The sequence below is a fragment of the Elgaria multicarinata genome, chromosome 9 (assembly GCF_023053635.1).
Source record: "Elgaria multicarinata webbii isolate HBS135686 ecotype San Diego chromosome 9, rElgMul1.1.pri, whole genome shotgun sequence".
NCBI lineage: Eukaryota > Metazoa > Chordata > Lepidosauria > Squamata > Anguidae > Elgaria > Elgaria multicarinata.
In genome coordinates, this window is record NC_086179.1 from 23,656,234 (window position 1) to 23,728,322 (window position 72,089).

General features: G+C 43.4%; 2 protein-coding genes across 2 annotated transcripts in view; both read right to left on the bottom strand.

The window, feature by feature from the left end:
• Positions 1 to 9,064: 9,064 nt before the first annotated feature.
• On the bottom strand, positions 9,065 to 52,651 carry SLC13A4 (solute carrier family 13 member 4). The gene is made up of 16 exons (XM_063134432.1): positions 52,553 to 52,651; positions 43,549 to 43,677; positions 38,651 to 38,787; positions 36,454 to 36,635; positions 35,401 to 35,455; positions 34,170 to 34,209; positions 33,218 to 33,295; positions 28,352 to 28,542; positions 24,699 to 24,818; positions 17,968 to 18,069; positions 16,772 to 16,873; positions 15,619 to 15,738; positions 13,810 to 13,912; positions 11,427 to 11,588; positions 10,582 to 10,719; positions 9,065 to 9,535 (listed from the first exon to the last, which is right to left on the bottom strand). Exons 1-16 carry the CDS (start codon positions 52,649 to 52,651, stop codon positions 9,398 to 9,400), a joined length of 1,896 nt encoding a protein of 631 aa, XP_062990502.1. The 3' UTR covers positions 9,065 to 9,397.
• Positions 52,652 to 65,743: 13,092 nt separating this feature from the next.
• Positions 65,744 to 72,089, bottom strand: part of FAM180A (family with sequence similarity 180 member A) — a 15,993-nt gene continuing 9,647 nt past the window's right edge. The window contains exons 2-3 of the mRNA XM_063134433.1: positions 67,424 to 67,524; positions 65,744 to 66,229 (exon numbers count right to left, since the gene is read on the bottom strand). Coding sequence (XP_062990503.1) covers positions 65,876 to 66,229; positions 67,424 to 67,524 — 455 coding nt within the window. The 3' untranslated portion in view covers positions 65,744 to 65,875. The remainder of the gene's footprint in view (positions 66,230 to 67,423; positions 67,525 to 72,089) is intronic.

Below are 72,089 nucleotides of genomic sequence, written 5' to 3' on the forward strand. Positions count from 1 at the left end.
CAGCTTGGATCTGATGGAGCATGTATGTGCGATTTAAATTTAGTACATTCAAAAGCCATGTTAATTTTGTGTATTGTATAAATATCTCAAAGGTTTTTCCGATAGCCCAAAGTATTTTAAACTGAAATATTTGCGGTGGAATGAGGGGAATCAATCAAGCACATTTAATGTGACTTAAACATCTTATTAAAATGTCAAAGTTTTATGTGGAAACTATTTTTATTTGGAAGGAATACTTGTATTTTAAGACATGACCATTCAATAGTTTACTCTTGTCTTACATTGTTTAGATTTAAAGAAAAAAGTGAAGGCTGTGAAAACTGTTAACATTGGGGGGAGTTTCCAACTGTGTTCCGGAGCGACCGCTAGTGACGTTGTGCTAGCGGAAAGCAATGCTTGCACAATTTAACTAGTGCTTGCTAGGGCAATAGAAAACAGCACCACTAGTGCTAGATTTCAGTGCTAGTGCTGGAACTAGGGATGTCAGAGAAATCCACAATGGAACCAAATGAGTTCGGATTTTGATGAATTTGACTTGAGGATCCCACAGCAGACCGGCTTTCCCCCTATTGGGCGGAGTCCGCTGACTTGCAGGTGGTTTTCTGAACCTTCAGGAATTTTGCGCAAATTTTGTCACAGAAAAATATGGAAAAATATAAAAATATGGCCAAGAATGTGCATTCCCCCATAAGCTAAGGCCTGCAAATGAACATTTTGAGGAAATTGCACAGTTTGGGGGAATTTGTGGATTTATGCACATGCAAATTTGCGCAAATACAGAAATGGGAGGGGGGAAACTAAATCCGTCAAATGAAAAGTGCCTGGCAATCTGTGAAACACAAATGGAATGGATTTTACACAATCCATACATCCCTAGCTGGAACACAGTTGGATACTACTTACTAATTTTGGCATACCTAAAGTATTGTGCCCGTTATTTGCTTCCTAGGGATAATCACATGAAAAAGCTGACAGCTTTGAAACTGCCAATTTAATTCATTCTGTTATTCATTTGTTCATTCTGTTACTAATTAATTTTGTATTCATTTGTTAAGTTACTAATTATTTTTGAGACACAATAGAACTTTCAAAAAATGAACATTTTTTGCCAAAAAAAAAAAGGAATAGAAAACTTGCCATGGAAATTTTTCTAGTTCACATCACTGCTGACCCTTGAGAATACAAACACTGGCCATTTTTGGCCTACACTCTGTCACTGTACAAATTCTTGAATTTCCACATTCTGCTGGGCAGATTTCCAGGGCATCAGCATGGATACCTTACAGCTTGAAGGCAACAGACGTGCTAAAATAGGCAGGTGGGACAGATTGTGGGTATTGCTTGCCAGCACACTTTTTGCACTTCTCACTGAGTTCTTGAAGACATCTGGATGATCATGGTTGGTGTACATATCCACGAAGTATATGGTAGCTACTAAATATTGACGGATTGTGAGCTATTTCAACCAATGAAAGGTGTTTGCTTGGCAGTGAAATAACTGAGAAGTTATGCTCTTGACTGGACCTTGAATTCTGTATAGAAGCCACAATCCAGTATATTAAAACTGATATTTGATTACTTGTTGCATAGAAACGGGAGTATAAAAAGCTTCCATTGTTATACTTCCTTGTTGAGTGCTTGCCCACCAAATATAGGCGTACATCATTAGCTCACCAATATAACATTCAAAAGATGTTTCGGCTACAATCAATCACTCAAATCACATCTCTCTCTCTCCCCCTCCCCCTCTCCTCCCCCCCCCATCTCTCAGAATTCTGCCCATATTGTTTGTGTTATGGAGGAAAGCAAAGTGTTCTTGCATTTTTAGGATTTTTGCTAGCTAAGTTGGAGTTGCCAAGAAGTTGACCTTCAGACAAGCAAACAAAAACATATTTTAAACAAAGCCAAAAGAAATTGACACTCATATTATCTCAGTCCCCGTTAACTCTGAATTGAATTACTTTCTTATGTCCCTTTCAAGATCTGCAATCCTCCTCGTTCCATCAGTAGTAACGATCTTTTGAAAGTTCCTAATGGGTTTCTGAAGATGCTGTGAATCTATCCAGTGACAGAATTATGAAGGTTGGCCAGGTTTTGAGTAAGTGCTTAAGCCAAAAGCACTTTCATGCTTCCACAGGGGTTGCCCCTTTCCCCCTGGGTACATTGTGCCACATTGCACAAAACCCATGTGGATCTCCAGTCCCAACCCTCCAGTGTTGGTTGGGGGACGGAGTCTTCCAGCAATATGACTTGGGGTATGTAAGTGATTTACACACACACTACTATGAGCATAGCTTGAAAGAGATTTATTTCCATTATTTATATTCTGCCCTAACACAATTGTGATGTTTAGGATGGTTTATATTTTAGGAAAAGATGAAATATAGTGGCAAGTCGTTCTATAGGACTAGGTGTATTTTAGATCTATATAATGCGTAGAGATATTTTTTTAAATAATGCTAAGCAACATATAAATATTAAATAATAAAAAGAATTATCACTTTAAGTATAAGAAGCAATCATTGTGCAAATGATATCAATTAGGGATGTGCTTTGGACAGAGCTTGAAGCAGAGCAGAATCGGGTCTCTTTGGTCCAGTTCTCTAGTTACCTATTACAATAGCTTGGTAACTGATCTTTGTAGCACTGAAACCAATTAAATGCTTAAGACTGGGATTGCTGATGAGTTTCTTCTTCTTTAGCAAAACGATTTCAGACACATGCGTAAGAGTTTATATCAAATATTTGGGAAGAGATGCTGGCACCTCCTTGTGTGTCCAGCTGCGTCTAGACATGTGTACCAGATTTTCATCTGGAAATGTTGTAAACTAGAATTGTCCCTAAAAAAGTTGGGATAATCAAATCGTGGCCTAAATTACTAGGGGTGTGCACGGACCCCCCGCTCCGCTTCACTTGCAGATCCGCCATTTTTCGGATCGGGCCGCTCCGCCCACTTCCGCTCCGCTCCGCCCGGAGCTCCGGATCCGGATCCGGAGCTCCGTTTCCCCCCCCCCCCATAGGCTTGCATTGAAAGCTAAAAAATTATACAACTTTTTTTCTGTTCAAGTTAGAAACCTCATTTTTGGCACCATGACACCTCATGGGGATATACACATGCATGCCAAGTTTCAAAGCAATCCCATCATCCCCTGATTTTTGGCGAATTTTTGAAAATCGGGCACCCCACACACAACATCCCTGCGAGGTGGGCAGGGGAGGAGGGAGGGAAGGCAGGCAGGCATGCAGCTGGCATTTCTGGGGGCATAAGGAAGTGAGCCAAGGATAAGCCAGTAATGCATATAAAATGGAATAAATCAATCAATAAACAAAGGAGGGGTGGAATTAAAAGAAGCAGTGTTGCTCAATAAACAGCAAGAAGAATTTTTTTAAAAAGGCTATATCTGTCTTTTACCAGCAATAGGGGGACGTGCCCGGGGGAGGGGGAAGTAGCTGCCAGTTCAAGACAATGACAGCCACCAACAGCTCTGAGAAGAAGTAAAACGCTCACTTCAACTCATAACAGGCATTGCTCTACCACTGAAAAGTGACCATTCACTTCAACTCATGATAGGCATTGCTCCACCGTTTTACTCTCTTTGGAAGGCTCTATGGCCTTCCAGTGCAGGAGAGAGTGGGGGCACGTCCACGATGAGATGCCCTAGGGGAGCTCATCCCCTTGCACCACATCGATTCAGTTGTTCACCAAGGTTAGGGTGGGGAGCAGTGCTGTGTTTCTATCTCTTATTCTTGGCTTAGTATATGATTTCAGGTTGTGTTTGTGCATTTGGTGGGGCTACTGTGTTAAAAAACACGGGGAAAAGCCCGTTCAGATGAAGAAAGAGAAGTTTCCCAGAATCCCAAGTTACCTGTTTTGCCTATGCCCTCCTCCAACTTTGGGATCATCATGACCGGGAGCTGACTCTGCCCCTCAGCCCTTTGAAAAAGGTATTTTTCCCGCCGATTTTTTAAAAACTTCTAGCCCGCGACCCGTACGATGCAGAAAGTTGAGAGTGGTCTCAAAATGACCCCCATCCACGACTCTCTGTGCACAAGAATTTTCAGAATGATAGCTTAAACCCCCCCCCCAGTTATCCCCGATTCTTTCCCTCAATGCAATCCTATGGGCGAAAAGCCGAAAACGCAGTTTGAGCCGTGCGGTTGACCCGATTTTCACAAAAACATTGCACGTGAACCACAGCACGCAGAAAGTTGAGAGTAGTCTCAAAATGACCCCCATCCACGACTCTCTGTGCACAAGAATTTTCAGAACGATAGCTTAAACCCCCCCCAGTTATCCCCGATTCTTTCCCTCAATGCAATCCTATGGGCGAAAAGCCGAAACGCAGTTTGAGCCGCGCGGTTGACCCGATTTTCAAAAAAATATAGCACGCGACACGGACAACGCAGAGAGGTGAGAGTGGTCTCAAAATGACCCCCATCCACGACTCTCTGAGCACAAGAATTTCCAGAGCGATAGCTTCAAAAACAACGTAGTTATGCGCGATTATTTGCCGCAATGCAATCCTATGGCGAAATGTTTTCAAGATGGCGACCGGAGCGCTCCGCCTGAACTCGGAGCTCCGAAAAATGGTCGCTTCTCTTCGCCTTGCTTCTAGGGGGTCCACGGTCCGCTCCTACTCCGCCTCTGGGTAAGGCGGAGCAGGCCAATCCGCTACTGCTTCTACGCTCCTAATCGGAGCGGAGCACATCCCTATAAATTACCCAAGAAAATTATATTTTAATTTGTTCCTGTATGTTTGTTTGCAACTTGTTACATTTTTTGAAAAGAATTTTGTTTTTCCTGGTCAGCCACCAAAATAACTACTCAGCAGGTGGCCGCTTCTTCCTTGCTCACCATTACCACCAGCACTTTCTCTTCTGGGCGGTATGGCAACGGAGGCTGGTGGCTCTGATGTCAGTGGGGTGGTGAATCTGCTCTGCGTTTCAGTCAGAGCCAGTCAGAACTCTAAAGAAGCTGTCCAATAATGCAGTTTGTTTGTACCCACCTGAATACCTTTGAAAGCGCAACATGCCATTGGCCATGCCTATGCCATTCTGAGATTCTTTCTTTCTTTCTTTCTTTCTAGTATCCTGCCTTTGCTTCAAGGAGCTCCATCTGGTTCTCCCCCTCCCATTTTACACTCACAACACCCCTTGCAAGCTAGGCTGATGGATAATGTCTGGCCAGAGGCCACACAGTAAGCTTCATAACCAAGTAGGGTTTTGAATCTCAGTCTCCCCAGTCCTGGCCCACCACACTAACTGCTCAACCATGCTGTAGGCAGTGGTCTGGGAAGGAGCCATGAGCTCCCACACTACTGAGATAATGTGGGAACTGGGCCTGTATTTTCTTAATTTGATTAAGGTCACAATCCTCTGGGTTGTGTGGTCATCATTGTAACTGCCCCCCCCCCAACACAGAAGTTTATTATCTTCTTAGGAGTTGATTGTCACCCCTCTGTCCTCCTGCCCTGCAAAATCTGCAAGATGGGCTTTTTTTGTCTGTCTACCTAGGGCGGTTCAGCGGTAGAAGGAAGAAGGCTATACAGTATTAAGGATTCTGGGCTCTTCAGTTTCCTTTCTTCCACTTTCCCAACCTTAGATGGCAGCTGACCCAGTTCTTTTTGTGCCAGCTGTGAGGGGGTGGGCAACCTCATAATGGGGAATCCAAACTATCCTATGGCCCCTCAGACGCTATCTAGGGGCCATAGGATTGCTTCCTTAGATGTTTAAATGATTGTTTCACCTTATAAATAGGGATGCCGCGAGCGCCCAACTGGGTCTGGGAATCTAGTGGACACACCCATGTCTGGCTCTCATAAGAACATAAGAAGTGCCATGCTGGGTCAGATCAAGGGTCCATCCACTCCAGCACTCTGTTCACACAGTGGCCAACCAGCCATCGGCCAGGGATGAACAAGCAGTACATGGTACAACAGCACCCTCCCACCCATGTTCCCCAGCAACTGGTGCACACGGGCTTATTGCCTTGAATACTGGAGATAGCACACAACCATCAGGGCTAGTAGCCATTGATAGCCTTCGCCTCCAGGAATTTATCCAACCCCCTTTTAAAGCCATCGAGCTTGGTGGCCATCACTACATCTTGTGGTAGTGAGTTCCATAATTTAACTATGCACTATGTGATGAAGTACTTCCTTTTATTTGTCCTGGATCTCCCACCAATCAGCTTCATGGGAGGACCCCGGGTTCTAGTATTTTGAGAGAGGGAGAAAAGTGTCCCCCTATCCACATTCTCCATACCATGCATAATTTTGTACACCTCTATCATGTCTCCCCTTAGCCTCCTTTTCCCCCCAAGCTAAACAATCCCAGTTGATGTAACCTTCCCTCATAGCGGAGATGCGCCTGCCCCTTAGTCTCCAGATCCAGTCAGACACTCCTGGCATGAGTGTGGACCCCCTGCCTGAGTGCTCAGCAGCACCAAAATTGTGCACTTCCCCTTCCTGTGTCAATGATGAACTTCCTCTTCCTGTGTCACTTGCTCTTTTAAGAAAAGAGTCTTCAGCATCTCCTTTATCATCTCTACAGAACACAAGAATTTCAAAGGCTTGAACAACTTATTTTATTAGCAAGCACTTTCTACAGCAGAAACATTTTGACTAGCAACATGTTATTATTTTTCTTTAGTGGGAATTTTTTTTTACAAAAGCTGGTCATAGTGCAATTACTGGGGTTAACATAGCACATATATATTCTGTACAGATTCCAGATTTACAAGTTACACCAGTTATTAAAATAATCTGTCTGTTGTAAAGACACTTTGTGTCATGCCTGGAACTTAGGAGATGATAGGTCCAGATGCAAGTGTTGTCTCTGTGAGGTTGGTTTGATAGCTGAGGGCTGCCCCCTACAGGATCTTCCCCACAGGAGAAGCTTACAGGGTCCTGCTTGGGTTCATGGCCAGATGACACTTGCATGGAGGCACTGTTTGTGTGGACAGGATCCTCTACATGGGCTGCAACGTCTCTGATGGAAGCAGTCTGACTCATAGATGCAACACTTCACACAAAACACTTCAATAATGCACCCACAGCCTTGGGTAGGATGCCCCTAGCTCAGGCCCTCTAGCTTTCAGATGTCCATTTCTTTGGCAGAGCATTATTCACACAGGGCTTCCTTCCCCTGCTCTTGTACTAAGAGTGTGAAAGCCACCCTCTCCATAGTGACACTCAAGGTGCTTCTAAGGGTTTGTTCAAAGAGCTCTCTGGTAATCGTATGCACTAACTAAACAACTTCACTGCTTAATGGCTCCACAGTGAAGAAAAAAGTACCTCCCTTTCTCCAGAACACTTTGCAATGCATACTATAGTGCTAGAGAGTAGGGCTGTGCACCGCCTCGGATCTGAACCCTGAATCCGAAGTGGATTGGGGTGATTCGGACTTCCGAATCACTGATTCGAGGTGGTTCGGGCAAAGGCTGAGGCATGCTCATGACTGGCCATTCATAGAAGTTTGTGGGTGCTTTAGATGACGTTGTCAACCTCCTGTATGTCCCCTGCATCTTCCTCTCATTATCCCATTCTAAAAAAAACCTGGATATCCCAATTCTTCTGAAATATTGCAGGATTTCTTAACATCTGCAGCCAAAGTTGTGCTATGAAGCACCCACTAGAGAGTGCTGTCACTTCAAGTATATGAACACTGAGACGACGAGAAGTTTTCAATTACCAACCAGATTGCCAGCAATTCAAACCATGTGAAACCATTTCCACCCTTGTAATTCAGCCCATTATGATCATGCAAAAGAAGCAGGAAGCATAAAGCCCTGGTAAGGCAACAAGATCTCCCCTTAATTTAGAGACACCCTCTCTCTCTCTCTCTCTCTCTCAATGCACACACAAACACACCACAGATAGACACAGCGCTGTTTAAAGGGTCAATGTCCTCTTCCTAAGTCATCATGCTGTTATGCAATGGGAGAGGAGGAAGAGTATGCTTTGCTGAGGCTCAAAGATCTGGGGGCCCTAGGTTGCAATCTCATTACCATGAAAAACAACAACAGACTAATTAAGACTCACTGGTTAAAATTTAAGGCTAAGACTTGAGGATGTTGCATGGAAACTATGTACCTGTTGGCAAGATCTTGTGAGATATGCTGGAGCCAACCAGAAGCAGTATAACCCCCACATATCTTATTAAAACTGACTGGGGAATCTTGAGAGTTTTAGGACTTTTTTCTATCTAAAGGTGCATAGGATTGTGCCCTAAATGAAATTTACAAACAACCACCAATTAATTTCCAGTGAAGTGTGCATAGCCTAGAGATTGTTTTTACACATTGCCAGTTCACTCCTTAAAATAACGGCAGGCATTCTACTATGGGGCAAGAACAGAAGTCACCGAGCTATTTTGTGTATTCAGTGTGAACATGCAAGAGAAATGGATTCTGGGGAGATTTTGCAGTGCAAAAGCCCAGAAAAATAAAGCATTTAAATGAATCGGTCTGTTCTATAACTGCCACATCAGTCCATTAGAATAAAAAAGAAAGCATCCAAAAGCAAAACATCAATAGGTTATTACCTTTACTAGGACTAATAAAAAAAGTATAAAATAGGCAGCAAGTTTTGAAGGACCTTTTTCGTAGCTGGATGTTAAGTTAAAGTAAAATACAAAAATTGGGTCATGGTAGAAACGCCTCAGTGTGGGCCATGGTGTGGTTTCAGAAATGGAGAAAATGTAATTTCAGAATTAAATTATTTTTTGACACACGCGATTGTATGTTTGGAGAGGGCCTTGGTATGTGCATGGGAAGGACACAGGTTTGTACAGGCCCCCCAAAAATAATGCTTGGGGGCTTTGATTCAAATATCTTGTATTTCCCAGAGCAATGGATGATTAAATAGTTTCTCCTTACAAAGTAAATAACTCCATATGCAACTTTCTACATTTAAAAATGTAAATGTATGTATATGTATGTGTGTGTGTGTATGTGTGTGTGTGTGTGTGTGTGTGTGTGTGTGTGTGTGTATATATATATATATATATATATATATATATATATATATATACCCACACATAGAGATACAACCTTTAAACAAGCTTTAAATGTAGAACTGAAGCCACTGTGAGTTATATATACCCCATCAAGTAAAAAATGATAAAGACTGGTTACATGTTCTATCTGTCAAAAATTGGTTTTCTGTGGAAATAATGGGAAAGGTCTGGAAAAAACCCAAAGCAAAATCGTTCCATTGTAGTTTTCAAAGATAAAGAGAGTACTAGATGGTGGAGACATGATGATCTCTGAGAAAAACTCAAACGGAGTATTTAGTTCTGCTTACTGGAATAATATACACTCAAGTCTTCCTTTCTTAAAGTGTGTGCAAATACATTGCTTCAATTGCTGAAATCTAGCGAATTCTGCCAGTGGTGACTATGATGGGCCAGTGATGTTGCTGACAATTGCCCAGTCTGGAAACATATTCAGTTGAAAGAGTCTGATTCCCCAAGTATTTATTGCCACTGTGACAACTACTAGACCAATCAGATTGACACCAAAGCCAGCTTTGATCTAAGGATGAAAAGAAAACAGAGTACAATAATGGTAACCAGTTAGGGCAGGAATTCTCCACTCAGGGCAGCAAGGCCTCAGAGCACCAGTGGAGATGGGTTCAACGAAATTATGAAACTATCTACTTTCACTTTCCTTAAAGTTAGAGCCTGTAAGTTAGAGCCCTCACCATTCTGGAAAAAAAAAGACGTTTTCAATTCCTTATACATGCTAGAGCAGAAGAGGGAAACCTTGTTTGCATTGTGGCCCTGTTTCCTATTTTAATGCAAGCACAGCCCTCCACCATCTATTTGTAAACCAGGTGGGGAACTTCACAGATGAAGCTGCTTTAGCAAGTTTTAAAGGAGCGGTGTGAGACTTCCTTGTTTGCCATGGTACTCATGGCATATCCATGGAACCTGTCCTGCAAAACACCCAGCTGAAGAGGCCCACAGTAAGCATTGCTTTATGTGGTTATGTACAATGGTGAATGCAGCATATATAGTTTCTAAGGATGCCCAATGGGCATGCAGCCATCAGCAGGAGGCTTAAATAGAAAACGGATGGCAGTTCAAAGAGACCCCAATTCTTTGTAGTTGGGTTTGGTTGTCCACATACAAAAGCCTACAGCGGAGATCTGAATATAAATATAAACACTATTAGGGATGTTGGAGAATTTCTTTGCATTTTTCAATGAACCAACCTATGCATAATTCCTAATCTAATGCACACATCAGACTGTGTATCTATCAGATGATTGAACACTTGGAATTTTACATTGCAGTTCTCGACTTGAAAAATGCATTCAAAAAAGTATACTTTAAGGGAAATACATACAAAAGTAAATTATTTCCTTTAGTATTTCACGGACATTGATCTGACAACTGAAACTCTCTATTTCAAAATACTATCCAATTTTAAATCTGGGACAGTATAGTTTCAATCCCACTACAAATCAGCTACGATGTGAGCCTATTTTTATTATTACTGCATTAAGATAGAGTCCTTGATTATTTCCACACCTAGCTGATTTGATCATGGGTTCCGGATGCATCATTAATACTTACCATATCTTTGATCCGACAGTGCCCATAGTTGAAGACAATGGCATTTGGAGGGTTGCCTACTGGGAGCATCACCGCAAAAGAAATACACATGGTGACAGGAATCAGAGTGTACAGAGGGTTGATTTGCAGAGTTTCTGACTAAAGAGAGAGAGGGGGGGAATTTATTTTTATAGTTGAAGGAAATTCGCTAACAAAACCAGATCCTTGGCCTTTAGAGGAAGCCATGGCATTTGATAGCTAATGTCAAGTAGTGGTATTAGTATTAGAGTAAGATCCAGTGGACCTGGGTTCAAATCCCCACTCAGCCATAAAGCTCCATGGGTAGCTTTCGGTCTGTTACCATCTCTCAGCCTAACCAACCTCACAGGGTTGTTATGAAGATAAAATGGAGTGGGGACACCATGTGCACTTGGAAGAAAAGTGGGATAAAAATATAATAACGAATAATTTATTCCTTCTCCAGTGTTAATTCCGTGTCCTCTTTATTCCAGCAGAACAAATAACAAAACTCACTTTAAATATCTTGTATATATAGGAAACAATCCATTTCATTGCAATATTAATCATGGTTTTAGTTAAAATACTTTTGTTTTAAACCACTTTTATGATGAATATTGCAAATCCAAGCACAGTAAATATATATATATATATATATATATATATATACGAAGGAAGATTTAAAAAAAGGACAAATGTGGATATCTATATCATTTATTATTACTATTAAATAAAACAGCAAGCTCAGTAAAATCAAGCATGGGTCCCTTGGAGAAAAAACAAAACAAAACACCCTTCTAGTGATATTTTCTGCAAAGTCTAATGTTCAATCCAAAATCTATACTCACCATACTGCATAAAATAGGTAGGAAGATTGTTATGGTTGCTGGGTTACTGACAAACTCTGTTACTATGGATACCAGGAGGCAGGCTAGCAGACTGACAGCCCAAGATGGAAGGCTACTCAGAGACAACATTTGCCGCCCAATCCATGTGGAAAGGCCAGAGGTCTGAGGGAAAAGAGGATGGTGAAAGAAGGAAACTCTGAAGTGGGACATCTTTTCCAGACATTGAGCATCCTATGCTGCAGGGATGTAATGGAACCTAGCAAACTGTCTTTCCCATATACACCAAATTGACCCCTCGGATCATTTGAGAAGTCTTTCTTGATCATCACTTGTGACCAGTTGTGCATCCAGTCACAGCAAGTTAGTGGACACCCATCCTCGGTAACATGTCACTGTAACACATCCGTGGTTTGAGAGGTGGAAACTATGACTCTTAAAGACGTACCTGTTTACATAGGCTTTCCCTCAAGTGTAATTGAACTAAGATGTTTTACTGTTTCTGTAACATTGTACCGGTATTTGCTATTTTATATGGTTTTTATGTTGGCTTTGTAATTGTATTTTATGTATTTCTTATGTAAACCACTTAGAGATCTTATGATATCAAGCAGTATATAAATAGTTTAAATAAATATATGTATGTATGTATGTATATTTTACTTTAGTGCTTCCACAAACTGGCTGCTACAATGGACACACATAGCTCAATAAAAGGATCCTGGCTGTAGCTAGTGACGGGTGAACCAGCATGAACCTAGCTGTATACTACATTTATCATCATAGGCCCTCCTCCAAGGGAGAGGGCCTTCTCACTGGTGGCCTCTCGATTATGGAATAATCTCCCCAGAGAGGCCCTCCTGGTGCCAACATTGTCATCTTTTTGGCACAGGGTTAAGACCTTCCTCTACTCTCAAGCATTAGGCAGCATATGATAAGCTTTTAGACTGAGTCCTGGGATTTCTTATTGTTGTTTTTTAAATTGTGTGTGCATGTGCTCTGTTTATATGTTTGTATGTAACAGTTTTATATTATGTACAATATTGTATTTTTAGGGTTTTTAATCTTTGCAAAGCACTCAGAGAGCTTTGGCTATTGGGTGGTATAGAAATGTTAAAAAATGAATTTAAATGAATGAATGAACTCCCTTTGGCTTGCCTTGAAATCTATTCTTTTTTTAAGGCTTTTCTAGAGATTATTTGAAATGACCTTTTTTCTATTTTACTGGGGAAAAGGGAATTTCAGCAGGTGTCATTTGTATATATGGAGAACCTGGTGAAATTCCCTCTTCATCACAGCAGTGAAAGCTGTAGGAGCTATACTAGAGTGACCAGATTTAAAAGAGGGCAGGGCACCTGCAACTTTAACTGTTGTGATGAAGAGGAAATTTCACCAGGTTCCCCATATATACAAATGACACCTGCTGAAATTTCCTTTTCTATGCAACTGTTAAAGATACAGGAGCCCTGTCCTCCTTTTCATATGGTCACCTTAGCTTATAGCATGTTGTCTGAACCCAGCACATTTTCAACAGGGTGGCTTGTTAACCATGCAGTGTGGCTTATTTTTCTCAAAAGTCATCTTGAGGATCCTTGGTTTGTTGTCAGGTTGTTCAGGGAGGTTAACAAGCCACAATGTGAAAAATATCTTGGGTTCAGACAACATGCCAACCCCACAGTTCAACAACAACCCACACTCAAGCACCATGTGGGTTAGTGGTGGCTACTAGAAGGAGGGCTTTCTCCGCTGTGGCACCCCAGTTGTGGAATGAGCTCCCCAGAGAGGTCCACCTGGTGCCTACACTGTACTCCTTTCATCGCCAGCTGAAGACCTTTTTATTCTCTCAGTATTTTAACACTTAATTTTAACTTAAATTTAAATTTTACTGTTCTAACTCTGTATTTTAATCTTATATCAATTTTGCTGCATGGTTTTATCCTGGTTGTGCTTTTTATACTGTGTTTCGTAATTGTGCTTTTAACCTGTTGGTTGTTTTATTATGGTTTTAATTTTTGTGAACCGCCCAGAGAGCTTCGGCTATTGGGCGGTATAAAAATGTAATAAATAAATAAATAAATATAAAATAAAATAGTGTGTTGTGTGAACAGCCCCAATGAGAAAGCGAGGGAGAAGAGTTGGCTCTGCCCTCTTTTGGCTCTGGCCTCACCTATCTTTCGTTTCAGCCCTGCTCACTGCCAGAATGCTGCTCACCTGCTCCCCACCCCAGACAGAGGTTACCCCCAAGGAAATGCCACCATTGACAGTAAAAGGTCCCCTACTCTTGCCTTACAGAACGAGGCATTTTTGTTAGGAAGACAGACATTTGAACATGCAGATTCTGTTTCAGCACAGAGGCTTTTTGCACAAATGGAGATCATGAGCTTACCTTGCATCCAGCTGCTAAAGCATAACCACCTCCCACCAGAACCACAATCTCCCACGGCATCGTTTTCTCAAAGTCCTTCCAGGTGATGATTGGCTCCCTTGAGCTGACGCCTGTGGAATTCCCAACGTCTCCTGCAAGAAAGGAAAAATTACGTCTAGAAAAATAAATTTGCCATTTTTCTAGATTCTTTTGCAAAGCCTGTTCTTCAAACTCAGCTTCGGGTGAATTACACTGTCAAGTAATTGTTACAAAACGACACAAAGAGTTTGTAAACAGGAGCAAAATTAACAGATGCAGGAAGAGAAGGGAAACCCCGTGAGGGAGTGAAAAAACAAGCCGAAGGCAGGGGCGGAACCAAGGATAATCTTTGCAAAATATTATTAGTATAAAAAAGGTTTAATGAAGGTGCCACATCAGTAAACCTTTTTTATACTAATAATATTTTGCAAAGATTATCCTTGGTTCCTCCCCTGCCTTTGGCAAAATTACCAGAGACAGACATTCTGCCTGAGCTGTATCACTCTGATCTACACAGTTTTAAAGTCTAAAAATTTCTATTAAAATTGGAGTTTAAGAGCTTTTCAAGAAGAGGTGTTTTAACCTGCTATTCTGCTTCTGGATCCTTTGCAGGATTAAGATCAGAACTCTACACAATTTTGCCTTTCTTCTATTTTTGCTGCGGTATAACCTCTAGGTGGTGCTGTGGTGTAATGGAAAAAAGAGGAACGGCACAACTACACTGGTGCAAAATTGCACTTTGTTTTGCTTTCTTTTTTTCTTTTTTTAAAAAAAGACCACTTCTCCCCTCCCCCTTCTCCCAAAATGGAAAAGTGGTTGGTAAGATGCATTGAAACTGGAGGATGACAACATCATTTAAAGCATCCGTAAACTACCATGAGTGAGGAATGACGAACTCACAATAAAAGCCTCATCAAGAAAAACCCACAATGAAAGCTGCATAAATAGAAGATAGGGCTAAATCAAAACTCAACAGCTCATAGAGTAGGGTGACCACGTGGAAAGGAGGACTGAGCTTCTGTATCTTGAACAGTTGTATAGATAAGAGAATTTCTGCAGGCGTCATTTGTATGCATACAGTACCTGGTGAAAGTCCCTCTTCATCACAACAGTTAAAGCTGCAGGAGCCCTGCCCTCTTTTGTATCTGGTCACTCTAGTTAAAGCTGCAGATATACGTCTTTTTTGTCTAAATCTAAAACAACTTTTATAGAAACCTATGTTAGGTCCTTTTGCCCCTGCATGTATATTATGTAATTTGCTCTCTTTGCATATTGTATTTTAGCATTGGCCACTGATGAAGACTTCGTGTTGAAACGTATTTGGCCTGTTCATTTTATGTTGTTTCTGTCAGATATTTGTTCCTGTTATTGTATTTTTAATGTAATGTTATTGTTAATTTTAATTTTATTCTTGTCCGTTAAATATCACTGTTTTATTGCATATATCCTTAACTTTTTGTTTAGCATTATCTGGTTGTTTGTTAAGGATTTCACCTTTCCTTGCTTTTGTTACACCTTACCATAGATCCATTTCTTTCTGAATGGCAAATAACTGCCCCTGTTCTGGCTTCAATTTGTTGAAATGAGAATATGAAAATTCTGATCATCCCCATTTGAAGCCAACCTGGAGAGTTCAAAAGAGAGTCAATCTAGGAAGTTACAAAGCACATGCACATACTATAACTTGATGCTCACTGCTGTTATGTCTGCTAGTTATTTGAATGTGTGAACTCATCCATAGATACTTGTGAGAAGTATTGGAGACCTACAGCAGCTATGTGAAGTTACTACCACATTTGCGAGTCTCTCATACCTTTCCCCTTCTTTCCAAAGCATGGTTTCTTTGCTGGAATCAAGAAGAGGAGAAAGCCAAGGAAGACCGAGACGGTGGCATCAGTCCGGTAGCCTTTCCTAGAGAAGCAACATTGGGTTGTTACGGCAAGCAGGAGCAATAAAGCAGCAAAGAGATTCATGTCTTGTTGTTTTCTGTTTTCTCTTGGTGGCTTGTTGCAATGGTATTCTATCATTCTCAGGTTTCAAATCACATCCCCTGAACACTAAGTTATCATGCATTTTTATCCCACATGTCAAAGCAGGCTTCCTCAACCTGGTGGCCTCTGGATGTTTTGGACTTCAGCTCCCATCAGCCCCAGCTGGCATGGCCAATGGGTGTCATAGTCTAAAATACCTGGAGGTCACCAGATTGGGGAAGGCTGGGTTATAGGAATACTACTGCTATTATTGCTAAATATTTGTATACTGCTTTCACATGTTCAAATCACTTCACATGCATCCTCTTGTAGTAATCCTTATACTTCTGTAAAGTGAGGCTTAACTACCCTGAGATCTAACTGTAATGCAGTATTAAAATAAGCATAAAACTATATTAGTATCCCCTTTATTGCAGATACTAAGATTGAGGCTTAGAGAGAGTGGTTTGCCTAAGGCCACCTAGCAAGTTTATGGCAGAGGTGAGATTCAAACCAGGGATTTCTGGCTTCATAGCTCAGTCTCTTAGCCACTTCACTACACCACATCTCATTTAGGCAACAAAAGTGTGCCAACCCTGATTTTTAAAATAATAATATTAGTTTGAGCATGTGCAGTTTTGCATGTCAATCTCACATCATTGCACTACCATAACTACAGGAATAAAATGGAGTTTGCTTCTGCTGAAAACTGATGCCATCATGACTTCCTGCTCTCTGAGTAGGCAATTGCCCCCTACCCCACCGCCCTTCCTAGGCTGCAGTGCTCTAGACTTTGGCCAAAAGATCCTGCCCTATCTAAACAACTGGCTGGATAGCCATCTGTTTTGGGATATTCTAACTCTGGGGTTCCTGCCACAAGCAGGAAGTTGCGCTGCCTGGTTGAGAATCCCCCACCCCACCGTCCCACCCAACTCTATGATTCTATGAGCCAATGTTTCTGAGTAGGAACTTACTTTTCAAAGAAAGACGACCAGCCTGGTACAAATCCGGGCTCCCTTGTAAACCAGAGCAAGGTCATCAAGATGAAAAAGAATGCGGTCACCATCTCAGGATAGCTAGGAAGGAAATTTAAAGAAGGAATCATTTAATATTTCATTTACAATATTTCTTGGCCGCCTTTCAGGGCAGAAGCCCTCGCAAGGTGGTTTACATCAATGAAATAGATAAAAACAGTTAAATTACTGAAAGCAATAAAAACATAACTATAATAAAAACAGCAATTAAAAACAATAAAAACCAACAATAACACCCTATTAGAGATCTACAACCAAAGATGTTGCTGATTGGTTTTAATTAAAATATAAAAATCCTAAGAAGAGCCATGCTGGATCAGACCAAGGGTCTATCTAGTACAGCATTCTGTTCACATAGTGACTTATCAGCTGTTGACCAGGGACCCACAACCAGGACACAAATGCAACAGCACCCTCCTGCCCAAGTTCTCCAGCAACTGATACAGGAGGTAGCACAGAGCCATCAGGACTAGTAGCTGTTGATAACTTTCTCCTCCAGAAATTTATCTAACACCCTTTTAAAGCCATCCAAATTGGTAACCATTTAGGGTGACCATATGGAAAGGAGGACAAGGCTCCTGTATCTTTAACAGTTGTATAGAAAAGGGAATTTCATCAGGTGTCATTTGAATGCAGGAGCGTAGCTAGAGTGACCAGATACAAAAGAGGACAGGGCTCTTGCAGCTTTAATTGTGATGAAGAGGAACTGTTAAAGATACAGGAGCCCTGCCCTCCTTTCCATATGGTCACCGTAGTAGCCATTATAATTTAACTATGTGCTGCATAAAAGAAGTCCCTTCTTTTATCTGTCCTGAATCTCTCATGAATCAGTTTATGGGATGATTCTGGTATGGAAGAGGGAGAAAAAAATGTCTCCCTATCCACTTTCTCCACACCATGCATAATTTTGTACACCTCTATCATGTCTTTCCTTACCCGCCTTTTCCCCCAAACTAAACAATTCCAGCTGTTGTAATCTTCCCTGATAGGGGAGCTGTTCCAGCCCCTTCATCATTTTAGTTGCCCTTTTCTTTTAGTAGTTGCCAGTTCCTTTGGGGTCGTTTTGGCCTTTGCTGCTCCTTGGGCCTGTGGTCCACTGTCATAGATGAGAAGCAAAACCTGCAAACTTCTTTTACCTAATATTTCCCAGTTTCTCGTATTCTTCTTGGATTCTCTTCTCAGACATCTCTTCCCGTTTGGTCTTCTTCTTCTTGCTTATTGAGCATGTCTCCTTAAAACTGAGAATAATATGAAATGTAGAAATAGAATGTAATTAGATTATGGGACTGAAGCTTGATTTGCATCAAACGTTCTCTATTTTCAGCATTTGCCTTGATATCCATGTACTGGAGGCAGCTGAACTAATTACAGAAAAATAAATACTCCTCTTGCCAAATGTTTGCATTTCTCAGCATTGATGAAAATGAACAGAAGATGATCCCTCCCTGTGGATTCCACTGAAATCAGTGGCTTTCCTTCAACCTACAAAGAATAATCTACTGGAAACTTCTCTTAAAAAAATATCCCACTGAAAATGAATGGGATTCGCAAAACAGCATGTGATAATCCTGGGTTGTTGTTTTTTGTTCTTTACAGAAAGCCTTTCAATAAGAACATTAAAAAAAGCCTTCAGACCCAAGGCTATCTAATTTAGGAATGGACGAATGTGTCCATTTTGGTTACCCTTAGTTTCTCATTTTTTCCAATCTTACATTCGGTTCATCTCAAAATTTGAGAATTTCTATAGTCTTAATTTCTTAGTTTGTCCTGAACTACGAGAATTTTTTTTAAAAGTTCATGCAGAAATTCCTAAGCATTTTCATGCATATTTTATTTGCATGCATAATTTCATGCATATTTCATGCGTGTATTTTATATGGACATTGCCTAATATACACATTTTCAACAGCACGTTTTCTAATATAATGAATTCTTAAACATTATTTCCCCTGATATATGCATTTTCATTGGAGAACTCCACTGTAAAATTTGGAAAAATGTGAACATCCAAGGATAATTGAGTTTCTGTTCTCATAGTGTTTCGAAAGTGCGACATTAGGTGAATTCACAATAAAATGTGAACTGAATGAATTTCTCCTGCATCCCTAATCTAGTTCATCATCCTCTTTCCCACAGTGGCCAACCAGGTGGCACAAATTGTGAACTGTCTTCACGGTGCTGTGTTGGCACCACTTTTTCCCCAAACCCTGTGGTTTCACTTACCCAGAGTGGTGTTGGGTAATCTGAACTCTCTGTCAAGAAGTGGTTTCTGGCGGTCATCCGGGTACTTGAGCTGCCTATTGCCCTCTTCCTGGCTTCCAGCGACCAATCGTCAGTCACCTTCTGCCAGGACCACCTCCCGGATTGCCCACAGATCATGGTCAGATGGTGGAAGAGCTGGGGTGACCTCACTCCCACCAAAAAAGTTGGGATAACTCCTTGGCTTTTTTACTGCACAGCTTCACAGAAAAGTTCCACGGTGGGTGCAAATCTGCAGCTGCATCATATAACTGATGCACCTCAGATCTGTAACCACTGTGTGGATTTGGGTGTGTTTAGACAGCTCCCAGGCCATGAGAGCAATAGACCTCTCCCGCTGTTGTCTCCCAGTGTCTGGCATGTTGCCTCTGTTCCTGGAGGTAGTATACTGACAATGCAATCAAAGGTTTTAGCTGTTATTAATTGTATTTTATTGTTGTGATTTTACTTTATATTATTTTTTAAATGGTTGTGAGCCACCTTGGGGGCGGGGAGCTTGTTGTCGAAAGGCAGAATAAAACTTAAGTAAATAAAAAAACTCCTAATAATCTACAAGTGAGCAAAAACACCACTTTCTATACTTGAGGGCTGAGGTAAATTAAGCCGCCATCTTGAAAGTCACGTACAAATGAACCACACATAACTCAAGGCTCCACACCACTCTGACTGAAGGGTAAAAGTCAAAGCCAAGCAACCTCTTTGCTTTCCATGTCAGTAAGTAAATGTTATGCTTCTATTTAAGAAAGGCAATAACAAGTACATTATACGGTTGAGCGGGTTTGAATCTCATCTCGCTCTATATGCAAATCAGGAGCATGTCTTGAGATCAAGGAGATCATGTTTGCGGTGTCACAGGACTGGACATCCTAATTTAACTGCAGCAGTTCTAAAATTTCCTTCACCTTCTTTTTTGTCTTTGCTCTGGTGTGGTTTTCTGTAGGGGTGTGCACGGACCCCCCACTCCGCTTCACTTTAAGATCTGCCATTTTCGGATCGGCCCGCTCTGCCCCGCCCCCACTCCGCCTGTGCCCACTCCGCTCCGCTCGGACCTCCGGATCCGGATCGGAGCTCCGGTCCCCCCCATAGGGGGGGTTACCGGGCCCTGCCGCCGTCGCCGCCCATGTGGCGACGGCGGCAGAGCCCGGTAAGGAGGAGGGGGGCCTTACCTGCCTCCGTCCGTGGTCTGTCGCCATCTTCAATTGAGCCCGTGGTTCCACCAGGAAGTCTGGGCCGCAAGTGCGGCCCAGACTTCCTGCTGGAACCACAGGCTCAATTGGAGATGCTGACGGACCGCGGACAGAGACAGGTAAGGGAAAGGAGGGTGGAGGGCGTTACCGGGCCCTGCTGCTGTCGCCGCATGGGCGACAGCGACAGCGGCAGGGCCCGGTAAACCCCACTTACCTTTCCGGTGGAGCTCCGGATCGAGGCGAAGGATCCGCCTTCACCTCGATCCTCTTCGCCACGCTCCGCCGGCCCCCCAATCCTCTTCGCCTCCGCCTTAAGGGCAGGCGAAGCCCCCCGCTCCGCTACTGCTTCTCCGGTCCGATTAGAAGCGGAGCACATCCCTAGTTTTCTGTAGCTCTGTGCTATGCCATGAATTATGCCAGAGTGGTGTAACACTTAGCGTTCAAATACCTGCTCCGCCAGGACACTTGCTGGATGACCTTGGGCCAGTCACTATCTCTTAGCCCGATCTACTTCACAGGGTTGTTATGAAGATAAAACAGGGAGAGGATGAATCATGCATACCACCATGAGCTCCTTGGAGGAAGGGTCTCCAGGTGCCAGGGGCTTAATCCATTAGTTGGAGTGGCCCAACTTTCGCCCAGGATTTCTATCCTTTCACCCCTTTCTGCCTTATGTTGCTTTTCTCTTTTCTCCTCCTCCCCTTCTTGTCCACATCTTCTGTCTTGGGTTGCCCTTTTCCCACAGAAAAGGCATATTTGACCCACTGTCGGGCTCAGTCAAAATGCCTTTTGGCTTCCTTGCCTATCTCCTGTTCTTGGACTATTGCAGGGCCAAGTTTCCAGTGAAATACATTCTTGAATGAGATGCAGTAAACAGGAGTCACAGATTAATGAGCCACAGAATCTGCTAATGTTTCATAAAAGGTTTAATTCTCTTACAGATTAAAAAAAAGAAAAGAAACCTTATTAGGGTAAATTACTAGAACTGCAACATGGAATGTGAATGCTCTTTGTGAAAGAATTGTGGATCGTGTTAGGACTTGTTGTAGGATTATGCATTATTTCTGATTTATTATAGCCTATTTTTATTAGGAAACAGGAAAGCCCAGGCGATTCAATGAAGCAGTTCCATGTTCTAAGCCCAATAAAACCAGTGGCAACTAGAGGTCATTAGCATCTTCCAGCTATTCATGTGCTAACATGAAAACTATTTCTTTATTTAAAATAGTGTGCCTTGCAAAACAGAAGACTGCTATTAAAAAAAAAACACCTAATTGTACACTAATTACAATACAACTCTGTGTAGGGCAAAAAAGAAAAGGGAAAAAAGCTCATAATAATATGCAAAGTTTCCCATCCAATCTGTACACAACAGAATCTAACCATAGCTAAGATTGAGATTCAAAACAAAATAAAACAGAAGAAGAAACATTGGTATCAGTAGTCAACTTTTGTATTATAAAAAGGTCTTCATCTGTTAGCATCAGGAGAACTGTGGAACTGCTAGGTGGATCTCCCATGGCAAAGGATTTGGGACTGGGATTACAAGTCCCAGGGCCTTGCTAGACGAGGCCTTAGCGCGCCTTGAGACTCGGTTTCCCTGCTGTGCGTCCAGATGACGCACAGGGGAATCCGAGCCCAGGCCGCATTGAGGCCTCCTCTAACGTGCCATAAGCAAAGTTGCTTATGGCGCTTTTTTTTTCCGCAGCCCTGGCTTCAGGCCGGAGCTGCGAAATGTCTAGCTACTTCCGTGGCTTTTTGCGGCTACTCGCTCGCGAGTAGCCGCAGAAAGCCGCGGACCTGGCACAGCACTCATACAAGCGCTGTGCCCATCGGCCCGGGGGGGGGGAAAGAGGGGCAGGGGGAAGGATGGCAAGGGGGGATGGCAAGGGGGGAGGGCGGGTGAGAGAGCGCCGCGCGCTGCCGCCTGAGCAAGCAGGCGAGCGGCGCTTGCCCGGGCAATGCCGCCCCAAGCGCCGCTCGCCTGCTTGCTCGGGTGGTGGCGCACGGCGCTCTCTCACCCACCCTCCCCCCTTGCCACCCCCCCTTGCCATCCTTCCCCCCCCCCCCCCCCGTTTTTTTAAAAAACCCTTACCTTCTCCGGAGTCTTCGGGCCGCACGCGGCCCCTTTAAACAACAACAAAAAAAATGGCGGACGCTGCAGGGCTTCCGTCGTCCCTGCACGTCCTGCGTGTGGAACCCTGGGCGGCACGTGCTAACGTCAGCGCACTGCAGCCCCGCCTCCCTGCCGGCTTATACCGGCAGGTCTAGCAAAGCCCCCAGTATCAGCAGTAGCAAACTGATGCATATAGCTATTTGTATCGATTTCCCACTGCAGATGCTGGGACCTGGGCCAGATCAACACCAAGGAGGTTATTGCACTATGAAAGTAGTATGAAAGCGGTATATGGTATGTGTCAATGGGCCCCAACAGTTGTCAGTGCACTTCAATACCGCTACAAAGCAGTAGTGTGGCTCCTGCCTTTTATATACTGCTTTCATACCACTTTCATAGTGCAATATCATGCTTGGTGTAGATTAGGCCCTAGTCTCAGTCCTATCGCATTTAAGAAAGCTATGAAGACTGATCTCTTCCGGCAGGCCTATCCAGTGGAATTTTAGGATGCTTTTAGTATGTTTTTAGGAAGTTTTAACAATGTATATTGTGTTTTGATTATTGTTTTATGTGTTTTATGCTGTTGTTGTTCCCCGCCTTGATCAGGATGGAGAGGCGGGTTAGAATTTGTTTTAAATAAAATAAAAAGAAATAAAATATCACCAGCAGGAATCCGTATTCATTTCTGGAGTTCTCTCCACGTCTGCCTTTCTGCTGCCTCAGGTAAGTCCCTGGGCCCTTGGGGGGCAGGGAGGGCAGGAAGGAGGTGGAGGATGAAGCAGAAATGGCCACTGGAGACTGAAGTAGAGCAAATCATCTGTGAGCAAGAACCTGCTCAACCTGAATCAACCTGCAAGGAGTCAAACAGGGGCACTCAGGAGGGAATATGGAAAAGTTCTCAAGTTCCAATTGGGAAAGCTGGGAAAGGATGTTTGGAATGAGGCCTTCCCTAAGTTAGATGGGGCCCCAACCCTTGGGGCTTCAACGATCAGTTCTTTCAATTCAGTTTGATAACTGAAGGTCACCTATATGAGACAAATTGGAATCAGAATTTGTCCGTACATGAAGATGTGGAGAATGAAACTCATTTCCTCATGTCATCTTTGGAGCTACCTGCTCTTAGAGGTCACAATCCATGGTGTTTGCCCTCTTTGCTTATGATGCATTTAGTGTTATGGTTTTCTTGGGAAAAATTTGAATCAGATTTTTTTTTGGAAAATGTTTCCTGTGTAATTTAGGTTAGTTTGCATCTGGCAATTTGCATTAAAAAAATTCAATTTGCACTAGGATTTTTTAATTTTTTGATGTTCTACTGTAGGGTTGGGCAGAAGATACATCTCCAGACATGTTGAACTTCAGTTTCCAGAAGCCATCATGGCCAATGGTCAGGAACCACTGAAAATGCCTCATTTAAACCGCGAATGTAAATGAAAATGGGAGCCCACATTATCCGAGAATATTCACAAATTCCTAAACTTGTGTTCACATTCACAAAATGTGCACTTTTTAAAATGTACACTTTTAAGGGAATGCATAATTTTTAAAATGTACAATTAATACTGTCATGCTTCAGTCCATCGGGGGAAAGTGTGTATTTCTTAAAAAATTCACACTTGCATTTTCCCCATTCAAGTGAACCGAAAAGAACAGGTCACGAACAAGAACGGGAGTGAGTGGAACTGAGTTATTGGCTCAGTTCAGACAACACATTTCTCAATGGTGGTTTTAGAACTCCACGATGGAGTTTTTACACTACCATTGAGAAACGTGTTGGCTGGCGGGAAAACTCCACACAACAGTGGAGGTTTGTTTTGGAAAACACCCCACACAGAATATCTATGCTGTACAGAGAAGAGTTCATGCACAACCGTTGTGTTACATGTTGTGTGGAGGGCTCTGTGTTTTCCATTGAGTTGACTTTTCCCACTGGCTACAGAGTTCCCTGGCAAGAGTGGTGAAAGGAGCGAGTGCCACTCTAGGAGAGCCACCGGTATTGTTTTTTTGTTTTTTTTAAGAGCAATAGCTGTTGGGATACCATTGGGAGGACTGGAGGAGGAGAGAGGGCAGAGGAACTGTCAATCAAAGGCTGCGATGGAGTTTACTCAACTCGACAGTAGCCCACAGTCACTCAACGGTGGAGTTAGAACATGTTGTGTGGGGAGTACCTCCTAAAAACTCAGCCATTGAGTGGAGTTTTCACACTGCGTTGACTAACATGTTGTCTGAACTGAGCCTTAAAGTGATGTTCAGAGAATTTCAGTAAGCTCAGACATGCCTGGTTCTCCCACTCCTAGACTCCACTTACTTGCAACCAAGAAAAAGCCAATGCATCCAGAACCAGGTCAGCACCAACATGATGAGAGAGATGGGTAAGCTGAATAAGAACCAGGTACCAAAATTCACCACATCAGCATTGGGGTAGTGGCTGTAAAGACATTTTTAAAAATATGCATTTCACAATCACTTCATCTGATGCTTTCTGAAGTATCACTACTGAAAAATGAAAATGTTCATAGACTACGAGAAGGAAGTATTCATAAAATAAATTCACTAAATAAAAAAAGTTGAAATATATGTGTTCTTTCTCCGCAAATGGGGAGGGGAGTACAACAATCCCTAGAGGGAGGAAATTAGGCTTGTCTTCCATGGGGAAATTCAGCTCGTTTCGGGCCCGATGGATCCCCTCAATGGACTTGGCTTGGCTTTCATCAGCAGAATGAGCTGCGGTAAAGCTCCCGTGTTTTTTTGTTTTTTGCACAAAATGCTGCTGCTGCTACCGTGGTAGCAGGGCTGGACAAGGAAAGGGGAGTACTGTGGCAGCAGCAGGTCTGCAGGGGCAGGGGCTGCCACCACTGCTGCCATAGTAAAAGCAGGACAGGAAGAGGACCAGAGGGGACCTCCTGCCATTGCTGACATGCGACTGCCACTGCTGCCAAGGTAAACGTGGGACAGGAAGAGGACAAGGGGATGGTCTTTCTGTTGTGCTGCCACTGCATTGGCAGCAGGAGATGAAGTGTATGAGAATCATAGAATCATAGAATAGCAGAGTTGGAAGGGGCCTACAAGGCCATCTAGTCCAACCCCCTGCTCAATGCAGGAATCCACCCTAAAGCATCCCCGACAGATGGTTGTCCAGCTGCCTCTTGAATGCCTCTAGTGTGGGAGTGCCCACAACCTCCCTAGGTAACTGATTCCACCGTCACACTGCTCTAACAGTCAGGAAGTTTTTCCTGATGTCCAGCCGGAATCTGGCTTCCTTTAACTTGAGCCCGTTATTCCTTGTCCTGCACTCTGGGAGGATCGATAAGATATCCTGGCCCTCCTCTGCATGACAACCTTTTAAGTATTTGAAGAGTGCTGTCATGTCTCCCCTCAATCTTCTCTTCTCCAGGCTAAACATGCCCAGTTCTTTCAGTCTCTCTTCATAGGGCTTTGTTTCTAGACCCCTGATCATCCTGGTTGCCCTCTTCTGAACACGCTCCAGCTTGTCTGCTTCCTTCTTGAATTGTGGAGCCCAGAACTGGACGCAATACTCTAGATGAGGCCTAACCAGGGCCGAATAGAGAGGAACCAGTACCTCACGTGATTTGGAAGCTATACTTCTATTAATGCAGCCCAAAATAGCATTTGCCTTTCTTGCAGCCATATCGCACTGTTGGCTCATATTCAGCTTGCGATCTACAACAATTCCAAGATCTTTCTCATTTGTAGTATTGCTGAGCCAAGTGTCCCCCATCTTGTAACTGTTCATTTGGGAGGGGAGCTCACCTCTTGTCCTCCTCCTGTCCTGCTATGGCTGCTGCAGTAGCAGGGGTGGGAGGAGGAGAGGGAAGTGGAGTTGGTAGCAGTGGTGGCCGCACGTCCACAAGAGGATTCTTCTTCCCTTGCTGTTGCGCTGCTGCTGCAGTTGCAGTGGGTCAAGGGAAGGACGAGAGGGAAGCTCCCATCTCCTCCCCCTCCTGTACCGCTGTTACAGCACCAGCAAGGGTAGTAGGACGCATGTGAGGGGTTTCCCTCTCACTCTTGCTGTTGTGGCATTGGAAAATCTGCCAACTGGCCCCACTCGGTGAGTGCTGAGTCGAGCTGGGGAGAGGATGTCGGACCAGAGTCCGAGGGGGGTTGAGACGGCAAAGCTTGCCTACGTCCAGCCCCAAACAGATTCCACTAGCATCCCTAGGAGAAACATATGAAGTTGTCTTATTATATGTGTAACCTTTGGTAGCACATGTTTGTGAACACCAAACATTAAGAGTATGGCTTCCATAATGTTTTGTAGAAGTCATATTAGAGTTCTTGGGGGAAAAAACCAAGAGGATGCAGAGTGTTGTGTTTAAATTCTCTTCGCCCTCTCAGGCATTTCATATTTCTCTCTCTCTCTAATCCTTAAAAGTAAATTTGCATGAAAATATTCATAAAATCAGATCGTTTTTCTTTTGAAGCCGTTTAGGCACGCCTTTGGCTTCATTAATTTCCCATCTATTGTTAACATAATTTGCTACATTAAAAAGCATAATGATGTTGCACTTGAAAGATTATTACTTTGCAGGGGGAACAAATCACTAGAACAGATGGAGCCATCCAAGAAACAAAAGGACCCCTCCCCCGCCCATTCCGGAGCCTTTAGTGATAAAGAACCAGGGAAGAGCGTAAGTGGGAATGAAAAAGGACGTTGTTCCGTCTAGTCAACTGTTAAGAGCTGTGAGAGAAAGTCCACCAATTCAAATTACCAATTAGTAAAAGGACTTTCTGAGCGGCCTTAAGCAGACCGCTAATTCTGAATCTCAAATTTCCCTCAATATCATGAGAACTAAGCACTTAGATGGAAATGAACAGGATTTACTTCTGTGCAAACATGGCTAGACTTGGCTGTAACTGGTGGGGGGGGGAAGGGAAAAAGCATTATTATTATTATTATTATTATTATTATTATTATTATTATTATTTACATTTCTATATCATCCCGGGGCCTAGGCTGTCTCGGCGGTTTACAACTCTGGGCAGTTTACAATATAAATACAAAGTAAAGCATTTCAAAGGGAATCACAATAGTTTCCACATAGAGCCTTTTCTAGGAGTTCCCATGAGCTTCCTGTGTTGTAGCTAGGGGACAGCCCCATAGCTTAATACAGCTATGTACCCAGAAAGCATACATCCCAGGTCCTGTCTAGTGTCTCCAATGTCAGTGTTTGAAGGTGTCCTCTACATGAAGGGATGCCCAGTCCAAGCCCAGTTTAAAGATCAAGAACCACAAGGAGGAGAGAGCAGGGGGCTTGGAATTACCCATCAACAGTTATCACCTGGACAGCAGACTGAGTAGACACAAAGGTCACCTAGTCAGTCTCCCCCACTATGATGAGATGTATTGAATTTCTATTTAAATTGTCGTTATTCTTTCTGAATTTGCGTTTATACATATTAATTAGCATATGCAAGTGTTGTGCAAATTGCTGCCCCCTTTTGACCTCTTTTCTTGTGATGAATTTCTTCCTTTTCGTCAATGTAGAAGTGGGAACCATAGGGCTGGACAACTGCTCACCCTGGGGTAAGGACAGAGGTGTGCAGGATGCAGCTTTCTGGGCTACCCAAACTCTCGCCTTCTTTATACTGAGAGCTGGGCCAGTGGCAGCTGGTAGCTCTAAAGTCAGTGGGGTAGTGAATCTGCTCTGTGTTTCAGTCAAAACTTTAAAGGATCTACCTAAGGTGCTGAAGCCATAGCTCCTTTAGCATTCAGACTGTTTCTGACTGAAACTCGGAGCGGATTTACCACCCAATTGACATCGGAGCCACCAGCATCCACTGCTCTGAGATCTTCTGTGAAGCCCAAAGTTTCTCCACTTTCAAGAATGACCTTCCTGATGTAAATCTCATCTAGACGATAATCCACCCTTTTCTTCTGAAGTGAGCTCCATTTGGTGGCGGCTCACAGTCTTGAGTGGTCATTGTAGATGGATCACTTACTTGTTGAAATACTCTAGGAAGATGAGGTTGGTGGAGGTGCCTATGATGGTTGTGAGTCCCCCAATGGTCGCTGCATAGGAGATGCTCAACGACAGGCACTTGCAGACCATATGATCATGCTTAGATGGGTACCGGTGTTTACTATCGAGGTCCACATTTTGTGGCTGAGGTGGCAGAACAAGGATCTGAGCCTGTAAAGGAACCACACCATGTAGGTTAAACTAATCTCCACGCTGATGGGTACATAGCTCTTGGAGAAAGAAACTGTCCATTGCTAATTTTCCCATGTTAATTCATTTAAATATTGGTTCTTAAATTTCCCATTGCTCAGCACTAATCATAGATGTTAAAAACTACAGCCCAGTTCATTATCACACAATAATCCCAAAATAAATAGTACTTTGCGGGTACTTTAAAGCAGACCTACCCAAAATAGTGCCTTTCAGATATGTTGATCTATAACACCTATGTACCCCACCAGTATGGCCAGCCACGATGACTGGGAACGATGGGAAATATAGTCAAAGGTATCTAGAAGGCATCGGGCTGGGGAAAGCAGCTTAAAAAATACTACTGAAGATAGTGTTCTTGAATTAATTATTCAACGATTAATTAATCTATAGCTATATCACCTTTAACAGATTGCTACAAATGATTATGGATTATGGCTTTAGTTAACGTATTCCAGAAAAGTGAAAGAAAAGAATGTTTCAGAGAGATTTATGGAAGAATTCGGCAGTATTGAACACTATCACTCCACTTCTGCTACTAACATACAGCTAGCATAAGCAACCTCGAGTGTTATGTCAATAGCATAAGCTGGTGCAATGGGTTTCATGGGAAAACTAGTCATGACAGCTTATGCTATTGGTATAGTGTTGCCTACTCAAGCCGTACGTAAATAGTGTAAGCCAACCGGCAGTGTTGCATACTACCCATGGATTTTATTTATAATGCACTGAAATAATGAATTTCAACACAATATCTAGCCTTATACATTGTTTCCACATTTTACAACCATGTTTGTTTCTGCACTGCATCACTGTGCTTATTTTTAAATGAAGGCTGCAATCCTATACTCTTTTACCTGGGAGTAAGCTCCATTGTGATCAATGGGGTTAACATCTGATGTATAGGACTGTCATGTTGAACACTCTTAAAATATTTTATAGACCAAAATTTAGCTGTTATTCTAAATCAGTGTTTTAAATTCAGCTCTTCTTACTTCCCCAGACAAGTGCATGTAATTCCTCCTGTGCTAATTGTGAAGCTTTCTTGCAATTTCGGGGCCGTCACCTTTCCATAGCATCCCAATCGACTGTGTACTGCAGACTATACTCTCCCTTTCTCTTCCCAGCAGTGTTGAAAAATAGATGCTCCTATTCTTAGGCTGTGCGAGGTTTTCACTTCTTGCCAAACAGAATTTTCATTTTCCCCAAAGCATTTTCCCAGTCTGTCAGGGTGACCATATGGAAAGGAGGACAGTGCTCCAGTATCTTTAACAGATGTATAGAAAACTCTAGCTATACTAGAGTGACAAGATAAAAAAGAAGGCAGGGCTCCTGCAGCTTTAACTGTTGTGATGAAGAGGGAATTTCACCAGGTGCTGCATGTATACAAATGACACCTGCTGAAATTCCCTTTTCATCACAACTGTTAAAGATACAGGAGCCCTGTCCTCTTTTTCATATGGTCACCCTATAACATGACTGCCTCTACTTTCACAGAATTAGAATGTTTGTGATCATTCCACAACATCACAGAAGCTCAGCCTAGGGGATATTCAAAGTTGAGCAGCAGACAACACCCAGATATTGGCAATTACAGATGACATAGTTTTGGAAAAGGCCAAATGACTATCAAATTAACCTCCATTTTCCCCTCCATTGTATGGCAAAATATCTCATATCTTTAAAGACAACATATAATGCACAGCAGTTTGTTGCAACTACAAAGCAAATGCACAGAAGAAAGTCCCAGGCAGCGCAGACAATTCAATTGCATCATTACAGGTTCATTACATCAGGACTTGCTTGAAATTGAATAGACCTAAAAAAAAGAAAAAGGACTCTTCTGTGCCAAATCTGCTAACAAGCTGCTTTAAAACTGGATGGGTACAGGGTGACCATATGAAAAGGAGGACAGGGCCCTCTTTTGTATCTGGTCACTCTATTATAGCTCCTGCAGCTTTAACTGTTGTGATGAAGAAGGAATTTCACCAGGGGCTGCAGGCATACAAATGACACCCTTTTCTATACAACTGCTAAAGATACAGGAGCCCTGTCCTCCTTTCCATATGGTCAACCTAGATAGGTAGTAAGTAGTAGGGTTCAGGCAGCCATGTGAGAATGCCTGATAAAATGTCTCAATGTTTGGCCTGGCCAGGAATAGAGACATTTTGCATGCCATCATGTCTGCATTCTGCAGGCAGCTTATTTTCCCTGGGAACAAAAAAGATTCAGAAGAGGCACCTTCGCTAGTTCCCTGCAAACTGTTTGGTCAATGACAGAAATGAAGGATAAACTGTAATCAGGCTGCTGATCCGCATGCAGCCTATGGGGAAAGATTCAGTCCAGACGGGGTTTGTTAGGAACAGATAATCCTCAAGTCACGCGAGAAGGCCAGGGCAATAGTTGGCAGACGTTTCACCTCGAATTAATCATGTTTGGAATGGTCTTGGGCAAATTACTCTCAAGTCAATCTGAGCTGTCCATCTGTCTAATGGGACATCAGCCAGGGCAAACCATTCCTCACTCTCTTGGACATCCCTAATTTAATCCCCCACACACACTTTGTAGTCTGATCAGCAGTGTTTGGGTGCACCTGCAAACTGCTGTTTTAGTTTCCCATTGTGGGAATTTAAAATGGCTACCTGGCACTAATTAGAATGTGGCTACTGCTTTACCCGGCATATTGGGGGGGGGGGGGCAGCAGACAGAATTCTGCTGAGCTCTCCACCCTCTCAAACCTGACATCGGCTTTTTGGAAATATTCAAAGGCCTTACATACAGAGACACTGGTTCTGCTTGTTACCAGAAAATTCAGCATTCCGCATAAATTAGGCAAATCAGTTATATTTGCACATATATTAACAGTTTTACTAAACTTAACCATCCTTCATTATTTTTTGTTTTCAAATAAACCAATAGCTGTTATTTGAACAAGGCAAGTGGAGAAAAGGAAAAGGCATGGAGATTTTTTTGATGATCATGAGAGCTAGAAACCTCTTTTTAAAAAGATGGAAGTTGAGGTTCTAAGTAGGGTTGTGCATCATCTCGGATCGTATTCCTGAATCCGAAGCGGATCGGGGTGATTCAGACCTCCGAATCACTGATCTGAGGCGGTTTGGGAGGGTCTCCGAATCTATCTAAAGTGGTTTGGATCGATCTGAATCGATTTGGATTGATTCAGACACCATTTTAGGACAACTGCATTTTTCCCAATAGACTTTCATTGGGGGGGAAAGCGCCTATAACTTTTTTAAAAAAAATTAACATAGAAACTTGAAACTTGGGGAACTTAGAGATGGCCTCCTGTATGCCATGTCCGAATCAGGCTCCGAAGTGAATCAGGGGGTCCACGCACAGCCCTAGTTCTAAGGACACCAAATCTATTGGCATGGCAAGCTGGCAGATGGAATACACTCAGTCCTGGAACACAGAAAAGTCCCTTATATTTGTCCACCGAGTCCAATATGATCTATCCCTAAGCTACAGTCCCTCTTTGGCTTAAGTCACATTTGACAAATTGTATGGAGCCCCTGTGCCATGTTCAGTAGTCATGAGACAGCAGAAGTATTTTGGTACCAATGACACTATTCTGGTTAAGGGACCCTTAAAGAAGAACCAGCATTTGGAGAATATTGGAGGGTTGTCTTGACTACAGTACAGGAAATTATTGTGGCTAACCATCAAACTGCAAAAGACTACAAAATAACCCTGGATGAAGTTTAATTCTCTTTTAGCTTGCTGTAACACAGAGATCTGTGGGAAGCTGCCCAGAAATAAGCTGCCCTGTGGTTAGTTAACTTCAGACACTAAACAATATTGGAGGAAGCCAAAAAATGAAATGTGGCAGCAATTTAACCAGTTATATGAGACCACGCTGGTAGGCCCAACGTCAGCATGCAGTATCCTTGGATGGTTACCTTGGATACCAACCTTTCCATACTCCAATCGGCACCAAGTGACTGACTTTGAGAGCCACCATTTTAATTTCCCCTAGTGTAGCATCATGGGAAATTAAAATGGTGGTTCAAAAATCCAGAGACAAAGGGGTAAACGGAGATGTGGTATTTTATTAAAAAATTACCAATACGTTTCAGACCGTAAAGTCCTTTATCAGGGTAATTCAGAACAAAACTAAGCTATTGAAGGGGTGGAAGCAGAGATGTGGAGACCGTGGGTCCATGAGAGAATTGATAGCTTATTTTTGTTCTGAATTACCCTAAGGAAGGACTTTATGGTCTGAAACATGTTGGTAATTTTTAAATAAAACACCACATCTCCATTTTCACCATTTTGCCTCTGGCTTGTTTGTATTCCAAAATCCAGCCATCTGGTGCTGACTCCTAATCAGGAGCGCTGCTGCTGCTGCTGCTGTCACTGCCAGTTAAACTTATTTGGGGAGGGGGGCATACTGGCATTTGGGTGGAGACTCACCAAAGGGCACTTTGCCAAGAAGCCATGAGCCAGGCCTACACAGTGAGGAAACATCACTTTTTGAGAGACTCTTTAGCATGTGAAAAAAAACTGGAGTATGATGAAGGGGGAAAGTAGGCAAATAATAGAAATGGTCCCTATTATGAAATGTTCTGCAAGGTGTGAAACTTGGGATTATTGTCTCCATGCAGGAATATGTTCTTACCTGAGGCAGATGCTGCCCGTTGGATTTGGAGCTCACTGTTCCAATTGTGTTGGCTATCATGTGTACACCATTCATGTTCTATGGAAAGAGAAATGTTCCTTTGTTAGAAAGCATCCCTTTCAAGTAGGGTGGCCATATGAAAAGGAGGACAGAGCTCTGTATCTTTAAAAGTAGCATAGAAAAGGGAATTTCAACAGGTGTCATTTGTAGGCATGCAGCAACTGGTGAAATTCCCTCTTCATCACAACAGTTAAAGCTGCAGGAGTGATTTAGAATAATAGAATAGTAGAGTTGGAAGGGGTGTATGAGGCCAGACCCTGCTCAGTGCAAGAATCCACCTTAAAGCATCCCTGGCAGAAGGCTGTCCAGCTGCCTCTTGAATGCCTCTAGTGTGGAAGAGCACACAACCTCCCTAGGTAACTGGTTCCATTCTTGTGCTGCTCTTACAGTCAGGAAGTTTTTTCTGATGTCTGATCATCCTCCTTGATGTGTGGCACCCAGAACTGGACACAGTACTCAAGATGAGGTCTAATCAGTGCTGAATAGAGGGGAACCAGGACCTTGCATGATTTGGAAGCTGTACTTCTATTAATAGCCTTTGCTCTTTTTTTCCTTTTTTTTTTTTTTTTTTTTTTGCAGCCATAGCTTCTGTTAATGAAACCCAAGTTTGCATTAGCATAGAGTGTTGCATAGCACACCACACAGGTTAAAACAGTCTTCCCCAACCTGCTGCCTTCCAGATGTATTGGACTACAACTGCCATCATCCCTGATGAACATGGCCATGCTGGTTAAGCATGATGGGGGTTGTAGTCCTACACATCTTGAGGGCCCCAGGTTGTGGAAGGCTAAATTAGAAGGAAGGAGAAAATGATGCAATCATTACAATAATGGTCTCCTTTCTGTAACAGATTTATTATTTTTCAAAGCAGAGGTTCAGCCTATGAAAATACCTTGGAATGCATCAGAGAGCTGAAGTCAGCAGTGGTAGCACTACAAAAAAAAGAAAAAAGAAAAAGAAAGGAAGAAAGGAAGAAAAGGAGAAACATTGATTTTAATTTCCAGCCCTTTTATAGTACAACACACCCTGCGAGATCTTGCTATTGCAGATGGCATTATATGCATCTATCTGCACAACAACCTTGTGAGGATGGTTAGCCTGGCAGTGATTGACCCAAGGTCACTTAAGGTGCAATCTCCTACCTATTTTGACAGTAAAAGTCCTACAACTCCAGTAAAAGTCCTACATCTGCAGCTAGCCGTGATGGGAGTTGTAGCTCTTTTTTCAGTCTAAAAAGGCACCGGATTTTTCATGGCTGAGCAGAGACCCTAATCCAGGGCTGGGCAAACTTCAAGCTTGTGGTATCTACTTTATGGTTTCACTAAGGCCCCAAGATCCGCTAATTGGTACAAAAGTCATGCACTTAGAATGAAAGAATTCTGAGCTCATGAATCTGTTTGGAGTATCCAAAGTGAAGGGAGCTTACAGTCTTTTGATACAAAAATCCAATCCAGGTTCCATCAACCATTTTTTATTTCAGCAGTACAATTTAAAGGACGGATAATGCTGGAAATGAAGGCGCTGCATCACCAGCTCTTCCACATGGGGGGGGGGGCTTCTGATATTACCGGACAGGGTGTGAAAGAGCCGTACTGCACTAGCTTCCACTGAGATAATATCAGATATAGACCCAATAGTACCCTTGGTTCTCTCAAGCAGATCATAACATTGTATATACCTCTTTACAACTGCAGTTTAGATATATCCATTGCATCTCTTAGAGAGCAACCCTATGACCCTTAGACTGTGTCTGGGTCGGGGTGGAATAGGATAGTTCAGATCCCTGGATCTGAGGTCTGAGACAGAACTCCAATCTCAGACCCAAGAGATTCAGCTCCCCGAACCCTCCCTCCCCCACTCACAGCCAGCAAAGAGAGGACTGTGCCAGCTGTCTCTTTAAGGCTGCAGAAGCGACCTCAGAGAAGAGGGAAAAGAGGTAGTTCTGTGGGCAGAGAGGTGAGGGGCCTTTCCATATGGTCATCTTACCCACTATCCCCTCCCTTCCATCTATCTAAAATGATCTGTATAATCAGCAATTTGCTGCTCCTGATTTTATGTTTTATCTTATTGTGACCTGAAAGGGTTCATAATGTCCATTAGAGCTGGACAGGCTTCGTTCTTACTCCTCGTTGATGAAAATGAGCTCCAGTGATGCTTGCCCATGTTTTTCACCGAGACCTGCAGCAGAAGAAAAGGAAGATGGTGTGTGTATGTGTGGCTGTTTCTCAGGGAGGCATTTCAGAACCTGGTAGACAATGGGACAAGGCCATGCTTTTAGTAGGTCCTAATAAAGCTATTGCCATATTGTGAATTTTGGAAGGTGCCACAAAGTCCTGTAAACCCCAATACAACCCATTATGACTTGTGCCAAAACAATAGATCAAGGAGATTTAAAATTTGGTGGTTTTTCTTTTCTTTTGCCCTGGAAGCTACTGAAATTGATTCTGGATGTTGTTTATGAAAACTAGATTTTCATGCATAAATAGAGCAAACACCAAAATTGATAGCCCTGTCCCCCTGAGATAGGAAGGAGGACAAGGGAGGATCTTTTAAATTTGTTAGTCATGGTTCTTTCTCTTCCAGTGAATCAGTATGAGCTTGCGTGCAACCTGTGTTCATCATCTGAGGCCGTGTTACACAACCCACTTTCTAGAGAGTTGACCTGGGCTGGCCCAAGACATTTTGCTGCCTGAAGTGAAGAACAAGATGGCACCCTCTCCCGTTCCATGTATAAAATCTGTCTAGACTTTTATCTTCAACACCAGCATAGGGCAGCCCATGAGGCACACAGCTCTCTCCTCCAATACCTTGCTTCCACTTCCCAGCATCTGCCACCTGAGGCAACTGCTTCATCCTGCCTGATGGTAGGGCCAGCCCTGGAGGTAAGGATAGTCTAGCCTTTTGTGTAGCAGCATCCTCCCTAGTGATGTTAGGCTAGCCTCTTCTTTATTGCCCTTCAGATGGCTGGTGCAGACAACATTGTTTTCACCAAACTAGGGTGGCTAACAGTAGTCCAACATTTGGGTACTGGAGGTAGGGAAAGGCTGAACTAGATGCACCTTTGGTTTGGTCCAGCAGGGCTCTTCTGATGGTCTTAGCTTGCCACTTTCTAACAATTGAGTATGTGATCATATGTCTCTAAAAATAACAGGAGTGCATTAGGTCTCACCAGGTACCTATTGTCTCTCTCTCTTCCAGGATGGTGTTGCCTGCGGTACCATTCACCTCACAGTCCTCCTCGGCATTCACTAGTTCCTGTAGCACAGCTTCTACAATGGGCATCACCATGGCTGCTGTGGATGTGTTGGAAAGCCACATGGATATCACAGTGGTACAGCACATGAAACAAAGGAGCAGCCTAGAATACAGGAAGAAAAAGTCCTTTGAGAGGCAGGCACTGTTAAAACTCTCCCTCCTCTTTACATTTTGAAATTCTGGTAGATTACTGACCTTTCTACCCTTATGGACATCAAAATTACAATGCAGATTCACTCCCTGTGGCCTGAACAATCTGCTATGAATGAAAGCACAGCTTAGGCACATTATTTATAATCAGGGCCAGCATCAAGAGCACTCACTGAGGACACCCCCCCCAAAAAAGGGCCCATTGAAAAGAAGCCCCTGGAGGTGGTGGTCCTCCTCCTCCTCCTCCTCCTCCTCCTCCCCCTCCTCTTCCTCCTCCTCCTCCTTCTTTGCAACCTGCTTGCTTACCTGCCTCTTGCTCTGGCCCAGACAACAGTGGCATTTACACTCCTTTACTCTTGCTTAACTGGAGGCTTTACGGCAACCATTTACACAAGGGAGAAAATGAGCAATTTCCAGATACTCCATTGTGGCACACAATAGAGGCTCTGGAAATTGCACATTTCCCCATTGCATAAATGGCAGCTGTAAAGGCCTCATTTATGCAAGGGTAAATGAGTGAATGCGCCTTTACTGTTGCGTAAATGGGGCCTTTACGGCCGCCATTTACACAATGGGGAAATACATAATTTCCAGAGCGAAGGTAGATTGCTGCTGAGCACTTGTCAGGCATTGCCAAGGCTCTAAAGAAGCTTGGGCAGCAAGATGTGGGGATGGATGGCGATGGGGCAAGCGTCCGACGAATTGGATGTGGGAGAGTTTGCTCATCCCTAGCTCTCTGCCTGTTAAGCAAGCAAGTGATGATCCTGTTCGGATGACACGCTAAGCCATGGCGGTTAAGCATTTTGAGCTAAACATTATGGCTTAGTGTGTCATGTGAATACACATACACAAAAAGGTTCTAGCCTTGACAAAATACAAACGATTAATAAGAACAAAGTTAAGGACAATGAAATGTACAAAATTTAATACAATACAGATAAATTAATATTAACCATACCATATAACAAAGAAGCCGTAGGGCCTCTGGCATCTTTGTTATACGGTATGCCACAGTTGAGGCTTGACTGGAATTGAAACATTTTATTTGTGTAGATTGTTGACTTTACTTGAGAATGATATAAAACAGTTAGCCCCATTTGATAATTTTTTTCCTGTGCATCCAAGCCTAGATGTTTGGCCACTGAAGAGGACTTTCTTGTCGAAACATGTCTAGCCACTTGAAAGAGAGCACCTTTTTTTAGCAATTCATTAGCTGTAAAATTTGGAAATACAAGTGCTCCTATGTAAAAGTGCTGCTAATTTGAATTTATCTGTATTGTATTAAATGTTGTACATTTCATTGTCCTTTGTGTGCCATGAGAACCATTCCTAACCAGGGTGGCTACATAACCATGGTTTAAACATGCACACTTACCGTTTGCTGCAAAAGGGTTAACGGCCTAACCATGGTTTAGTGTGTTCCTAGAACAGGCCTGACAGCAATAAAGAGAAAGAGGAAGAAGAGGAGCAATAGCAGCAAGTGACAATGGCACTAAGAAGGTAGGATCACTGAGGTAGAGGGCCATTGAGGGTGTCTTGCCCAAAGGCCCCCTGAAGTCTGGAGCTGGCAGTGTTGATATGAAATGATGAGAATGTTGAACTTACCCTTCAAAATCAAAGAGGTGTCTAAGAGGCAAGAGTCTCACTGGACTGAGAATGGAAATGAAAGCTGAAGCAACAGGGCAAAGAAGACGAGACACTAAAAAAAGAAGAGGCAGGAAGGGAAAGGGAGGGGAGAATATTTTCAGACTCTACTGAACTCTACTCCACTCTTAGGGGATGTGACATGGAAACAGACGTACGTACTTATTACATTTGTATCTTGCATTCTATTCCTTCACTGGGCTCTTGAAGCGATCTGTGACTGGCTAATAAGCACCCCAACTTATTTTTAATTATGACTTGCATCTTCATTTTGTAATTAACTCCCTCTGCCATCTCATGGCATGTAAAAGCAGATACACTCACATGCCCGGTTTTGCTCCAGCCATCATAACCATGCGCAAGGCGATCCGTTTGTGTAGGTTCCACTTTTCAACAGAGGCTGCCACACAAATTACCCCCATGAGAAGCAAGGTGGTGTTCTTGATGTATTCTGCAGCCACCTATAGAAAAGGTGAGTCAGGGGGAGATAAAATAAATAAATCAAAATACATCATAGAATCATAGAACAGTAGAGTTGGAAGGGGCCTATAAGGCCATCAAATCCAACACCCCTGCTCAATGCAGGAATCCACCTTAAAGCCTACCTGACTTTTTCCTATTGTAGAACTTGGCATTTATCCCCATTAAATTTCATTCTGTTGTCTTCAGCCCAGCACTCCAGCCCATCAAGATCACTTTGAAGTTTGTTTCTGTCTTCCAGGGTATTTGCTATCCCACCCAATTTTGTGTCATCTGCAAATTTGATCAGCATTCCCTGCACACCCTCATCCAAGTCATTAATAAAAATGTTGAAGAGCACTGGGCCCAGGACTGAGCCCTGCAGTACCCTGCTCATTACCTCCCCACAGTTTGAGAAGGTACCATTGATAAGCACTCTTTGAGTGTGATTCTGTAGCCAACTGTGGATCCAACTAATAGTTGTTCCATCTAGCCCACTTTTAGCTAGTATGCCAATCAGAATGTCATGAAATATTACTCACCGATGGCACTCTTGGAAATTAGAGCAGCAATAGGATCTATCAATAGGGAAGAGACCCTCCATACCCTTTCACCCTAGACTTTAATTACTTTTTGTTTTGGGCCTGTCTACAGAGTCTTCGGGGTGCCTGGAGTGTGTCTGCAGTGCGCCCCGAAATCGATGATGTAGACAGTACCTTAAGCGATCCAAGAAGAGGCGGAGGAGGATAAGGAGGAGGCGGCTCCGCATCACCCCTTGCGGGCACGGGGTGAAGAGTTGCCGGGCCCGGCGGCTTCGCCGGGGAATCGGCTGCATCCTTGGTGCTGCCCACCTGCCAGCCGGCCTCCTGTTGCCGGCAAAAGAGCCACCCGGGTCATAGAGTTCGGTGGAAGAAGCCGGCGGCGGCTTCTTCCGCTGAGCTCTCCGACCCAGGTGGGCCTGGGTGGCTCTTTCGCTGGCAACAGGAGTCCGGCGGGCAGGTGGGCGGCGCCAAGGACGCAGCCAATTCCCTGGCGAAGCCTCTGGGCCCGGCAACTCTTCACCCCATCCCCACGAGGGGCGATGCGGGGCCTCCTCCTCCTCCTCCTCCTCCTCCTCCTCCTCCTCCTCCTCCTCCGCCTCTTCTTGGAACGCTTAAGGTACTGTCTACATCATCAATTTCAGGGCGCACTGCAGACGCACTCCAGGCACCCCGAAGACTCTGTGTAGACAGGCCCTGTTTTGCTTTGGTCAGCTTGAGCCAAAAGCCACAGCCTTTAATGTAATAGTTAGGCTTCCTAGAATGCTGTAAAATCTACAACAGCATAAAAAGGTTCACTGTTTTTATTAATATCTGTTCAAGAACTTCCCATTGCCACTGTGATAATCTCTGTGGCATGTTGCCATTTGCTTCTTTCTGCTCCTGGGAATTGGCTAATCTTCTGTTGCAAACTTCGGAGGTATTAATTTTGCTTGCATTCCATTATATCCTGAATATTAACTAACGTGGCCAAATAAATATATCTATTTCATTTTATCCTGACCTTCCTAGAAAGTGTTCAAAGCAATGTACATGGAGTCCGCCCAGTAACCTTTTAAGATGGCACAAGCTGAGAGAGAGTGACTGGCCCAAGGTCACTCAGTGAGCTCCGGTGCCAAATGGGAGTTTTACTGAGACTCTGTTTCTTCATTTCTAGTCTTAACACTCTAACCACTACAGCACACTAGCTCTGCTACTGCTATGCAGGTTTTCCAGAAATCCAAAGTCCAAAGAATTCTCATGTGTATCCTTTATAGGAAAAATACTGCGGTACACACAAGTACATATTGAAGAAGCCCACCTTTCCTGTCCCTTCTGAATCTGTGTGCACATCTCCCTGTCTCCATCAGCATTTGACTCTCTCAGTCAGCCATGTGCTAAGTCCGGATAGGTGCACTCCAGATGGGTGCAGTCCAGATGTGTGGGAGTACAACTCCCATAATCTCTGACTACTGCAATGGTGCTGAGGCTGATCTCCATATGTTGTAGTCCAAAACATCTGGAGATCTCTAGGTTGTCTATCCCTGTTCTAGGCTGCATTGTAGTTGGAATAAAGATCAGTGCAGACAATGGTGCATTAGCAAAAGGGTTTGGAAACTCCACCTTGCTGGACTCCCCAATCCAACCTGTGGAGCCTCCTAGCATTCCTCCATAGGAGAGGGTTTGACCTCCAACTTCCATCCCCTGGAGGGAACCCTCACTGTTATCTCTGGGCAAGTCATTTCATGGCATCCACAGAAATGTTGGGTACCAAGCAAAGCCAGGGACTAAGTCAGCGTTAGGAAAAGCAGTCGCTCTTCTCCAGCACTAACTCTGAGCTTTGCGCAGAGCACATGATCGCCACATGGATGTACATTGATGGTGCTATATAAATAAATAAATAATAATAATAATGGTGCCACCTTAAGCACTGAGAAGCTGCTCAGTGTTGCTTCTCCCAGCATCAGCTGTGTGCCTTTTGTTTTGCTGAGAGAGGCATGGACTGCGTGCATTTCTCAGCAGGGAGAAAAGCTAAAATGGGTGGAAGCAGGAGCAGATAACATCAGTGGGTGTGGCCATGCCCACTGATATCATCCAGCCCATAGATGGCTGGGGGAGGGAAGGATCCACCTCCCCATCCCAGCACACTCTTGATCTACAGTAGCTAATTCTTGACTTCAAGGACAGATTATGTGGCAGCTGAATTATACAAATATGTAACTCATGGATAAACAAGAACAAATACATTGCTGAAGATGGTGGTACATGGCACCTTCTTAAGGCAGGATCTACTCTAGACAGCTGACTACTACAGCTGGACAATCTGTTTGGGATGGTTAAGTATTGCCCACAGCATGCGAGGGAGTGATGGAAAGACTCTTCATGAGCCCTTGACTTGATTCTCAACTTTCAGTGAGTTTATCTGTACACCTCTTTGGCCTTTGGCCTTATTCACCATCATTAAAGCCATGGTTAAGGTGTCTTCTGAAAAGGGCTGAACAATATCCTAAACATGCAATGGAGCAATCTGACAGCTGTTTTGCATCATAGCCATCTGCAACAAGCACTAACCTTATCAACACAGTCAGGGATGGTACTCTGGTTGCATGAGTTTCAGCCCTGTTTTCTGTGATTTTGAAAGGGCTACCATATCTCCTCATGCTAGTATATTTTGCCAGGTATCTAAATTCAACTGTGTTCAGCCATTTGCATTTATGCCTGCTATGCTAGGGGTAGCTTATTGTCAGAAGTTGCTAATTATGGTTAGGCCAATTTTAGAACAAGGCCTGTCAGGCATAGTGTATAGAAAAGTATAATCTAACACTCCTCTTGGGCTCATATTCAATCATCAGGCAGTTCCAGTGCATTGCTTAGCATAAATATGAGCACAAGTCTATATAGTTTTCAGATCTGAAGCAAACTTCCAGGGTCAATCTGGGAATTGGATAATTAACAGAGTTGAATGCTAGCTGCCCACCTCAGGAAGGTTTAGTCGAAGCCATTAAGTAAGGAAGAAAGTTGGGGAGACACGGTTGGTAGGGAGTGCTAACTGAATTGAATCCAATTCATACAGCCAATCTGAAAAAAATGTGAATTCAATTTCTTCCTTCTTTACTCTTTAACTATAACGTATTGGTGGCCCTCTTTATCTTCCTCTAGCTCCACTAATGGCAATTTCTGTATCAAATGCTAGCAAGATGTAGATGTGAATGGTGGGTTGCCCAACTGGTCTTTCCACAACTCTGTGGCAGAAGCTCTCTGGGCTTCCAGGCAGGTGTATTTCCAGCCCTACCAAAAGATGCTGAGGATTGAATCTGGGGCCCTTTCTACAACTAAGGGTTATCCTAGGAAAATGGAGGGATCGTCTCTGCCTGCTTCCTGGATCCCCAGTGTGTCATTTGGATGCACAGGGATGATCCCAGGAAAAAAAAGGCAGGTGTAGAAATGGCCTGGGACCTTCTGCATGCAAAGCAAGCAACTACCACTCCGCTATGGCAAATGTCTTGGTTAAAAGGTTGGCCACAGTCTCTTAAAACATTCTCTTGTCTTGGCTTGCTTCCTCTAGCTCTCGCCTCTTTCCTCAGCCCCTACGCCGTGTTAGCCTCTGCAACAATTGTTTTTAATAAAAGTATTCTTGCATGGAAGGAAAAGAATCCATCTAAACTAGCAGCACAAAGGCCTTCATTATTCCACTTTATCCCTTTCACACTTTATTTTGGGGTGGCAGAAACAAAGACTAATGTTCTTAGAAGCACAAGGCTCTGAGTAATAGGCAGCGAGTTTGCTCTGGTTTAAAGGGGGAGAAAGAACCTTCGTCATGGTTTCTAGTGTGCCAAAATGACTTAACCTTAATCCTCCAGAACTGCCATGTGCTGATGACACACAATTTTCTGGGAAGTGTTCTGACATCCATGCTTACTTGGATGTCAGGCCTAGTTCATGTCTTACTGTGCTATGGGAGCTACTATGAGCAGACTGTTCCCACATCACATCTCACAGCATTTGAAGGAAACAGGACATGTGAACAGGGACATGGACAAGCATCACTTCAGCACTGCCCCTGCCCACGTGATGCATTTCTAGCATTCCATGTTAGACATGTGCAGAATGTTTGGTTGTGCACATGTTCTGTATTTCCACCCTCCTACTGACAGCCATTAAATACTAAATGACTGATATGACATCAGCCTGCATGCATGTGTGAGTCAGCCCTCAGCAGCACTGATAACATTACGCATGTCTGACCTCGCTGGACTTCATGACTCCAAACAGTGGGTAGAGGAAAGCAGGAACAAGGGCTGCCGCTCCAAGCGGCACCGCTTCTGAAACCCAGTACACCGCTGTCACTATCAGCACGTAAGCGCACGAGGCTTCCTGAAGGAAGGAAGAAAGGAAGGAAGGAAGGAGTTCAATGTCACTTGAGCATTCTGAGCTGCTGCTGCCACAACATTTGCAAACCTGGTCCATTTGGCTGGTACCCTGTTGCCAATGCTTAGATTCATTGAGTTGTTGTTGTTGTTGTTGTTGTTGTTGTTATTATTATTATTATTATTTACATTTATATACCGCCTGACAGCCAAAGCTCTCTGGGCAGTTTACAAAAGTTAAAAACAGTGAATATTAAAAAGAAATATACAAAATTTAAAACCATAAAAAGCATGAAATACAAACAAAAACAGAAAATATCCATTTAAAACAACTATCTCAGAACTTGCACATTCCCTCTGCACTTGCACAAATCAGTGGGTTCAAGGTACTCTCAATATGGTACCAGGGCCAATTTGAATGATTTCATGCACTGGCCAAGGTACGTAGTTTTTATTTTACCCAGTGATGTAGGTCAGGCTGAGAATCAGTGACTGGTCCAAAGTCACCCAGTGAGCTTCGTGGCTGAGTGGGGTCTAGGAGCCAGATTTCCTGAGTCCCCCTCCAACACTCAAACCACTGTACCACAATGACTCTTATAATCATATGGCAGTCTGCAAACTAAATCCAGACCCTGGCATGATACCTTGTAGACCTCCTTCTGCCATGTTTAGGTGCAGTGTCTGGTCTGACAGGTACACCCCTTTCTGCAAAATGAGAGGACACCCCAGATGTCCTCTCATTTTTATCTTGAAATAAGATATAGTCTTATCTTGGAAACTGAGAGGACTCCAGAGGTCTCTCTGAGAGGCCTGTGACGCACCCTATAATTTATTCCTGGAAGGGATTCCTACCAAGTTATTCAGCCTGGGCAGGGGAGATCTATTCCAGGCAAATGGCTTGGGGCTGATGCCACCATGTAGGAAAGAGGGACTCTGGTGTTCCTTGAGTCAGCTTACTGGATAGATTCCAGCCCCCACAGGCAGAAGAAGTTGGCATCAGTTGCTCCTCTGGAAAAGTAGCCAAGGTTGCTCTAGTGTCTACAGCTTTAAAAATGCACAGAGAATGGTATAATTCCCCCATTGGTAACTTTTTTTTTTTTTAGTTCTTAGCCATTATGTAACACTGATACATGTTGTAAAGCTCTCCAGCACAGGGCTCATTATTCCTTAGTTTTGGGGATCTGGCTGCATTAAGGAACAGAGACCTTTTCTCAAATTCTTGGGAAAGGAGAAGCAAGCCGTCATACTTGGCAGCTGGGACAGAAGGTTCTGAAATTTGCACATGGAGAACTGTGAAAATTCAGGCTGCCCCATTGTCAAGTGCAAAGGAGGAGTCATTTAACAAAGAGCCAGATAAAATGTAATGGATTTTTATTGGATTTATGAAATGACAGTCAAAACATTGGTCTAAATTACCCTGTTCAGACAACACGCAAAGCCACTGTGGTGAAGCATCTTGACCAGATGGAGAAAAGGGCAGGGCTCCTGCAGCTTTAACTGTTGTGATGGAGGGATTTTTACCAGGTGCTGCATGCATACAAATGACACCTACTGAAATTCCCTTTTCTATGCAAATATTAAAGATACAGGAGCCCTCTATCCTCCTTTCTATATGGTTACCCTATAATAATCACTGTAAGTGCACATGACAGCTTCTTATAGAACAGGGAGGAGTGATGATTCCCCTTCTACCCTGCAGCTGGCTTGGGGGTGTGTGTCATAGATCATGTACATACATGCAATGCGACACAACACCCACACAGATCCAGATTGCTCTTTCCTCACTGCTAGCGTTTTCTTCATCCCCCCTCCCCCACTCGCAGGAAAGAGTGAGATGGAAAGCCATCTTGAGCAGTGGAAAGTGGTGGAATTTGGCCGTAGGAGGGGGTCAGGGCACTCTTGGAAGATGCAGTTAAGGCCTTGGGGATGCAGGTTGTGCAACCCTGAAAGACATAGATAGATAGATAGATAGATAGATAGATAGATAGATAGATAGATAGATATAAAATTTTCTGATGGTTAACTCCCAAACACACAGCAGGAAGTAGACATTATTCACTGGAGACATGTGTTCCTTTGTTTTCTTGAACCTGCTGTTAGAGTTGATGATTTAGTTACATGACTGGATATTTATATTTATACATGATTCAGCAAAGCATGTGGCCAGCTAGACCTGTGCATTCAGCTGGCAATATGCTTGTTTTTCCAAACAGCCCCCTCCAGCTCTGCTGCGTCACCAGAAAAGTCTTGAAAACTTGGAACGGTTTTTGAAGCAGTTTGCCATATGGAGCTGAGGGGGAGGTTGGAGTTCAGCTGTTTGGAAAACAAAGAAGGAACACAAAGTCTGGCCAAACAAAGGTAAGCTGACACTAAGGCAAGCAGAAGATTTTGAGAAATGTATTGCCCGGCCCAGCTGATAATGTAAACGATTCTTTCCAAAAACATGCAGAAGCCACTTTATACTATGTAAATTGCTTTGAGAACCTTTTGTTGGAAAGTGTTACATAGGTATTATTTTAAGTCAACAGACAAAAGCATGAAAACCAACAATAAGGCTATCTGTGGCTACTAGTCATGATGACTATATACCAGGGCTGTTGAACCTCAGGTCCATAGTCCATATTTGATTCCCATATATCCCAATCTGGGCTTCCAAGATTCCCCAAATGGTCACACCCCATTACCCTGGCCTCACTACTTTCCCCCAACCACTGATTGTCTGGTTTCCAGGTAGAAATGTCATTATGCATTCTGTTAACCATTTTGTGGTTAAGCAGCATGGTTTAGCATGTTGTCTGAATGGGGCAGAGTAGTGGGGAGTTGGGCATTTTGGGGTAACTTCACTTAAGCCTCCTACTCCCTCCTTTTTCTTCACATTCACCACCCCACTGACTTTGGAACCACCATCCTCCACTGCTCCTGATCTGTATTCAAGTCCAGCATCCCGTTTCCCACATTGGCCAATCAGATTCCTCCAGGAAGCTCATAGACCAGACATGAAGGCAGTAACTTTCTCCCTAGCAGCTCATATTCAAGGGCATTAGCCACCTCCAAACATGAAGATTTCGGGTGTGCCCATGGTGTACCAATGGCCAACTGGCAAGAGAGAAAATAATTCACAATAACCATTTTAATAATCTCAGCTAAAGCCAAATTGGCTTCTGTTGGGATATTTAATGATCAGAAATAACTGGGCTATTGGATGACTAGGGTTATTTAATACCCAAGTTCTTAAAGGCCAGCTTATCTTGACTGAGCACTGCACTAATCTCTTTCGGTTTCACTTGAATTTTTTATTTTTTTTAATGATAGCTAAGACCAAGAAAAGAGTGGCAGGTTTTCACTGAGTTATGTAATATTAAATTATTGTCTGTCTTTTCATTCTTCATACAGAACACAAAAGGATCAGTTAGATTAGCCGCTCTTAAATGGCAGTTTATGATCGTCCTGGAAGAGAATGCGAATATTGTAGCTGAGTTTCTATAAGACAGCCCATAAGTCAGATGTGGAGGGAATTGTGGCATCGGAAGCTAGGGATTCAGTTTCAGGTCAGTAAGTGAAACAGGAAGCAGTCCTCTAATCCAAATAAAAGATGGAGTCTCTTTGGAGGTCTGCTTTCCTTGAAGCACTTTCTTCTGTTCTGGTTTGATGCTTTACCATTGTATCTTTGAAAAACAGTAGCTTTGGAAATAAGTATTGTGTGTAAGATATGTTCTCCTGACTTTAGGGTGACCATATGAAAAAGAGGACAGGGCAGCTGTATCTTTATCTTCATCAAACAGTTAAAGCTGAGGAGCCCTGCCCTCTTGATCAGATACAAAAGTGGGCAGGGATCCTGCAGCTTTCACTGTTGTGAGGAAGAGAGAATTTCAGCAGGTGCTGCATGCATACAAATGACACCTGCTGAAATTCCCTTTTCTATACAACTGTTCAAGATACAGGAGACCTATCCTTCTTTATATATGGTCACTCTACCTGACTTGGAGGAAAGGGGGTGGGGCCATCTGGGGGAATCCTGTAGGACCAGAGTGGGACCCCAGAAGGCCTTGATTTGTCCACTGGGCCTAAGGTTATGCAATCCTGGCTTACACAGAGCTTCTCGTAGTCTCTTCTCCAAGTATGCCCAAGTGTGCTTGACTTCAAAAAGCATCAGGCACTCCCAGACCATTCCAGGAATTTACCAATTTATGGAGAAGAAGCTTATCACTACCAATGAATCATGGTAGCCAAATGGATCCTTCATGTTCAAAGTCAACATCCTTCTGATTTGTACCAAATACTCAGGACAAACAACAGAAGGCCATCAGTATGGCATAGTGGTTAGAGTGTTGGACTGGGACTCAGGAGACCAGGGTTCTAGTCCCCATGCAGGCCATGAAGGTTGTTGGTTAACTTTGTTCCAGTCACTGATTCTCAGCCTAACCTACCTCACAGGGTTGTTGTGAGGGCAAAATGGAGAGGAAGAAGGTAATGTGTCTTGGGCTCCTTGGAGGAAAACTTCTCCAAATATTGTGATGCAGTTCTCAGACATTTAAATTTATCAAGATATGGATTTAAATATGCCTTTTGAGAGAAAATATGTATTTAAATGTGTATTAAAATAATATTACTTACATATTTTATAAAGTTATTTTTTTTAAAAAAACAACAACACACCACACAGATTAATCTGGAAATGGAACAGAAATGTAAAACTTGTGGACTGAAAAAATGAACATTTAAATAAATATTATTTAAAGAGTTTGATGATATTTGCTGCTGTGACTTATTAGAACACGAATTTTGAGATATTTATTTTTAAATGGTTTAAAATTAAGGGTGTTTTTTAAAAATAATTTGACTCTGAATTTTACTGTTTTTTATTGTAAGCCGCCTTGGGAAGATCACAATCTCAAAAGGCAGCTAAGAAATATATTAAATAAATATTAAATAGACAAGATTTGGCCATATCTAATCAGATACTATATTAATTGACTACTTGTTGGTTGTTAATTTTAAATTTTTTGGGGTGTGTGTGTGTCATTATGATTTAATTTTGTTTTCTTTATCCTACCAGGTCTGTAATTTGTAATTGCTTACCTCTTGTCAGCTCAATAGATGCAGAGGAAAGGAAGAATCTCATTTATCTCCCTTTGCTTTGCTCTTAGTTTACTGGCTTAATGAAGTTGAAATTAGTTTTAGCTGCCTTCTACTTTGTCTAATTTGCCTATTTGCTCATTTGTTCACTCCAGCCTGATAAACAAGGGGACACCACTAATTAAACAAGTTCCAAACAGATTAATCAAGAAAGTGCATCTCAACTTCATTAAAACAAACAATGTGCCATTAACAAAGCTGCCTTCCATGCCAATGTTCGCAATAGCACAAATTCATTCTCAGAAGGAAAAGAATCTCTAAAAAGTATGTGTATATTTCATCTCCCCCATCTTCAATTCAAACAGTAATGCAACTCAGAGCTGTTCTTTCCAGGATGATCACAGGAGTGGAAGGAAACCAAAGATAAGTGTGTGTGTGTGTGTGTGTGTGTGTGTGTGTGTGTGTTCTCTCCCATATACAGTAAAAGAGCTGAACTCACTGCTGCATATATAAATCTAGAAGCCAAGATTGTAAACAGGACTTAATTGGAGCAGCAGCGCTCACCACAACTCTGCTCTGGAAGAAATCATAACGTGCTTCTGAGCATGTACAGCGTACACGTTCCTCACTGAGTAACATCCACCAGATTTATGCAGCTGAGACTGAAAGACTGGCCTTAAATCAGAAGACATGGTTTGAAGGGAATTTAGCATCATTGTGCTTTTCTTTTCAACTTTTCTCAGCATGGATGGAGAGGCACTAATTGGCAAGGCTTCACCTATTGAACTTCTGCCTGTCTAGTAAAGTCAGAGGAAACATACTAGGAAACAAGGGTCATGTCTACACCATGCCTACATCCCGGGATCATCCCTGTGCATCCAAATGACACACAGGGAATCCTGGGAGCAGGCAGGGACGATCCCTCCATTTGCCTGGGATAACCCTTAGGTGTAGAAAGGGCCAAGGTGGCAACAGCTCATTGGGGGACTCATTATACCTTCTCGCTTATAGGGTTTGGTGGACAAAAATAAATAAAAGAGCTGTCACATCCAGCGGGAGGTGGCTATTAGATGAGCTAAGCCAGGACAGTTCTTCCTGAATTCTCCCATACCACAGTATATATTATCTGATACCTTATAAATATGGTCTGAGAGGGTCATGCTTTAACAAGGTACAGCACCACATGCCCTCAGAAGCCCTATTCAGGCATTTAGGGTCTGTGCAGAATCAACATGTGGGGAGAGGAAGTGCCCTCTGCTGCTCTTCCCATGTTTTTGTCACCCTGAACTGATGTAGGCCAATGCCCTGAAGAGGAGAGCTGCCTGTATCCCTGGAGTCTCTCCATGTGATCCAGGATTGTGATTTTCCATGGAGAGCCTCCAGAGATATGGAGATTCTTCTCTTCAAACTGACATCCTACATGAGTACAGAGAGACGGAAACATGTGTGGAGGGGGCAGGGCTACTGTGCCCCCTGTCCTCACATGTTGGTTTTATGCAAATCCAGAATATCTGAATAGGGCTAGATTATTCTTTCCAGTTCTTCATAGCCCAGATAATTACTGAAGAGCACTGCTGGATGAGACCAAGTACTTAATGAGTCCAAGAAGCAGTTTCTAACAGAGACCAGACCAAGCAGTGCATGAAAGCAATAACTGTCTCTTGTTATTTGTCTTTTGCATCTGGGATTCAGTGCTATACCGCCTCTGAACAGAGAAGCTGAATTTAGTGATCATAGCCAATATCCAAATCAGATTCAGAGAGTGGTCCAGAATGGTCCTGCTGGGGCTTTGGAGAAGGAGATTGTTAGAAGACTCCATGAAAGTTGCCTTCAACTGGACCCAAATTGACCTTCACAGGCCTCATCCTGATGAGTGTGAGAAATCTGCTTCAGGGTGGCCTGTGGTTCCCCTTGGATATTTTCCACAACATTTTCATAGGCTCTAGAGACAAGACACTATTTTTTTCCCTTTTACCAAACATGGAGGTTGGCCTGTTCCCCCTTCACCATTCTCACATGTATTTTAATGTTGCCACCATTTTTATTGGCCTTGATCCTGTGCCTTTAACAGAAATTTAGCAACAAGGCTGAACTTGGTTTCTAGTTGTTAGGGATGGTTTGGTCAACCAATTTAAAGCCCTTGTCAGTTTGGGCATGTTTCATAAGTTCATTCCAGCCCTTTCCTCATGAATCTGTAATTAATGATAATAATAATAATAATAATAATAATAATAATAATAATAATAATGCACATACACACATGCACATTCTTTTTGTATACATTTTAACCTAAACTAGTACATACATTTTTGTTCACATTTTAGCTGAAAATACAGATTTATATTTTATGAGTTGAGAACTGCATCACAAAATTAGGAAAAGTGCAAAAACAAAAGGGTTACTGTATTCTGATCCATCTCTTAGTGTTGAAAATATGAATCAGGTTGGTTTGCTTAAAGTTACAGTCCAAAAGAAATCTTCAGTCATCCCTACTGGTTTGTCTCTAGTTTCCAATTCAATACAGAGGTGCTGAAGCAATCTACCTAAGGAACTGAAGACAGTACACTTCTACAAAATAAGATGTGTCCTACCTGCAACTCACATACAACTGCTACTGAGATATTGTCCAGTGAGAACAGGCCAAGGTAATATATGACCAATAGCTTTGTTTACTCAAAAAAGCTCTTAAACACAATGCTCCTATGCCAATTGCATTCTTTCCCTTCAATGTTTTCAAGGTATGTATTATTATTGTTGTTATTATTACAGTTATATCCCACCTCTTTTCTTCTTGCAAGGAACTCAGAGTGGCTTACATAGTCCTCCTCTCCATTATATTCTCACAACAGTCCTGTGAGGTAGGTTAGGCTGAGAATGAGTAACTGGCCCAAAGTCACCCAGGGGGCTTCATGGTCAAGTAGGGACTAGAACAAGGATCTTGCAAGTCCCAGTCTAACACTCTAACCACTACACCACACTGGCTCTCAGTAATTGGAGGCTGGGCATCATGGCTGAATGCTCCTTGAGCAAAAGTGAACAGATATCATGCTGCAAGGGCATTTCATAGGGCACAGTCCCAGGTGGCAGGGATGTGTGAGTTCGGATGAACTGATTTCAGGATTCAAAGCCCTCTGTCCTTTACATGTATATGCTTTTGCAAGGAAAGACTATTATTGGCATGGGGACATCATGCCTGAACAAAAACAAAGCTTTGGGCTGGACACAATGCTAGGGAATAACACAGGGTGGCAAGAATATAACAGCTGTGTTCACCGAGAGCTTATTGTTGGGAGCAGCAGAAATGTGGAAACTCCAGTTCCTTCTTATTTAGGTTGTATTGACTCCGCTGTGTTGAATAAGGAAATGAGAACCAGGAAAATCAGCCCTATAATAGGGCAAGGGAAGTTTTTCATGCCAGTAGTCTCCATCTCAGAAAAATCTTCCTCTGCCCAATCTCTTCACATCTCTACTGTTAACATTTCATTCACTCATTCATTCATTCATTCATTCATTCAATATCCTGTATTTCTACCACTAAGCAACCCAAGCTGGCTCTTCTGGCTAGCCAAACTTCCCATATTTATTTATTACATTTATATACTGCCCCATAGCCGAAGCTCTATGTTGATTGTTTTTTTGTCAGGATAGCCAAAGTCTGAGGAGCAGGGCCAGCAACAAAACTGACAACTCTCCTTGCTTATTGAATACTTGCCTAGAACTCTAGTTGACTAGTTGGTCATCTGACTCTTCAGTTGCTCACATCAATCCACAGTTATGGTCAAAGTAGGAAAACATGAAGTACTCACGCTAGTAGGGTACAAGAGCGGCAGAGGAAGCAACAACAGTGGGATTACGATAACCAGTAACAGGTTTCTGGCCTGCAGGAGCTCTTTGATCACAGACATCCTGCTGCACTGGTTGTTATCTCCTTGACGTCCCAGTGAATATTCCCAGAAGGGCTCTTCCAGCCCTGGACCAACGGCTTCTTTGTTCCACTGGAGTTCTTCACTGTGCCAGTTTCTTTTCTCCTTGAAGGAAACCTTATTAAATGCATCAAAGTACCTGTGCCTTTTATGTCGGGCTGACTAGCACATGCTCTTGACCATCACCTTGTAAGTACCTGAGGAACATAATGCTCTTCTGTTTTGTGGAGACCAGGAAACTCACCAGGCTGCCTCCACTGTGCCAATTGTCTTTCCTCCTTTCATCATGTTGTGTTTGTGTTTTAAAAGATATCAGTCACAAATACAGAAGCCCAGGAATAATATCTTTAACTCCATGTTCTTCTTGCAGTTGTCCAATTTCAGGTATGTCCCAACTAAGACAAGTAGCCACTGAGCACAAATTAAACAACTGAAGGACATTCACAGCTATTCAAAAGTGTTTCGTCCCTCTTTCTCCTTCATGCGGTTTGCATTCTTTCGTGTAATGTTTCCTAACTTAGCTGAGAGATTAGCTTTCCCTTACTTTTTCTTTTCGTCCCCCCCCTCCTCTGCTAGGAAATTCACAGAGCAGCAATTCTTTAAAAGATTACCTTGCATCTTGGGATAAAAAACTTGAGAGAAAGACTCCGCCTACTCCCAGTTCACCAATGAGAGCGGTGGAAGGGGATAGAAGCTCCACCCATGAGCCAAACTAAATATTCTTCCCCAAGACTTGCTATTCCCTCCTCCCATCTACCCCCTTCCACCCCCATCTCCTGGACCTTGTGACTGTTGCAAGGCCAAGGAACTGCTGTGAAAATATGAATCCCCATTGACAATATCGAATGGTTCCCTTTTACCTCACATTTCTCCTTGTGCACCCTCTGGTTGCTTCGTTTCTGAGGAATGCACACATTTGTGGCTGTTAAGGTCAACTGAAACTGATGAAACACGCCTGCAGAAGTTGCAGCACATAGCTTGCCAGGTATCCCCTTTTACAGAGGACAGTTCTCTGTTTGAAGGCACCCTCCCTTTGAAGGGCTGTCCTGTTTAATTCTGGATTAAAGATTAAGAAGCATAATTATCATTATTTATTACATTTATATATCGCCCCATAGCCAAAGCTCTCTGGGCGGTTTATAAAGATTAAAGCACTGAACATTTGTCATTATTTTAACAAATAAATTGAGATTAGTAAGAGGAACAAGATGCAAAGATACATTTAATAAGGATTGATATTGTTTCATGGTATACACAACCTTGTCGGAATGGGAGAATAAAATTCCAAAAGAATTCAAATCCTTTTGGTTAACAGAATGAAAGATATCTCCTTTTTGTGATGGGTTAACTTACCCTCTCTTTTTTGACTTACAAAGAAAAGAAGACTTTTTTTAAGTGTTTAAGAGATGAAGAATGATACATATGCGCTTGTATATACACATATATTGTAACAGATAATTTTGTAATAGATATAATAGTATCATTGATTTCCTATGAGGGGAGGAGAGATAATTATGATTGTATGTACTTTTATTTTTATTTCTGTTTATTATTTTTGTATATATCTGAAAATTAAAACCAATATACAAAATTTAAAAGCATAAAAAGCATAAAAACAGATTAGAGAATATCCATAAGAACTGTAGCCCTTCATAAGTGGCTATGCTACCCAATGTACTTGGAAGTGATAGCATCCACTTGTGGGAAACCATTCATCATGGTGATGGTGGGGGTGTCATTAGATGTGTCTAGGGTAACCACTTATGAATCACCAAAAAGAGGAAACTCATCACCAAAAAAAGAAAGAAACCCATTTGCATAACATGATGATGATTTTTTATTATTATTATTTATTTATATAGCACCATCAATGTACATGGTGCTATACAGAGTAAAACAGTAAATAGCAAGACCCTGCCGCATAGGTTTACATTCTAATAAAATCATAATAAAACAATAAGGAGGGGAAGAGAATGCAAACAGTCACTGGGTAGGGTAAAACTAACAGTATACAGTCAGAACAAAATCAAGTTTTAAAAGCTTTAGGAAAAAGAAAAGTTTTTAGCTGAGCTTTAAAAGCTGCGATTGAACTTGCAGTTCTCAAATGTTCTGGAAGAGCGTTCCAGGCATAAGGGGCAGCAGAAGAAAATGGACGAAGCCGAGCAAGGGAAGTAGAGACCCTTGGGCAGGCGAGAAACATGGCATCAGAGGAGCGAAGAGCACGAGCGGGACAGTAGTGTGAGATGAGAGAGGAGAGATAGGAAGGAGCTAGACAGTGAAAAGCTTTGTAGGTCAACAGGAGAAGTTTATATTGGATTCTGAAGTGAATTGGAAGCCAATGAAGAGATTTCAGAAGTGGAGTTACATGGTCAGAGCGGCGAGCCAAGAAGATGATCTTAGCAGCAGAGTGGTGAACAGAAACCAACGGACTGATGTGAGAAGAAGGAAGGCCAGTGAGAAGAAGGTTGCAGTAGTCCAACCGAGAAATAACCAATGCATGAACAAGAGTCTTGGCAGAAGAGACAGACAAAAATGATCGAATCTTGGCAATATTATACAGGAAAAAACAACAGGATTTAGCTACTGTCTCAATATGAGGAATAAAGGAGAGCAAGGAATCAAATATAAAGCCAAAACTACGAGCTTCCTTGACTGGAGTAAGTGTAACATCATTGATAGTAAGAGAGAATGAGAGATGAGGGGAAGGTTTAGGAGGAAAAACAAGCAATTCAGTCTTTGCCATATTAAGTTTCAAACGACGATGAAGCAACCAAGCTGAGATATCTGAAAGACATGCCGAGATACTATCGTGAACATCAGGAGAAAGATCCGAAGATGAAAGATATAATGAAAGATATATACCAATGCCCAAACCACTGTGGCTAAGCTATCACGGCCCAGGAATTAGGTGTAGCTGATGAACCAGGCAAAGCTGATAATCCTCACCAACTTTGACCCTCCAGTGGCAAAGATGGATCTAGGAGCATCCTCAAACTGTTTGTTCAGAGGGTGTGCAACTCCATCCATAACAAGCATCTGACCTACGTTCCAGACCTGTGACCCACCTACCCATAGTGTTTCCATCTTGCTAGGATTTAAATTCCATTTATTTATTGTCCACCAAAGTGTCCAACACCAGTCCAGAGCCTGCACAGCCACACTTGATTCAGATGGCATGGGCTAGATCTACACCAAACAGGAAAAACAGGATGATGGGAGTAGTAGGAAAATTGTGTTAATTGTCTAGTATACTGTTAACCAAAAGAATTAATACCTCCATTAATTTTGCAGCAGGAATATTTGCTGCAGGGTTAATGAATCCAGCAAACAGAAGATAGGACAGAGCCTGAAGCAGTGTGTTAGAACAGAAGCAGCAAGACCTGAATTCAAATTCCTGCTCAGACTCAAAGAGCTGTATGTGACTGTCAGGATCAGGCCCAGTCTCCCTGGCCTGTACCCCAAATCATACTTGGAGCCTGAAGAAGTAGTAGATATGCCAGGGAGGAAATTCTCCAAGGGTCTCCAGGTGTCAAGGAGGAAACTCCCCAGGAGCTTATCGGACAGGAGGCCCAGGAGATCATCCTCTTTGCCCCTGGGAACTCAGTCTTTGTCGGAGGGGGAGAGAACATCAGAATTGACAGATCCCAGAGTGCACCAGAGGGACAAGTGGGTGGAGTTGAGAGGAGGTGGGAAGCTAGGCTAGCCACTTGCCAGAGGTTACAATTTGAAGACTCCCTGAAGGAGGGGTTTGGTAAAAACCTGTTGGACACAATCGGAAACTGTCCAATTAGCCTTGCTTTGTTAGCCTAATTAAGCTTAGAGGATAGCTCTTAGCCTTCACACTCCCTTCAGGTGTGAAGAGATCTCTATTTATTGAACAAAGCTTTGTGGATCACACGGCAGACCTCTTTATTGTCTCACATCTTGGCAGGAGGGTTTGGAATCATGACAGCAACTTACATTCCAAATTCATGCAGGTTGCAGGGTCAGTAGTTAATAGTTTATTTTACAGGACCCCTGTTCAGGCATTGTCCTACCAGTACAATTAATGTACTGATGAAAAGGAACACCCCAGCCCTGCCCCCCTCCATTGTTGCATCCATCACCCTCTACCACTCTCTACTCACAGGGGTGACTGTCTGCTGCCACTGCTGTTTCTGAACAGCTAGAACCTTCAGCAGTAAAGGTGCATCACGTGCCTTCAGACTGAATAATAAAGATAATGGTAATAAACCGCCACAAGCAAGAAAAGAGAGATAATAATAATAAATGATGATGATGATGATGATAATAAAAAAATATGTTTACCTTTCATGTTGCCCAAAGGAACTGCAGCAATGGAAAACTCCTTATCTGTGTTTCCCAGTTGTCTATCTGTTAAAAGATCACCCTTAACCCTAATGAATACAGTGATGAATATCGTAGCTGGAAACTAAGGTTTAAATCCTAACTCAGGCTCGAAAGAAAGTTAGGAGATCTCAGTGAGTCAAATTCCATCACAGGGTTGTGATTTAAATGGGATATTAATTGTAAAACACTAAAACTGCTGCCACATAGAGTTAGGTATCCCTATATTCGGCTCCAGGAAAGTGTCTCTCCCAGGCCCCTACCAATCAGCTGGCCTATATGATCCTTTAAACAATTAAGATTTCCAATGCTTCTGTTCAAGGGTGCTATTTCAGTAGCAAGGCTGGGTGGGAGGAAGGGAGATGTTGGTGCAGAGAGAGGTGAGGGTAAGTTTTACCTGAAGCTTCCTTGGATATATTCAAGAATAAATTGCAGTGCATTTGGAAAATTTGTTGTGGTTATTTTTTCCACACTTTGAAATAACCACAGATAGATGTATACACACTACATTAAATATATAGCGTTCACCTGATCCTCATCATATTGCTTACTTAAGTGTAAGCATATGAGGGCCTGAAATTTACCCCTTACACACACACACACACACATGGCAAAAATCTCCATTGGTGCCAATGGAAGTTCTCTCTATATCTTTGTTTTAGTCCCCAAGAGTGTGATTTTGGGGTGGGGGGACAAGGCTGGGTAGCAAAACTGACCAGAAGAAAAGCATACAGGATAGTTTTTCTTGATTCTTGGCCAATTGCCATAATTATGTATGTCTTAATACATAATAGTCTGAATTTGAATAAGATTTTAGTTCTATAGCATCATTTTCATTTTGGAACATATGAATCTCCCTTTTACTGAGAACTTTGGTCCACCTAGCCCAGTATTGTCTACACTGGCTGGCAGTGGCTCTCCAGGGTTTCAGGCAGGATTTTCCCCAGCCTTACCTGGAGGTGATGGGAATCAAACCTTAGACCTTCTGCATGCAAAGCATGTGCTCTTCCACTGAGCCATGCCCCTTCTCACATTTATCTGCTTGCTTGAACTCGGTCACCTTTGTAAAGTACCCCGGGTGGAATATGGTGTCACAGAAACCCTAGGGCCACCCTCCCTCACAGGGAAAACCCAAGTCATGTTGCTGCTGGAGGCAAGGGCAAGAGGGTGCTCCCCCCTCCCTATTCCACATACTGAAGCTAATTGGACTGGCAGTTCTATCAGCACTGGCAATGGGACACTGTCCTCCATCACATCTGAGGGCAGCAGGGTAGCTTAGGGAGTACGGGACAAGCTACAACAGACCATGCAGCTCTGTTCCCCATCACCTCACTGGCATTCTCCATTCCTCAGCCTGAGATGGCCACCACACTCTGCCTAACAGTAGGGTTGGGTCTGCTCCTTCCCATGATCACAGACAGTCAATATAACCTATGTTCCTGGACTCTCCTTGTGGTCATTGCTGCTGGAACTGGGGCTTATCCTTCTCAGCCTGACAGCCAGCCCTCTTCCAAGTACTGCTGCAAGCTGTACATGGGGGCGTGGAGAACCTTAGGCCTGCCTTGTGTCTCAATCTGGCCCTTTCTCCAAACCACCAATTGTTTGGTGTTTTTCTTGCTTGTCAGGCTACAGGGAATGTCACGCCTGGTTCCTTCCATCTTGAGGTGCCAAATCTGCACGTAAGTCCTGGATGGAAGCATAAATGACAGAATTGTCTATCACATCTCTCAATATGGGCAACCCTCTTGGACCAAGACTTTGGTACCTCATCATGGCCTGTTCCCTTACAAAAAGGGTCCAGGCCTTTAGGGCTGCCATCAACCTAGATGGTTTCAAAAGGGAATTTAACGAATTCATCCAGAATAAGGCTATCAATAGCAACATTTCTTAATGACTGTATGCTACCTCCAGGTTGAGAGGCACCATGATTCTGAATACCATTTGCTGGTGGAAAATAGCAGGAAAGGGCTATTGTCCTCAGTCTGTGATTGTGGGGTTCCCAAAAGCGTCAGTTGGCCACTGTTGGGTGGACTAGATGGGCCTTTGGTTCTGTTCCAGCAGGGCTGTTCTTACGTTCTCAAGAAACCTGCTTCTGCAAGGAATTACACCCTGCTGGGACCTTGAACAAGCAAAGAGCATCCCCAAGAAGCCCATAAAAATGTCTCCAGAGATTCTGGTTTGCCATCTCCTGGCCCACTTCTCTAGCTTTTTTGGGCTTTTGGAAGGAGTTTTAAATAAATAAATAAATAAATAAATAAATGACATTATATGCTGGTATAAGGGTCTTCAAATGCATTATATCAGCCTTTCCCAATGTGGTTGCCGCCTGATGTCATACAACTGGTGTCTGGATGGCTGGTAGATAGATGTTTGTAGTTGTCCAACTCATATGGAGTGCACCAGGTTGGGTAAGGTTTGTCTTTCTTTCTTTCTTCCTTCCCTCCCTCCCTTTCATTTTTAGCTAGTCTTATTACTTATTTCCATTGATAAATGGACCCCAGATCCAAATATATCCTGAAAGACTGCTGTTTTATTCCTTCATTAGAGATTCTTTAGTAAATAAAATAGACCCATTGGGATGTCATTGCCGTATTTTGTGTTTCTGACATTACTCACAGTAAAAGAGGTGGGTGGAAACCACAAAGCTGGGAAGACTTTAGTTTACAAGCTGGAAGCTGAGGGCTGTAAGAGTTATTCCTAAGGTTCATTGCTCCACAGGGAGCCCCAGGGTGTTTTATGCTTTGTTTGTATATGTATTATTCAGAGAGCAACAAAGCTTGGTGTTAAATCAACAGCACTCCATTTTGACGGTGGGGGTAAGTCTCGCTGTGCTATGAAATGTGCTTTAAAGTTTAACTAAGGCCTTGCTAGAAGGCTCTCCCGTTAAAAGCTAGTAGGGCAGGAAGGCCATCAACATAAGCCCTCAAAATAAGATAGCACTGCCGGAAGTATCATTTCCCACCACTGCCCCAATCAACCCCCAAATGGCTGAAGAGCACTTAACTCCCAATGACTCAAGGCAGTGAGATAAGTCACAGCACATTCAGCGGGGTAGTGCGAGATTTTGAACAGGAGATGCTCATCACGCCCCCATTGAAAGTCCAAAAATTCAGGCCCCTGTGTTGATCTGTTTCAGCAAACCAATTCTAGCAGTTTCCCTCTCCACCAGGAACAGGTCTTTTGTAAAGGTCATGGTTTTTTATAGCCCATTTAAGGCCAAACCATCTCAAAATACTTTACATTAAAACAAGAAACAACAAGGAGAGCTAGTGTGGCATAGTTGTTGGGCTGGAAGTTCAGAGATCCGGGTTCTAGTCCCCACTCGACCATGGAAGCTCAATGGGTGACTTTGGGCTAGTCATAAGCCTTAGCTAGACCTACCTGATAGTCCGTGACGACCTCAGGAAGAGAGGCATCACACCCACCATTTTTAATTTTTAAAGGAAGAGGAACGCACAAACACTCGTGTGCTAAAGGTAGGTGCTTTTTTAAAAAATAATTTCATTTCCCTGCTCCCCCCACCATACCCCTGATGGGCACAGCGCTCCTGAGGAGCGCTGTGCCCTGTGCTCGGCTCCCGGCTCCACGCGAGTCAAACCACGGCAATGGGCCACACGTTCCACAGTGTGGAACATCCAAGAAGAGGTAGAAACATAGGAATCTGCCTCATACTGGTCCATCTAGCCCAGTATTGTTGACACTGACTGGCAGTGGCACCTCTCCAGGGTTCCAAACAGGATTCCTTTCTAGGCCTACCTGGAGATGCTGGGGCTCAAAGCTGGGTGCTTTTCCATGAAAAGCATGTGCTCTACCACTGAGCTATGGTCAAAATGTAAGCCCCCTTAACCTGAGTGAACACACTTCCAGTACATACCTCTGCAAAATGGCAGCAGGCCATGCTCCCAAAATGATTAGAAGCCTTGGGGTTCCACAACATGAAATCTGGCCCTGCAACAAGGCCATTTGATTCTCCCCCTCCCCCCAAAAACCAAACAAAACCAGCTGCTTGTCATGGGTTCTTTTGATTGGTCATCCTGATGTGGCCTCACCTGACCTATCCGCTCTCTGGGGAATTCAGCAGGATTCTTCCTGAACTGTGCCAGAGGGTTACTCAATCACAAGACAGAAACAGCCAGGGACGGTGTAATTTCACAGCTAGCAGTGGGCTTTGATCTGCCATTGTTGAACAGCTGTCTGAGCCCACACAGAGTCCATTCTAGGCTTGGAGCCATACCAGGGCATTGACTCTGCTTGGGCCTCTTCAGTCTGACCGTGAGTGCACAGCTTTGATATATATATATATATTCCCAGAACCTCCAAAGAATTTGTAGAAAAGAAACACTGACTTTGTCCACCATATGTGTGCAAAAGAGCTTACAAAAAAAGTGCTGTGTTGCTGATGGCCCTTGTTTCGTTTGCAGGAAGGGTGGTGATTAGGGGTGTGCATGGACCCCCTGCTCCGCCCCACGGGCCGATCCAAAAATTTTGGATTGGCCCGCTCTGCACCGCTCCACCTGTACTCCGCTCCTCTTCGCCGCGGAGCTCCGGCTCCAAATCGGAGCTCCGCAGTGGAGGGGAGTGGTGCCAGGTAAGGCCGGGAGAGGAGGGCGGGGGGGGGGGTTACCGGGCCCTTCCGCTGTCGCCGCATGGGTGACAGCGACAGCGGCAGGGCCCGGTAAACCCCACTTACCTTTCTGGCGGAGCTCCGGATCGAGGCGAAGGATCCGCCTTCACCTCGATCCTCTTCGCCACGCTCTGCCGGCCCCCCAATCCTCTTCGCCTCCACCTTAAGGGCAGGCGAAACCCCCCGCTCCGCTCCTACTTCTCCGGTTCAAGGAGAAGCGGAGCACATCCCTAGTGGTGATTATTCTTTTCTTTTCTTCTCTTGCTGTCTCATTATTATTATTATTATTATTATTATTATTATTATTATTTATTTATATAGCACCATCTATGTACATGGTGCTGTACAGCGTAAAACAGTAAATAGCAAGACCCTGCCGCATAGGCTTACATTCTATTAAAATCATAGTAAAGTGATAAGGAGGGGAAGAGAATGCAAACAGGCACTGGGTAGGGTAAACAGGCACAGGGTAGGGTAAAACTGTGGGTTCTGTACCACACAATTTTCATCACTTACAATAATTCTGTTACCATCTCCAAAACAGATTGTGCCAAGAGTATTCCCTCCTGTAAAACTACCAAATTTATCAAGAGGATATTGATAAATCGGAATTTTCTCCATTGTGATCTTGATCATCCACCACTTTTCATATCAAAACTAACTAAATAAAAACATTGTTCAAGGTGGCAAAATAAGGCACACATACCTGGGAGAAAGCGAGAGATGGAAGGATCTATCAGTTTCAGTTTCTCATTAAGTTTGCTTCATCTCAGACTTTGAGAATTTCTCCAGTCTTAACTTCAGTTCATCCCTAACACTGAGATTTTTTTTAAAAAAAGTTTGCCTAACAAATCATAAACATTGTCATGCACATTTCTCCTAATTCATGCATGCCTGTGTGAGTTGTTTGCTTGATATACACATTTTCTGCAAGCACTTCTCCCTAATACGTTGCATTTTTGTTACTTTCCCAAATACACACATTCATGTATAGATTTTTGGACTGGAGAACTCCATTGCACCATTTAGAGAAGTGTGGATTTTGAAGGGTATCAGTGCACCATTTTGCAGGGCAGTTTGAAAGTGAAACATTAGGTAGGTTCACATAAAAATGCACACTGAAAGAATTTCTCCTCTATCCCTAGAGTAAGCCCCATAGAATACAATGAGACTTGATTCTGAGTAAATGTGCTTAGATTTCCCTGGATGGCTCTGCTCATTGATGTATTCATAATGAAGGAAAGACCTCGCTTTTCACACATTCACACCAGCCTCAAGGGAATAAGTTACTGCCAGGTGGCAGATAACAGTAATTTATTCCTCAGGGTAAATAGTTCTACGGCATATTCCCTTTTTTTATTTCCCTTCTTTATTTCTTCCCCCAGAGAAAGCCATCTAGCACTTCATTCTCTCTTCCCCCCTTATTCTTACATGTACAACACACTGGAAATAAACAAACTTAATGAGCTAGAGAGATCATTAATGGTGGCTTATTCAGAAAATAGCTATACTGGAAGCACCTAGATATACCAAAGTAGTGCTGTGCTGAAAATTTCACCCACATTCATTTTAAAATCCTCATTCAGTTTGATAGAAAAGGAATTGCAATTGCAAAGAAATTCAAAGGAGAAGAAAATTTCGGAGAAATTCTCATGGGCTGGGTTTAGGGGTTTTGTGCTTCCTTTACTCAGGAGGTGACTGAGGCGCATAGACAAGTGTCCTGTCTATGATTGTACAATCAACTTAACAGTCTTCCGGAATTTAAGAAAGCCATAAAGACTGATCTCTTCCCGCAGGCCTACCCAGCTGAATTTTAAGATGCCATTTAATAATGTGCTCCTTTTAATAATGTATTAGTTTTATATGTTTTAATCAATTATAAAGTTGATTGTGATGTATCCCGCCTCGATCCGGAGGGAGAGGCGGGTAACAAATAAATTATTATTATTATTATTATTATTATTATTATTATTATTATTATTATCTCTCCAGCAACCAGCAGCCTCCTTAGCTTCCCACACTTTAATCAAACCCCAGGGGAAGATACGATGAGGTTATTTCTCCAATAGGCCGTTTTCAGATCAGGATCAGATCTACACCAAACAGGACATGACATTTTGAAAATGGTTTGAAAACTGTGTGTGTCCTGGACCCCAACAGTTGACGCTACTGTTATAAACCATTTTAAGCCAGTAGTGTAGATCCTGCCCAGGACTTCCTGGGAGGTTGCAGAGCAATGGAGATACATATAATAGAAAGAAAACACACAGAGTACCCGCGCTGCCTCACAGTGATTAGATGAGCTAAAACACCCACACTCACACAAATAAATTATAAAACACCCTATAAATGAAGGAGAACAATGGAAATCTCTCCCATTGGGAAAGAAAGCTTTCAGGAAATTGGAGGGCAATTTTTGGCCCGGCACTAGCTCCACCTCTTCCTGTAGCTAGACACAACACTGCTCCCCTCGCAGCTGCACTATGGTGGGTGCGAAATGGGGGCCAACCTGCCAACGCACTTGATGCTGTTAACACTGGCACCAGCAGCACAGGAAGCCCTGAAAACCCTTAGGAAAAATGAAAGACGCTGCGCTCCAACCGCTGCCAATGGTGAGCTCTACCTGTGAGAAACTGTTGGGGAATTTCTCATCCCCCTGCAGAAATTCACTGAAATTGTCCCCCTGATTTCTCTGCTCACAAATAGGGTGGAGAATTCTGAGAGGCCGTTCACACACAGCTCTGTTCTAAAGCAATTGCGACAGCCTTTGGGAGAACGACATCTCCAACGTTCCCCCGGGCTTTGAGCCAAGGTGCGCTGGTTGGTATCCAGTGCAGAGGGAAGAAAAGGACAATTCTCCCTCCTCTCCTCATTACTGTGGCTACATTACTACGCATCCGTAGCTCAGTTTGAATGTAACTGTCAGGGCCCGTATTCAGCACTGCAGTGGGTCTTGTTAAAGGTTATAGCCAGGATTTGATTAGAAGTGGTCTGGAAGGGTTTGGGCTGATTCAGCCTCTGGGATGTCAGGGTCTGTGTGAGCTTATTTCTGTCAGTGTTCTCAGAGCAGAGCTTGCTTGCCAAGGCAGAGCCAGCAGGTGAACAGGGAGCAGCCATAGGGATGGGCGAACTCCCCCCCCCCTGAGTCTGGTATGTGCTCTGCTCACTGGACTCCTGCTGTTTTCTTACCCCCAGCGTGCACGTGGGGCAAGCCACCAGACGGTTTGCAGGTGCCCAGCAAGAGCTCGTGTCTTTATTTTTTCTTTTCACCATGAGCTGTGACTTGCGCAAATTCACAGCTGGGAATATTTATGGAAATCGCAATCTGTGCAAAATCGCAGCCGTCAATAGCACAATTTGCATAAAAATGCAGGCGTAAAGGACCACTTGCGTCTGCAATTTTGAATGAATTTGAACAATTTTGAACAAATTTGCGTCTGCAAATTTCTGCAAATAGCAATTTCTGTAAATATTCCAAGCCATGGATTTGCGCTTAAAAAAACAAAACAAAAAACACAAGCAGGAACACACAAGTTTCCCCAACTCAGCATGTGTTGAGTCAAACCAGCTCAGGGATCCTTGAGCTGGTGTCCAGGGGGGTGAGCTGGCAAAACCCTGCTGAGTTCCATCCCCAAACCAGATTCCTCCAACACCCCTAAGGGTGATCCCCCCTGACTCTGCTTGAGGGAGGACAAGTGTTGGTGGGGGAAGGTGTTTGCAGTTGGGGTGGCAGGGATTGATGGTGGCATTTTTTTGAGCCCTTTGATTGGCTCGGGGGGGGGGGGAAATAAAACAGGGTAAGTTTTCTGATTCCACCCATCATTCCCCACCTCTCATTTTGGACAACTTGGTTCATTTCCAAGTTAATCCAACCGGAACTTGGGAGAACTTGTCCACCTCTAAGTGTGGCAAACTCTGCATTCACAATGCTCTGTACAGAAATGGAAATTAAACAAAAAAATGGAAGAGTGGAGGATTCTTAAGGCATCAGCTGTCCTTCAGCAATAAGAACAGGTAATTTCCGGGAGAAATTCAGATAAAAAGAAATTTGGAAACATCTCTGGCCAAAATTAATATAATCACTCATTGGATACAGAAGATTTTATAAGAGGTACCCTCTAGGAGGAGCTAGAGAATAAAGAAACTTTCTGTTCCTGCAGTCCTAAACTTTTTCTTCTTCTTTTTACAAAGCAAAGAGGCAAATGTGCTTCCTATCAAAGTGAATTTCTGGTCTATCAAGTCCTTTGAGATGATGATGTTTGGCTGGATGAAGACATCAAGTCATGCTTCAGGGCCTTGTAGAGATTCACAAAGGATTCTGCCCAGGTGTCTTTCTGATGTCCTTGGGATTGAGCTGCTCTATATGCTGCATAGACCATGGTCAACACTGTCCTTTCAAAATCCTCCCGCTTTAGCATTCCAGGGTAGCCTGACAGCCGGGCATTCAGTCGGCGAATATCCGTGACGCTTTTGGGGATAACATCATTGCACAAAGTGTCGAATGCCACCGCCTTCCTCAATGAAGCCAATTCCTTGTCTTTGACAGAGATCTTTAGGTCATTGTTGATTTCCAGCTCACCTAGAAGAAACTGGAGCAAAAACAGAAAAGGGATTTATGCTGACTCCGGTTTAGTTCCCACAAAGGGTAAGTGAGGTGTCTCAACAGTACCACTTCTCACTGTGGGGGAAAGAGTCACATAATGGAATGTTCCTCCAAAGGGGAAACATGTGAATAGAAAAGTAGGTGTCAGAGAGATGGGTTCCAGCCTGCCTTTATTGAACATAGGAGTTTGCGACATATCAAGTCAGATGGCTGATTCGTCTTTATTTATTTATTTATTTATTACATTTTTATACTGCCCAATAGCTGAAGCTCTTTGGGAGGTTCACAAAAATTAAAACCATAATAAAACTACCAACAGGTTAAAAACACAAATACAAAATACAGCAAAATAATGACCCTGTTCAAACGACATGCTAAGCCACGGTGGTTGAGCTAAACATTATAGCTTAGCACCATGTCTTAGCATGTCATATGGACCATTCCTAACCACGGTGGCTACATAACCACAGTTTAAACATGCTCACTAACACTTTGCTGCAAAAGGGTTAGCATGGCTTGGCGTGTTGTCTGAACAGGCCCATTGTCTACAACGGCAGTGCAGAACCAATTCAGGCGGAGGGCTGAATACCATTCCAGAGAAGTTCTTGGGGCCACCTTCCAGTGTTGAGTGGAGCTGAAGGCAAAAGGGGTAGGCCCAAAATACCCCAGATACCAGCATACTTTGGCGTAAAGCCCTTGCTGCCATTCGTTAAGCCTAAGGAGAGGCATTCCAACTTTTCAGAATGGGGGAGAAACTGCACAAACTCTGGGAAACCACCAAATGACGGGGGGAGGAGGAAGGCCAGGAGAAGGGAGCATGGCCATCTGGGGAACCCAGGAGGGGTGGATTGGACCCCAGGTCTGTCAGATTTGTCCCCTGAGCCTGAGGTTCTGCACCTCTGGTCTACATTGACTGTTCAGGGTCTCAGACAAGGGTCTTTTCCAGCCCCACCTGGAGATGCCAGGGATTGAGCAAGGGACCATCTGCATGAAAAGCAGGTGCGCTGTCACTGAACTGAGTAATGAAGTAATGAGGGAGAAACAACGGTAAGGAAACGTGATTTCCCCCATGTGATGTCGCTCTATATCATCTATGTTCCTTTGAAGATAGAGTGATCCTGAATCACTGATATAGTTCCTGCATAGAAAGTTTGGGGATATTCTCTCATGCATACTGAACCTCAAATAGAAGGTCCACGTCATCTTGAGACTTCTGAAGCACTGGGTTGAGGAGAGCAGCTGAGGACCTCTTCACTCGATGAGCAGATGGGAAAAACATCGCTGGGGGGGAAGGGAAGGAGATGAGAGGAAGGCTGTCAGTGGTCATTGATTGTGCAATATGCTACTCCCCATTCCCCTACCACCATAACCCTGACTGTACTTTTCAGAGCTACCCAGCAGGCAGAAATTCAATGGTAAATTTAAACTGCACCAGTTGATCTGCTTCATATGGATCCAACATCTGAGGTCTGCCAAACCTTGGTTCAAATTAAGCCCTGCCTCTCTCCTAACATAACTCTATATTGCATTTCTATTTAAACTGTAATTATTATTTCAAATTTGCACCACATTTGCATATGAATTTGCATATGCATATGCAAATATTATGCAAATTGGTATCCACTTTCTGGGTAATGCGTTTTCTCTTATTTGGCAATGTGTAAGTGGCCACCCTAACAGTGGGGCTTTGGAAGTGGCCGCTCGTCAGCCACATAACTTCCTACTCCACTTTGGATTCATCCATACATCTGTATTACCACACTTCAGGGTGATATATGTATGTATTTGCACATGCATGCGTGCAGAGGGTGAGTGGTTCAAACAGGTTAACCCCTATTTGATCCTCTCACAACATCCCTGCGAGGTAGGTCAGCAATCCACCTGCTCTCCTACCTCCCTTTTGGACACTGCTCTTACTTGCATTCTGCTCCTGAACTGCAGCTTCTTAAAGATCGAGCGAGAGAGCACAATGTTCTGCACTAAAGCCTTGAAGTGCTAATTGCTTGGTAATTAAAACTTCAATCAACCAGCAGTTACAATGTTTATTTGCTAAACAACTGCTGGCAGGGATCCAGAGAACAATGATCGAATGAATAACTTTTCAAGCTACCCTTCCTCGGAAAACTCCCCCATGCATCTTCCCCAAGGGTCAGCGGTGCTAAGATGCTGCAGAGACGAACAGATTTATTGTGGCATAACCCAGCATTCCCTGACTGCAGATGTATTGGACTGCAACTTGACTCATTTTCAATCAGCATGGCTAGCAGCAGTCAATATTTAATACTTTCCCCCTAACCACTCTCCCAATCTAAATCACCACCCTCCTGGGTTGGGTGCTAGGACCTGTATGGTACTGATAGGTCCTCCATCCCCTGCCACAAAGCACAAAGCAGCTTTATGGGCAGTGTGCATAAGAACATAAGAAGAGCCCTGCTGGATCAGATGAAGGCTCCATCCAGTCCAGCACTCTGTTGACACAGCGGCCAACCAGCCGTCAGCCAGGGACCAACAAAGCAGGACATGTTGCAACAGCGACTTCCCTCACCTATGTTCCCCAGCAACTGGTGCACACAGGCTTACTGTGCCTGATACTGGAGGTAGCACACAGCCATCAGGGCTAGTAGCCATTGATAGCCTTTGCCTCCAGGAATTTATCCAACCCCCTTTGAAAGCCATCCAAATTGGTGGCCATCACTACATCTTGTGGTAGTGAGTTCCATAATTTAACTATGCGCTGTGTGAAGAAGTACTTGATTAGATTGGAAAAACAGCAACATGGGAATGGGTTGACCCCCCACCCCACACACACACCTCCAACACTGTTGAGCACTGGTCAGATTTCAGCATTCCCCTGTCTGCTTTGAACTTCCAGAGCTGGCATCCGTAGTTGGGTGGCTGTTTGGCCATCATTAAAAAAGAGGAAATGCATCACCAAAATTTGATGAATATTGGCATGTACTAATATATACACCTAGTTGCAAATTTAGAAAGAATTGCAATAGAAATACAATTCATCTCTCCATAGTAGGGAAGGCTGTGGCCGGGTGATCTCCTGCATGCCTTCCCGGTCAGATGATCAGTTGCAACTTCAAGGTCTCTGCTGGCTGTCTTCTCCTATGGTTCTTTATCTTTAAACTGGATTTGGATTGGGCAGCTTCTCAAATAAGGGACAACTCTAAATAGGGGACTATCAAAAGAACATAAGAAGTGCCATGATGGATCAGACCAAGGGTCCGTCTTGTCCAGCATTCTGTTCACACAGAATGGTCAACCAGGGAAACCCACAAGCAGGACAGGAGAGCAACAACAGCACCCTCCCACCCATGTCCTCCAGGAACTGGTGTATGAAGGCATACTGTCTCTAATACTGGAGGTAACATATAGCCATCAGGACCTGTAGCCATTGATGGCCTTATCCCCTGACCGACTTCAAATTGAGGACTGTCCACTGTAAAGCAGGATGCTAGGCCCTTCTTTATGGATCTCAGACTTTAGGATGTCATCACTTTGACAATTCTAACAACAAACCTGTGAGCTAGGTTAGATTGATGTTCCAGCTGGACATCAGGAAAAACTTCCTGACTGTTAAAGCAGTACGACAATGGAATCAGTTACCTAGGGAGGTCGTGGACTCTCCCACACTAGAGGCATTCAAGAGGCAGCTGGACAACCATCTGTCAGGGATGCTTTAGGGTGGATTCCTGCATTGAGCAGGGGGTTGGACTCGATGGCCTTGTAGGCCCCTTCCAACTCTGCTATTCTATGATTCTATGATATTGGCTCAAAGTCGGCCAGTGAAATTTATGGCTGAGTAGGGACTAGAGTTCTGGTAAGGGGTAGGTAACCTGGTGCCTTCCAGATGTTCTGGACTGCAATTTCCACAGTCCCTTGCCATTGTCCATGCTAGTTGTAGGCCAAAACAACTGGAGGGCATTGGGTTGCCTATACCCAATCTAGCTCTCCCTGGACTACGGCCAACACTCTAGCCCAAGGTAGGTGACCTGGTATCTTCCAGATGTTTTGGATGACAACTCTGATAATAGCTGACATTCATAGAAACACAGAATAGCAGAGCTGGAAGGGGCCTGCAAGGCCATCGAGCCCAACCCCGTGTTCAATGCAGGAATCCACCCTAAAGCATCCCTGACAGATAGTTGTCCAGCTGCCTCTTGAATGCCTCTAGTGTGGGAGAGCCCACAACCTCCCTAGGTAACTGGTTCCATTGTTGTACTGCTCTAACAGTCAGGAAGTTTTTCCTGATTTCCAGCCAGAATCTGGCTTCCTGTAACTTCAGCCCATTATTCCATGTCCTGCACTCTGGGAGGATCGAGACAAGATCCTGGCCCTCCTCTGTGTGACAACCTTTTAAGTATTTGAAGAGTGCTATCATGTCTCCCCTCAATCTTCTCTTCTCCAGGCTAAACATGCCCAGTTCTTTACATTTTAAACATTTTGTCTAATGGAGGCTGGTGGCTCTGATGACAGGGAGGCAGTAAATCCCTCCAGGGTTCAGTTGCACTTGGATAGCTTAGCACCCTAGATAGCTTTGCAGCTTGGATAGCTCCTTTAGAGTTCTAATTGGTTCTGAAAGAAACCCAGAGTGGACTCAACACCCCACTGACATTGGAGCCACCAGCCTCCACTAATTTCATCACCACTCTCAGCTATTATAATCATCTGGTTCTTCCATTCCAAGCCACCAGGACAGGATCTACATTACTGCTTTAAAACCGTTTATAACAGTAGTGACAGCTGTTGGGGCCCAGGACACACTCCATAGACAGTTTTCAAACCATTTTCAAAGTGTTGTATCCTGCTTGGAGTAGATCTGGCCCTGGTATTCTATTTTCATTGAGTTCCATATCCCATTTATACAGATGATTTCTGGTTTTGTGCTTATTTATTTCTCCACTCCAGATTTTACTGGCTAGCAAATTTAGCCACCCCACCCTCCTATACACACACACACAACTGAAATGGACAAAGATGCACAGCCAGTATTCATCTTGAGATTATAAATCCATGCGGAAACTTTTCTGCTGATTCGGCTCCCTCCCCCTGCCGACTCATAGATGCAGCACGAGGCCCTTGTTCAGTATCGAAGAATAGCATGGCAGTATTAATGTGATTTGCGGTCTCCTTCTTCTTCCCCAGGAGGAGTTTATGTGAAACAATTATTTCATCTCAATGTGCACTAATTTATTTTAATGATGCATCTGATTCACATCATGCACAGTAATTATGGCTGCTTGACGACAGGAGATATATAAGATTTCACACTCAACTGGTTCCGATACAATGAAATGCAGTCCTTGGCAGATCTCATGGAAATCAGGGTAGGTGCCTTAGGAGCAGTGATAGAGATGATGCAGTGGAGGCTGGTGGATCCGATATCAGTGGGGCAGTGCATCTGCTCCAAGTCTCAGTCAGAACCACTCAGAACTCTAAAGGAGCTATTGAAGATTTGAAGCTCTTGTGTGTACTTCATTGAGCCCCTCTGTAGCAATCTCCTTCCCTTCCCATGACTAGGATTGAGGCTGAACCTTCTCCTAGCACCCAGTGAAGGAAGTTCCAAGGAAGATATCCTTCTGACTAACTGTTCTCTCCAACTGCCCAGTACTTTCTCATCCCTTTCTTCACAATGCTAGGCCTGATGCTGGGCCCACTCTCCTCGCTTGACCATTTTTTTGTCCCTTTATATCAAGGGTGCAGAACCTCTTTTAGCTTGGGTTCTGAATTCCATTTCAGAGAAACTCTTGGGGGCTGTTGAGGTTCTCTGAAATGGTCCCACATCCCTGCTTTTTACCATCTGTAATACCATTCTGTAATACCCAATTGGTATTACA

Coding starts and splice junctions, on each gene's coding strand:
- SLC13A4 (XM_063134432.1), bottom strand. CDS start 52,651: ATGTCTGTGATCAAAGAGCTCCTGCAGGCCAGAAACCTGTTACTGGTT. Junction 33,296..34,169: donor GCTCTCTGATGCATTCCAAG/GTATTTTCATAG, acceptor CTCTTTCCATAG/AACATGAATGGTGTACACAT. Junction 10,720..11,426: donor TACCTATTTTATGCAGTATG/GTGAGTATAGAT, acceptor CTCTCTCTTTAG/TCAGAAACTCTGCAAATCAA.